Genomic DNA, 72,089 nt, shown 5'->3' with positions numbered 1-72,089 from the left:
GGGGGAAATGTGTTCCTTTCAATCTTTAAATTTGCACATCTGAGAACTAATACAGCAAAAGTTCATCAAATGTGATAAGGTAAAACCTACATTATTAAAAGTGAGAGGAAGGGAATCCTTTTACAGTGTTGGTGAATATTTGAGTGTTTTTTTTCAGAATGTCTGACTGTTATTTCATCTTGAACATCCATTCAAAATAATTGGGAAGTCAAAGCACAGCAAATATCTCCTGCCGCTTGTTGGACATACCTGGTACGTTATTGGATAGTTAAGTGGATAATGGTGTGAAATAAGCCTATAAAAACCAACACACTTCAGAGTTAATATTTTTTCAGAGTATAGTTAAGTTACTATGACACATCTGTCATAACTCTTATGGGGACCTTCATAATGTGTCTGATCTTATATACTCAGAGCTGTAATGTATCTCTTGAACTGCAGTAGACCTATGGAAACTGAATATCCACAGGTCAATGGCAATATACTTTATAGTGTTAATATAGTATAGAGTTACAATGGTAGCGTGTAATAATGCCAAGGTCTCATCTTGTTCTAAAAGATCTTCTTCTACACCTGTGCACTGGCTTCGAAAGCTTTGCAATTCATTTTCCTGGAGGAGACCAGCACCTAGGTGGGATTCTGGTATCATGCTGTGTGCTACCATAGCACAGTGCTCTCAGACTGATAGAAGTCCCAATTCCTGCATGCACCAACCCTGCAAGAAGCTCTCTGAAAACTCCTAGGCAAGGCAAGGACAGCATTGCACAGTCCTGTGAAGCTGACGAATGCCTTCATGTACTGGACTGGTCAATGAGGTAAGAATTTCCAGTCTGAGAGAGTCCTACTGTTAGCTAAAAATGCTCAAAATGAAGGTGAAAAAATAGCACCCGTGCCTCATTTTCCACAGCTGAAAAGAAAAAAAAAGTAAAAATAAATCTGTTGTGAACCTGCTCGAAGTCTTTGCCGGGGAGTCAAGTCCCAGCAGGCTGCACTGGGAGAGGGGAGAGAGGGAGGACGCAGAGAAGCCAGGCAGGCTGCGCTGCTCCTTGGTGTCCTGCCGTAGCGAGGACAACCTCCTCCCTGCTTGTGGACTCGGAGATGAACAGCACTGAGCAAAACCTTCCCACAGCCCTGCCTCTTCCTCACACAGTGATGGACCCTGATCCCATGTAGGGCTGGCCACCTACAGACGGTTATTACTCAGCTCCTGGCCTTATATGAACACAGCATCTCTCCTGCAGCTGAGAAACTGTGCTAGCGGAGAGAGAGCGGTGGTGAAACCTCCAGCCTCTCGCTGAACTCAAGCACCAAAAGCAGCAGCTGTCAGCTTAGCACACTGGGAAAAGCAACTACTTATTAAAGTTCCCAACTACAGACTGCAGAGCCTGACACAAACTGCAATGTAAAAAATTGTACCTCATTAATCTATTATGTTTGCTTTTTAATACTTTATTGAGATGAAAACACTTAGTAAAAATCTGCTTTCTAGCTGAAAATAAATTTGCATTAATAAATTTTATTATAAACTAGTGGAGGCTCTAGAAAAAGTTGAAGACATAGGGCCCACGCATCGACTATAAACTTTATGATATATCTCATTATTCCAGGATGCTTAGAAAGCTGGTTTTGTGCTGCGTTCCTGGGCTGATGTATCAGACAACTGGCACAATGATAAATTCTGCTGTGTTACGAAGAATCACTTTCCTCTGCCTCACCCATCAGTGGCTTTTTCTAGAGTTCCTCTAAGCAAAACAATAATTTCAGTCCAGTTTTGGAAGTGACAATTTTCTGTCCTCAAGCTGCTGTCCATGCTCTCAAACTAAGAGGAGCAGAGAGGCAAAGTGAGCGATTTGAGTGGCGAGCAGGTCTGGTACATCGGGGCCCCAGACACCTAAAGCTGTGGGATTCCCATTCAACACAGTGCAAAGTGTGAAATTTGGAAGTCTCAGTTCTCACTAGCAAACTGGGTCTGGACTGGCTTTGCTTTTTTTATCCACATAAAAAGAGAAGAATCTAAAGTAGCAGCCAGCTACTGAAATTATTCCTGCATTACAGGCAACGGAGTCTTGAAATGTGTTGGATTCCTATACATTTCAAGAACGAGTGGTACTTTATGGGTACATGTGATTAATTCCTGTAGTTTTAAGTCAAGTTGTCTCACAGACACGAAGCTCTGCTTCATGTTCAGTGTTGACTTCCAGCATTTTGGCTGAGCTCAGCAAGGAGATGGGAATAATTTCCAAGGAACAGATGTAGCTCTAGATTCTGCTTTCAGAGAAACCCAGGGTATCCGCACTCAGAATACTTCAAACCCAAACCATTCTCCCTGGCTGGACAAAATACAAGACCCAACTCCGGTTTGCTCAAACAGTTTTCAAGAGACAGAGGAAAAGAAGCTGAGTTGAATTCTGAGTTCCTGATAATGGTTTTCAGCTTTAAAACATCTACTGGTGTTCCCTTTTAATGGAGATATTTAACACTATCAAATGATTTGAGGGAGTACTTAAAACGCGGAGCAGACATCTCATCATATGGCCACAGAGGCAATTTTTCAGCTCTGACATTCAGCACCTCTCTCTGCCCAAAAGCAGGTAACTCAAGAGCCTCTCCTTCAGATGACTGAGGTATAAACCTTATATACAGCACCAAGATTACACCTGAAAGGGTTAATGACAGGTTGGGTTTCCACCTAGAGGCTCTTCTTTAAAAATGAAATGAAATCAAACGAAATCAAAGTAAATCAAATAAAAACCTCCATTCTGCCCTTCTGATAGAGTGGTGCTAAAAGGTTAACTTATGAAATGGTATTGCTCTCGGGCCGATCCTGTGGTGGCTCTGTGGTTTCCGCCTATATAAATTTGATAATATTTTACAAATGCAGTATATGAAATATATTCTTAACATGTGTTTAATACATTTACAATCTATTAAAATGAAAAACAGAATATGCTTCAAATACTGCTTGGGTATTTGCTTAATGCAGTATGTCTGGAACATGTTAAACATTATTTTAGAGGTAATTGAAACATTTCACACACATTCACCCTGCGTACTGTATGTGTGTACTGCATGCACTCTGGGGCCACATCTTGCCCCAAGCACACAGCCTGAATATCCAGGCTGAGGACTGAGAGGTTCTGTCAGCCTGGCATTTCCCTGCCTGCAGAAGTGCTCTGGTCCCCGTGGCTCTCCTGAGGAAGCATAATTCCTCTCTTTCTTCACCCCACTGGCACATGACCAGGGGGTCCTCATAGCATAGGTCTCTGCATCTCGCAGCTTCATTTTTGCTAAATAAATTAGATCCAAATTTACTCTGGGCAACTGGTTACCAAGTTACAGGGTATTATTTCAGCTCACTTCAGCACATAGCCTGTCAAAGCGGCCATTAAATACTTCTCAAATGAATATTTATGTAAATACACATGGTACGGGAATATTCCTATGTAAGTATTTGCTTAGTTTCACAACATGTTCCTCTCACTCATGCCAATGTTCCCAAAAAGTGAACAAGGTGTATAGAATAATGATGGAGAGAAGTCCTCGTTCTTGCTCAAATAAATGGCCACAAAGACTTGATTATAATATTTTCCTCATTATCTCTACATAACCATTTCATGTCCCTGGACAAGACAGGATGATTAATAAATTATACATACCTATTTAAGGTGGTAGAGTGGCTATGATTGCTTCCGAGAGCAGTACAGTTTAATAGAGAAGAGTGAAAAATGTGTTTATTTCCAATTTGTAAACAAAACTGTGATGTGTCCCACACATCTGACCTCTCCATGCCACTGCCTTTTCACTACTCAACTGTGCACAGCTCACACTTTTCAGACTAGGAACCTGTGCTTAACTTGCCATAGAGCTTTATGTTTTCCCATTCTTTAAACCTAAATCAGCCAATTGTGTAATAAATACTGAGGGAGATAGCAGTTACACTTCTTGCTGGCTGTTAGAAAAGCTGTACTTTGTGCTGAGAGATTTGCTGCTTGGAAGAAGGCCATTTGTGTACAATGTAAGCTCCAAAGCTAAAAAGTCAGGGTTTTCTTTGCTTGCGTGGATGTTTTGCTCAGGACTTGGGAACCAACCTCTTCAAAGCTAGGAAAGCAAATTAATTTTGGAAGAAACCGTGTGAGATTAAAAGGGAGAAGATCTCTCTGCTCGTGAAAATGAGATAACAGCAGTACTCAGTGGTTTTCTGTCTCACTCTTAGTTGGCAGTCTCATACAATATGGACCTTGATATCTCAACTTCTTTTTCCCAGCGGAGCCTTTACTCCATCTACTGCCTTTTCCTAATTTTTAAAATCTTTTTCAAATCCTTTACCTTTGCCAAGTAATGTGGGCAGCTATAAATTTGTCCTGATGGTGGTAACTAGAAGCTATTTATCATTTCAGCTTTGGTTGAGACACAGATTTTAGCTGGGAGCCATTAGAATAAAAAAAAATTAATCAAAGCTTAGAACGGAGTAAATTAGGTCTCGTTAGAGTGGTTTGCAAATGTTTAACAATTTCTGTATGATCCTTTTTCTGTAGCTCCTCGGTGAGTTATCTTAGTACACACATCAAGGTGAGATGCCCCTTGAAATGAATTCATATGAGAAAGTAGATCAATCATTTTCTAAGGACAACTCAAGCCAGAGAGCATAATTTTAATGTATCATATTACTGCCCGTCTTTGCATTTGGGTTGTATCTCAGGCAAGCAGCTAATGGAAAGGAGAGACTTTACTCTGTACTTCAGTTTCTTCAAAGGAAAAAACTTTTTCCAATGCACCACTGTGCTGTGTACTTAATTTTTAAAAATAAGAATTATTCCACCTTATTTATTTATAAATAAATAAACCCCCCTCTCCTTTACGGTTGTATTATTGCGCTCTATTCATGCAGTCAGATGCTTCAAGACATTTTGTAGAAAATTCACCTGGGAGAGGGTTGCAGGCAAGTAGTGCATATTATGAAAGGTTCTTGCTAAAAGGAGATCACTCATTTTAGTCATGACCGTCCTATGTTCCTCGCCAAGACTTGAAAGACAGTCTTGATGGCAAGGGCATCTCTACCAGATTCTGAACACCCCCATAAAGCTCTTATCTGAAGATGTCTTTCATGTTCGTGGTGGATCTTAAACGTAAATGTTGCCATTGATACCAGTCTGTGATCTGGATAAACCAATAAAGAAATAAATCATACTGAGTTGGAAGAGGCCAGCAAGGCGAAAGCCACAACACTGAATTTCACTGAGCAGTGCACAGCGGGTGACAGATACAGGAGCAAAGATTACATATTTGGTGTATCAGAGAAATGGAGCAGCTGTATTCCTCAAATGTACCGTGGTTGTTTCTGTACTTTTTACTGATACACGCCGAAATCTGAAATGAGCTGCAGCTGTTTTCTAGAAGGGTTTAGGAATAATTTCTAGACCTCTGGATAACGCACATAATTAACTCTTTCTGCTTGGGTGACAGACTATGTTTGTAATCCCTGATTCTCTGAAAAGTTTTCCTGAGCATTTCCTCTGAGGGGAAAAGAATGGCAAAATCTACCTAATTTAATTTTTGTCTCATTTTAAAATACTGAGCATTCACACCACTGTGAAACGGAGACATGACCAGCAAAGGACTTTAGTTTATGTACCTTACATTTTTGGCATGTCAGGTTTTATTCCTTGCCTCCTCCCTTTGCTTTCATCTCTTTTTCTCCTCCTTCAACCCACTCCATCCAAACCCAACGTGCCCTTTTCAGCTCAGGAGCCTAAAGGAAAGTTTGTAGATTACAAATTTGAATAAACTTCATTTCAACAGTAAACAAGCAAAAAATGACCACATTGGTGTCAGGTTCCTGATAAATATTAGGCCTGACGTAGGTTGGGGTTTTTCCTTGGACTTCTGCTTGATGTTTGCGTTCCAGGAATCCATTTTTTATAGTAGGTCTTTTTTTCTTTTTCTTTTTTTTTTTTTTTTAATGAGTTGAAAACTTGATGTCGTTTTCCAGCCTGTAACCACAGAGTGCATTGTACTCGCTACGAAATGACACGGTCAGAAGCAGAAACCTGGCTGGTGTCCCTGAAACCATGTCTTGAACATACAAGTCTCCCTATCTCAAGATATTTATTTTATATAAAATAAGAAGGGGCATTAAACAAGGGTCATAGCGGCAGCTAAATTTACAGAAAAGAATATACCAGGGTTTTTATTTTATTGTATTGTATTGCATATTATTTTATTTTATTTTATTTTATTTTATTTTATTTTATTTTATTTTATTTTATTTTATTTTATTTTATTTTATTTTATTTTATTTTATTTATTTTGTTTTGTTTTATTTTTCAACAATTTGCCTTGTTCTCAAAGGGTAGACTTTGTGTCTGAATAACAACCAGACAGGCATCTACTTTGCAAAGCAATGAAGAAATTTCCACATGAAAAGTAATGAAAGCTGCCAGTGCAGGAATTATGTAGCTCAAGCAGAACTTATTAACCACAAGACATTTCTGAAATATCAACCAGATTCTTTGCCCCATCCTATGCTGAGTTTTAGCTTTGTATATGGATCAGCTCAAGCAATTTTTAAAACAAAGACCGGCAAAAGAGGGACAAGAGGCAGGAGTCATCATGTGAAAGAAATGGGCAGAGATTGATTTAATATAAGGTACAGAAAGGTCAATAAAATAAGAGACTCAGAGAAAATGATAGTTCTTCAAAAAGGGGTGAGATTATGACAAATTGCACTTTCCAGGTCTAAGAAGCCTCAAGTTTTTTTACAGAGCAGTGTTTCAAATATAGGAGTGGCTGAACCGCAAAGAAATCTGACTGCCCACATTTTCCAGTGAGTGTCTTTTTGAAAACAGGTGACTTTGCTGGTGTGGAATGAGAGGTTTTAAAAATCTGTTCAGTTGCTGAATCTAAAATAAGCTTAATCAGGACATGGGAGTCCTGAATACCTTCCTCTACTCAAAGGTTCAGCTTCTGAAATCTGTACGCAATACAATTAATTTCAGCAGACCCTGAATAAAACCGATAGGGTAGAATCCAAATAAATTAGGATTCATGAGCCTAATCCTGCACATACCACTGAAAATGTTGGCTTGGGCGTGTGGTCCCATCTACTGTCAGCAGGATACCTGCTCGTGTGTCTAGTCCAGAGGTCACCGAGGAGCACACAAGATTTTTCTTTAATTTGAGGGGGACAGGATCAGTTCATAGGTGGATTAAAGCCACTCAGAGGAGTAAACGAACAGCCAGCGAGTTCACTGTATTGTGGGACCAGCTGAAAATAACAGGCAGTGCTGAGCAACCAACCCGGAATTTGATAGATTTGGCAATGCATCCCTGAGGGGACTCGCCTCGTCCTCAGCACCGACACAGCATCCTCGTTACATCTGAGTTGCGAGTAATTTTGAAGTCCTGGACAATTTCTGCAAAATGTGTCTTTGTGAATATTCGATTTATTCGGTCAGGTCAAAAAGTATCTGAGGCAGGGTCCACCTTTGATTCTGTGTTTCGCCCAGCAGTGTCCCGTCTGAGATCTCCACGTACTGGTAAATAGCAACAAAGCCGATGGTGGTGTTTCAATAGCATTTATATCTTATTTGTGAATATTTCTGAAAACATTGCAGTAGCTGAATTTATGATAATACCTAGTCATGGCAAGTGAGTTCTGAACCGACAAATACCAGAAGATTGAATAAGCATTGTGGTCATGTTGTCAGGCAGCAAGTGCATTCATTTCATCTCTGTGGCCAGTGAATATAAACAAACAGTACTGAATGTTAAACACCCTTAATCAACTGATCAAAAATAACATATACTTATTTCAGGATTTACTTCTTCCAATTATTCAGAAATATTTGCCTTAGGATTTTTTTCACTGCTGTATGTCTCTTCCCAGCATTGCATTATCTTTAAGAAATCTGCAGCTGCCCCACCTAAGGCTGTGGTCTATGATGGGCTGGGTATGTTTATTTGTACTTAGACTGGAAACCTCCAAAAATAAATTAAAGACCAGGTGTATCGAGAAGTGATGCTAAGTGACTCAAGAGGTGGCATCTAGCCCATTGAGTCAATACTGCACTGATGATTTGGCACTGACTGAGGACACAATGTCTTCTTGCTGGTGCCTTCTGCAAGACAAGGCATAAAACTTCCAGTTGTTCATACCTAATATAATATATTGGGTTTTTTTACTTTTCTTAGGTTTCTCTCCGTAAGCTTGCACTTGTGAAAACGAATCTTGGTTTTCTCAATAACAGAGGCGGCCTGATAGAAGAAAAAAATATGAGTTGCCCTCAAACCTTAGCTACTCAACATTTTACCAGTGAGCCTAAGAAAATGGCAGTGCTGCAACATCTCAGCCTGGGTGGTGCTTATTTCCAGGCAGCTTTAAATCTCGAGGACCTGACTGGACTTTTAAGCCTGGATTCACTTTTCCCTGATGAATAGCAGCTGCAAGAACTCTGTCCTTCCCAGTAGGATGCATTTCCCTCCCAGCATTACAACCCTTGCTGGAGGAGGGACCAGAAATTGCATAGGTTCTGCAGCTACCAACATGAGTCAGGACGATTGCCGATAGTGTTTGTTGTACAAATATTGCTCAGACAAAATAAGCAAAATAATCACTGGTTGGCAGTCTCTCTTAGCCACCGCAGAAATGGAAGTGTCATCTACTTTGGTGGTCAAGCTGCGAATGGGCAAATGTGATCTCAGCTTAACCCTGGTATTGACAGTGACACCACAGGCTAAGGCAGCCAGGAACGGAAATGTCAGGGGGCCAGGCCGCCACTGATTTTACATCCAAAACCTAAAGGAAAGTAGATTGCAACACATGCTGTGAGAGCGGCTTTGGCATTTCTGTTTCCCGAATGAACCAGTCTTTCAAGGTGGTTGTCTCGCCCAGATCGATACGGCAGGGACGTGGTGACAGTCATGCTATTGCAAAATGGACAGCCACTGGTGTGGCCCAAGGCAAACACCCCCCGCTGCGACAGAGGTGCTTCATGGCAGCCCAGCTACATGACTCTATGGATCTATTGTTGTTGACTTGCCATTACATAATTTCCACCAGCATAAAGCAGCGTGTGTTTAGAGATCAAATTTGGTTGGCAGGGTCCTAGTCCTTTCCAAGTTTCATGGCTAGTTAGCTCCATATTACTTCCCAAAATGCTCCTATCTTTACACTTTTAGAAAATATCCACTGCATCTAAAGAAGTTTCCAGTCTAATTCTAAATGACTTATTTCTTTTCTTTTCTATTTTTTTTTTCTCTAAGAAAGTAAAATCTGTGTGCTTTCTTATTAAGCCACTTTATTCTTGGCAGGCTTTGAAAAAAGCCCTACTTCAGCAATTTAAGCTTTTCTTCCTGGAGGCACAATACTCAGACACGAGGAAAAGTAAGTCAAGAAGACAAAATAAACATATTTTTTCAGGAAGACTCTAAGCCAACTGGAACTTTCAATGAATGATTGAGAGACTAGCTGCTTTTGATATGCGTAAATACAGCCCAGTAATGCATACCCCATGCAGGCACACACCCCATTGCTGGATGCTGCAGAGCTGTAGAGGCAGAAGGGGAAAACTATAATAGATATTGTAGTTTGTCCCGCACAATGGCTTTGAAACACATACACAGCTCAGTAAAGGTTGTACAAGTTCATGACTCGTGAAGTTGAATTCATATTGCCCAGACAAAGAGGAGGAAGGGAAAGAATCACTGGTTTTCAGTTGTTCACACAATGTTCCAGAATAACCTAGGATCTTGAGTGTTTTAGACAGTCCTAAAGCTTGTATGTACTTTCTAATCTCCATTTATTTGCTTAAATAAGAGGAGATAAAGATGACTGGATTTATATTGTGGTCCTATTCACACCGGCATTATCAAAAATTAAGGCAGATTCATAGGTGGTATGAACGGCCATTCTCCAAGGAGGTTAAAGGTGCTGACTGCTGAATACCAACCCGGTCAAGGGCTCTTGATGAAAATTATGGCTTCATCTGTAAGCTTCAAATTAGAATATTCAGAATCTTTACTAGTATATTGCATTCTCCCACCTTCTTCAAACTGAAGCATTTTTATCCAGCAAAGAGAACCCAAATGCCTATTTGGAAGACTGCATCAAAATAAATGGTGGGAAATCAGTGGGAAGGTGATTCACACAGAAAAATACAAAAAAAATAATACAGACAAAACTTGCCAAAGAATTCTGGGCATATAAGGAATCACTGCCATGAAATGTCCTCAGGCACCTTGAGCTGAAGACACCCACATATCTGTCATATGTCTTCAAACTCAAATTGACTCATGAATTTGCTCATGGATTTCAAGGCAGCTTCTTGCTCCTATTTCTTTTATTGACAACAACAAAGCAAAACCTCCCACATGGGGGTCGAAAAGACACTGTCTGACTGTACAAGGCTTGTGTATCCAGCTCACCTTCGGGACTTTACCCTAGAGGTGACCAGGGAGGACAGTCTGGGTAAGGGGAATTCCGGCACCCCTCCAGGTGAGTTCAGACTAGTTTTGTTCACAGTGATGAAGAAAACCAGGGGATTAAAACAAACTATAAAATCTTGGACTCTTCAAAACCAACTCATTGCCAAGAGTCCATTCTCTTATTACCCCTCTAGGCAGCGCTTTAAGTCACAACAGTGGCAGAACCACATAGGGCAAGAAAGCAAGCCACGATAAGATGGAATGGAAACTTACGCCACCAATATTAGTTACTTTGATTGTCAATATCACTTTCTGTGTGCTTAATATCCTTGAAATTTATTCCATGATCAGGTGATTAATATGGGACAGGGAAATATAGTTCAAGCCCAGTTCAACATGACCCTTGAAACCTTCTCTATTCAGATGGCCTTATAAACGAAGAGAGAAAAAGAAACCTAGCTCTGCATCACTTCTACTCCACTATAACTGAAATTGAATTTGAAGTTCAGGTTATGCAACAACATAGCATTGTCTTATTTTATTAAGGCCACCAGCTTCTGGAGGTCTTCGGCATGTTATTGTTCTCAATTAACACACTTCTCCTCTTTCTCTCTGGAATCTTTCCCACTGGTTTGCATTGTAATAATACCTCCAACTCATAGTCTCCAAGATAGATTTCAGTTTGTGAGGCCAGTTTCATTTTATATCCCACGAAAGACTATTCACAGTCTTCATTCTAACATGCTGCATTAATTAGGATGAAATTTGCACAAACAAACAAACAACAATTTATGTGCTTTTTCTTACTAGGTTGCTTTTGTGTGTGGAATAAATCTTTACATTAGAAAAATCAGTCAGCAAATGAAGCCAGACAGTAGCTGTGTCTTTTGGCAATGGGAATAATCTAATAAAACATCACCTTTCAAAGACAAAAAGAAAAAAAAAGTTTCTCTGGACACTCAGTAACGTCACCTCGGCACGAAATATATTCCACTCTTGGTTTGTGTTTTTTGGACCAGTGCAGCTTAGGATGGTTGTTATCCCAAGACCATGCCACCAGAGTTGGAATTAATAATATAAACGGTGAGCCCAAGCTCTGATTGACAGATCTGATTCTGTTAATACCTTCTAGTTGGTCTTCTACTACGGTCAGAAGTTAAAATTTATTTTGACAAGCTTTCTGATGGTTATGGAGGCTAGAAGCTTTATACTGGGGTATCCAGTGATTAAATATCTGGCATAGATTATCAAAAACTATAGGGATAGGCAAGGAAGGCCTCTTGATGACAAACTAGATCCTGCAGTGCGTAGAACTTGGTTTTAATTAAGTTATTACCTTCCTTAATAGGAAGTAGCTGTTCCTTTGTTCTTTTGCAAGTCAGCAGACAGTAACTGAGCGTGGAATGTAAGCAACTCAATTAAGGAAAGGCTGCCTTGACGGATGCTTGCATGTACACGGAGGTCGCCCTGCTAAAGTACCTGCTGGTTTCTGTTTCACCCAGTGGCGACTGCCTCTCCAATGAACAGCACGGGATTTCTGGGGTGACGGTGTCATGGCTCAGGCATATAAACTCTGTGAGGGTCAAAATGAGTAATTCAGGATTAAGAGGAGAGCTCCTGGGCTTAATCAGTGGATTCATAGTAATTAAAGGCAGAAAGCTCTATGAGTCAACCCGTTTATTTCCCAGGGCAGTGGCAGGATTGTCTCCGTAGTTCATTCTCCATAACGCCCCAGTGTACTGGATCAGTATTTCGAAGGTGTTTTGTAAAAAAGACATCTTATTATCTTTTTTATCACCTGTACCAATAACATTCAATATCAATAATAGAGAAGCCAAGAAAATCCTATTTTTTCTTTCACTTTCACTCATAGCAGTATCTTATAAATCTGCAGCCACCCCAGCTCAAAATACCGAGTCCAATTCAGATTTCAGTGATAGGAATTTCAGCTCACAGAAAGTCAGTCACATCAGCATTAAGATCAAACCAGACCCATTAGTTTTCACCTTTAACTTTATAAAAATTAGTCCAGTTGCACCAGGAAAGATCTGAGGTGCCAAGTCTGCCAGGAGAATTGAAGTCAGTAGAAAAGTGCTGCACCTCTCACATAGGGATGTCCGAAATAACCCATTTTTTATCCTTTACCCCTCTGGAACACATTCCCTGGGAATTAAATATTCCCTGTGGAGTAACACGTGATATCAGACTCACTCCAGTCACATAGTCGCACCTTATAGAGTAATATTATTTGATGTAGGGTAAGATTAGAAAAGCCCCACAGAATACTCTAGAAACACGCTATGTAGACCATTCTCGTACAAAATCAATCAACAGCAACAAGCATCCCATACCATACCCTGCTGGTGACGGTTTGTGTGAAAGTGCAGTCAAGCACAGATGCTACATATGGTCACGAGAATCTCTCGTATAGAGGGAGTAGCCACCCAAAACTAACTTCAGACTATACACTTTACAAAGAGGCAATCCCCGTGAAAGGTTTATTAGGAAAAAAGAGACAGAAAGAGTTTTAAAAAAAAATGAGAACAAGGCTATTTTCAAAAGTTTAAACTTTTTTTTGGTCAGAGGCTACATGTGAAGCTGTCAGTCATTGCTCTCACTCTTTACGGTTTACTGAACCTGTGTGCGAAGGTAGTAGAACTGTTGCAATGTTTAAGCAATGGATATTTAATGCCTTTAAATAGTGAGAATGGCAAAACTCATTTCAATAGCAAAGGAACACTGAAGAAATGCACATTCCTTACTATGCTGTCCGAAAATCTCAGATACTCTACTACACTAAAGACTGCTCAGCATGCCCTGCCCTGCACACGTAGCTAAGATGACAAGAGGTATTGAACTGACATCTCACGTAAGGTAGGGACATGGGCTGTAAAGGTACCGTGGTGCCCAGCAGATCTCCCAGTCGAAAGTGGGAAAATTACTAGAAGGCCAAGGGGAGGAAAAATTAGAAGTCTCACTTGCTGAGAGGGTAAGGGAATAATTACCACAATAAAAGTGTAATTTTAACATGTTATTACAGCCACAATAACAATAACATAATTATTACCACATTCCATTATAACAATGCTCGTCATTGTAAGAACTGATGTAGACAAGATGAACACCAGGATGTAGCGCAAATCTTTTTTCTGCGCACAAATTGTCCTTGTTGCTTAGATGAAAGATATTCTGAAACCAGTTGTTTATACATCTGTACCTGAAGGTTGAAGGGTTTTTTTCTGTGAACTTGTAAGAATTTTGGGGACCTCAACTGTTCAACCCAAATTATTTTCACTCCGGAATATAGGACACATTTTATTTAGGAGCAACAACTGATTCTTCAGGAGGAGAAGTAACAGAAAATCAGATCAGAGAGATATGGCTTTGGGAAAGCTCCTGCAGGGTTGAGGTCCCCAATAAAAGAGCTAGAGCTTGCCTTGAGAAAGCATTTGGAGAAAGCAATAAATGTAGAACAGCTGCTTTTGTGCTAAGCTAGCATGTTCCCAAATTGAGATATGGGAGATACAATTGCATAAAACAGTGGCTGCACGTAAATCAGGAATGCTCCTGTGAGGCAAACCTCATGTTGACATATCAAGTATCGCTCAGGAAAAAGCTAATCTCATGTTGGAGGATGACCTCGTTGAATAGTCTTCATCATCTTGGATAGCCGTAGATACAATGGTATAAAGGGCAACTGAGATTTAAAATATGTTTGTTGCTTGAGCAGAGAGTTAACTAATAGATGGTTCAAGATCGCTCCCAAACTCCTTGTAGTGACAGACACAAAATGTTTTAGCAGTTTTCATTTGTTAATGGACACCATCAGATTAAATTGGCATGTAGGGATCAGGAATAATCCTACCCTGGTGACATATTATGGATTATCTTCTTTCTGCATTGTGCCTTTTTGTTTCATCAATGCATTGGAGCCATTTCAAAGGAGCAGCAGATTATGTAGGTCAGGTTTTCAGCATGGAAGATATGCTCTTTTATGAAAATAATTCCCCCAAATTCTTGCCTATTGAGCTAGCCAAATACATTTCATTTCAAATTAGTTCAGCATGAAACTTCATCTTCTCATGGTGCCTTCTGAGAGTCATTGTTCTAGAAATGTCAATCCCCACCAACTATCCACATCGTTCCTTTTGATGTGCTCCCCAGCCGTCCTCTCTGTGATGCAACATCACTCTGGACTGATGTGCGCGGTTAATCCTGGGAATTGTAAAAGCCCAGGTACATCACGGGAGATGTTGGGGACAGGATGCATATCCAGCAGGAACTTTCCCAGACGGACTTTCTTGCAGGCTCATATTCATCAAATCATAGCTTCCCTCCATAATATCTTCTGCACACTGCTGTTTTTTCTCCAGGTCTTGTAACTCTTTTGTCTTTTACAATTTCCATGGAGAGAAACCCATGTTTCATAGCTTATCGGTACGTAACCCCCAGCACAGCTAACATTAAGTGATTTTTTTTTTTTTCAGGCACTGTACTTGATATTTTACTTGGAGGTTGGTTAATATCCAGGCATCCTTTAGACAATTATGAAGCTTTTGTATAGGAAATGAACACCTAATCCCTAGATCCCGTAAGACTATGCACCCTTACAGAAGGAATATGTTTTTTAAGAAAATCCTTTGCCCTTTGCTTTAAGAAAATCCTTTGCCCTAAGTCTCATAAAACAAAGCAGCTTAGGGATCCTTGCAATAGCAGGGCTGAACTAAACACACTTAACAAAGTTTCCCTTTGTCAACAGCATTTTGGTGAGGTTCCCTCCTGGAGGATGAGTGTCGGGCTTCAGACTAATCTCTGTAATTCTTTAACTAGAGATTTGCACATTATTAAGCGGTAGTGTTCTCAGTGGGTGGAAAGCTATCATGCAGTGGAACATTTCTCCTGATGGAAAGCTCAAATGCTCCATTCTTCACTTAAAAGGCCAATGATACGTGTCTCAGCTGAAGGACAAAAATGGCAAATGTAATCAGAATAAAGTCCCTATTGAAATACTTCTGTTCACCACATCTACCCATCGGCTGTGGGCAAGCAGAGATTTTTAAGTTAGCCCCAAATTCTTTGCTAACCATTACTTAGTCTCTACAGGTAATTACAGATCTAGAAATGGTCACTGATGTGCCTGGTCAGCAATCACAGCCTGGACGACACGGGAGAAGCCAGGAGTTAGTGTGACCCTGTGATAAATTGCTGAATGAGCTAGCAAACCTCAGAGTCTGTCTACCTTTGGTATCCACAACAAAGACTCTCTTTTACAGTTATTTCAGCTGAATCCTGATTCTCTTCTACTGGGAGCCATGTCACACACCCTTTAAAATATACTTAGCTTGTTACGTCAGAGATCTTTCAGGTTTTGGCTAATACCATCCTTTTATAGACAGTGAGAAAAATATATTCACTTTTTGAAACAGGGTACCAAACACTTGAAGGTAAGCTATCTCAGACCCTTAGGCCTGACATAGAGCCCTACTTATAACACCCCAGGTCCGTGCGTGGCATGCCAGCACTGCACCAGTACACACAGTGGGAAAAGCGAGAAACACGCAGGGAGAGGCACATTAAGGTCTACGAGAATTTGCAAGGTCGGAAATCAGAAGGAAATTCTCCATGGATCATTGAAGAGCCATTCTGGTGAATAACCTACCCAGCCTTTGGCAAACCAGGGTGACTTCTCTGAAACAATCTATCCCACTGTAATTTATTTTTAAGATTGCTTTCACATCCAACTTTCACCTCCTTCCCTTGACAAACATAGGGCCAAACTCCCCTGAGGTCTTTACAATGGCTTTGCTGGGTCCCTGTGCAGGCAAACTCCTGTTGGCACCGAGATTTGATCCTCAGGCTTCATCTTGAATTCATTTGCGTGTGGCATTTGCATGCTGATTTCTTTGACGCCCTAATGGTTCAATTTCAAAGCACATCTTTTCCCTTTTATCTCTAGCTGAATGAGATGTCTCAATAAGCGCCAGATAAAGACGGAAGTCTTTTGTCTGAAATCACACAGGCATGGCCAGCTGTGATGAAAACTGGCTGAAGTTTCACAGGCTGCTTGTCTGCCTTCAAACTGGAGCTCCAGCTCCTTTCAGTCTGGAGGAACAGAGCAGGGGGAAAAGGCCCTTCTTGCACACATGGTTGCCAAAACAGCTGAGTGTCTTCCAGTGTTTATTTTTCCTTCCAGAAGTTATTTTTGATAAAGGGTTTGGGGGGAGCAAAAGGGAAGAGATCAAGAGGGAAGAAAGAAAGACAAAGAGAGCAGACACAGTAACAGTTAAATCTATGATTTACATCATATGGGTTATTAGATGGTAGACCATCTTTATACTGAGAGTAGACATTGCCTTTTGCGTTAGAACCTCTGAGTCAGACATTATTCAGTTGTTTAGCAGTGGGATGCCCTTGTGCTGTTTCTCTGATTTTCAAAAGACTTGCTTTTGTGCTTTTGGGTTAGTTGCCTTGTTGAATACAGTCTGTCACGGAAAAGTAAAGGCTATTTTTTTCAGCCAGTTAACAGTGAGCAAAATTTTGTCTACCTTAAAATATTGTCAGTCTTAAAAAAATGTCAGTAGAACTACAGGATGGCTTGATTACGGAAGGATTACTACAAAATCAAGGACAGCAGCAAGGACTGCATTTTGAATAACACATTTAAGGGCTTTAAGAGATCTACCAAATATGAAACCTCCTGCACAGTATTCGACACTGGTTACATTCCGATCAGATTTGCTCAGGGTGGTGCATTAGAAATTGGAAAGATCTAATTCTACTGCCTATGCTAAAAACATCTAGATGGCGGGTTTGTTCCCCAAATTATCTGTCCTGAAGCTAAAGCAAGCTTATGCGTTTTTCACAGAGTTATTGGAAACATATTGAGTTTAAGCTCAGGAGGTCCTGACACATGGAGAACAGTTTAAAACCTGCAAGGCCATGATGCTTGTTAGCATTACACGTGGTGGAGACTGACTAGCAATTGCTGATTTTGGTCTCATTACAGCCTGTACTGCGGTTTGTGCAGATTGTAGCTTGGCACAAGCTGCTCTCCATAAAACCAAGGAGTGTGAGGCGCCGGTGCATCCTTGACCACACTTTGCACAAAGATTTGGGTGTCAACCTGGACTTAACAACCCTGCCAAACCAGCGCCATTTTATTAGGCTTTCAGGAGAATGACAAGGAAACGTAGCTTCCCCATAGGAGCTCCAAGGGGTTAAATTCCCTTGGAGAAAGGAGAGTCAGATGGGCTAGTCTCAAATAAGCCGCCCATCTGGGAAATGTCAAGTTTTCTCACAATGTTTTTAAGGGTTTGTAATGTGGCTGATCGTTTGCATGCATGAAAACAGCATGGGAATGCAATATTTCCTACTATATGTGTGGTGGAGCCCTCCAGTCCAGCTGTATTTTGCTTGTCATGTTCTTGAATTCTGACACCATTTAGAACATGCCAGTTACTACCGTAGAAAATGCATTTTCATTCTGTTCCCTGGATGAAAAGCACATTAATGCAGAAGAGAAAAACCAGCAGATTCTGGAGCTATCAGTGAGGTCTTTTATTTATTTATTTGTTTTCTAATAACATATCATTTCATCAGGGGGTTGAGTGGGTGGGGGTAAAACTCAGTTTGACACTGTCCTAAAAATGAGAATGTGAAAGTCTGGGCTTGATGCCACAGAGGAAGAGAGAGAATGATGACAACATTACTGTCACTATATTACCACACGCTGTAAATTAAAGTTAGTGGTAAGCAGTTTAAGCACTAGTCCTGTTTGATTCATTAAAAAAATACAGTAGCTATATGGGCACAAAAGTCTGCTTTTTCATGTATCTGATATATGATTGGAAAGTTGCATTATGTCCCGTCTTGAGGAGAGGGGTGTATTTTCAGCGTCCCAAGTGGAACAGCAGATGTGTAGCCATTGAATTCTGTGGATAGGACTCCATGCCTGATGTGTTGGCCATGTCTGAGGAGAATTGTCGTTGAAATATGTGAGCCAGATCCGCTGTAGGTGTAAACTGGCAAATCCCTATTAAAGTTAATGATTTACTGATTTAGTCCAGCTGAGGTCTGGCACTCTGTGTGCGAGTGTCAAGAAGAGGAACTATTTATTCCTAAGTGAACCATTAACTTTGGGTCCTTTATGTTCATCTCTGCAGTTAAAATTCCTACTGCATTTCTTCAAAAGAAAAAGGGGTGATGTATACATGACTCACATGTCCACACACCATGCACCATGACCGGCAGAAGCTGTAATTAGTACTTCTCAGTAGAGCTATATAAGCAACTTTTTCCTTTTACTGCCAAGTCAAGTATAGACCTTTTGGATCAAATCATTACAGAACAATGTTAATGCAAATCAATACATCAAAACATGTTTCTTGGGGTAAAACAATGCCCAGCATTTCATTCTGATTCAGGCTTGCTTAGTTATATCTTAAATAGAATTACAGGCAACTTTGAAAAGCACAGGTCACGTTAGGGAGAAAAGTAAAAATATTTAACTGTCAAATACCAAAACGAAGTTTTCTGAATACTCCTTATATAGACATGCACACACATATATATCTATCAATGAACAGTTCATCAAAATCAAGGTAAGTACATCATCTACAGTTATCTTTAAAAATCTGCATTTTTCACCAAAATATGTTTTATTAGAACGTTTTCACCAAGCTCAATTACTTTCTGCAGAAAGTTCTAGAAGAAAACATTTACTTTCTAGGAAAACAGTATCTACACCGGGTGGTGTTTGTATTACCTTGTCTGTCTACTTATCCATTCATCTAGCCAGGACAGTATTTACAGACAAGACTAAAGGAGATCGAGGTCTGCACATGATCACAACTGGTACAGTAGGTTCTCTAGCAGTGATGGTTGGGTTATCCATCCACACAGGTAGCAGAGATGGATGCACTGCTCTCTCTGCTTCATTTGCAGACAACCACGATACTGTCTGAGCCCACAGGGTCTGATACCAGTGTGTCTTTTATTCTGTTTTCCTAAATCTAAATGCGCTGTATGTCTGTATGACTACAACACATAGGACTAATAGAGCTGTTGAAAGGAAAAAGAGTAATGAAGCTGAGAGCTGTTGGCTCGGCCTTGTTTCTGTTTCTGTAATTTATGCACTGATGGTTGCTGCTTCATTCTTACCATGTGTGAGGCTAACAAGATAAAGAAATGGAAAGGAAAGCAAACTATAGAAACCATTGTTATTTTACTTGTTTAATGATAAGAAATCCACTCTATTTGGTGGCCACTTCTACCTGTTTAATATTTCTTGTTTTGCTCAGAGTAGAGGAAAAATCTTGTTTGACAGCAAAGTTTCACAGTTCAGGTAAGAAAGTACTTGGCTTTTCTCTCCAGGGTAGCAGTAGCCGACCATAACATGCAGAACTGTGTACCTTACAGCCTGCTTCTGCAGTCAGCTGGGGCTCACACCGTGGCCAGAGCAAGCTGCATTGGCAGGCAAGGAAGAAGTGACCTCTGCAGAGGGTAGCTCTCGCTGTTTGATGCGTGCTGGCCATACAGCGATTGCTGGAGAAAGCAACTTCATTGAACAAAGATGGACAAAACCCAAGGAAACAAATTTCCCCTCTTTAATGTGACCAACATACACTGACTTGTGTTTCTTGTTGCAATGATGAAACAGCAGGTTTCTACCAGATGAGCTATATGAGAATGTAATTTGTCTCACTGCCTTACTTTGTGGTTGAGATGGGCAATTAAAAAGCCATACACACGCAATCCTTAAGTCCTGGACTCACACCTAATAACTGTACTGCACATCATCAAGGCTTCAGACAAAACAAATACATGCAAAAGCAGTAAGACAGACCTATTACTAATCCCACCAAAGATTTGCACAATCAGATACTTCCAAGAAATAGGACTGTATTTCCTGAAGTGTCTTACAGTTATCATTAACATGTTACATGAGATTTTCCAAATACACTCTGGCTGGAATATCATTCTTGGTGACTTCCAGTTCTTGATGAGTCACCTTTTAACAATCACACAAGAACAATGAGATTGTAACTGATCTCAGTGGGTGAAAATTGTAATCTGAGAAGAATTCTTTATTGAAACAAGGCTTTGTTGCTGATTCCAGTGACATAGAAGAAAACAAAAGTCTCTGCTCTTACCACCTTTAGTCCTAATGATATAAGAATGTCTAGTGGCTCTAGCCAATATTATTACTTAGAACTTTTGTCCAAAATATATCAGTTTAGGTCACCCAAAACTATTTGCAAAGCTGGGTCAATCAGAAAGATAAAAAATGTTAAAAAGCCAAATTTTTTATCTTGATGCATAAAAATGAAATGACAAAAGGGATGCAAACAATACAAATTTTAAAATGTTATTTAAAACAGAAAATATTTTCCCCTGATGTGGATATTGGAATACGTAATTTCAGTTTGCTGGTTTGGTTTATTTGTTGCTTTGGTGCTCACAGGCAGAGCAGACTGGGTTGGAAAGCAACCTAGGTACAAGCTCTGAAAACTCCCCTCACTTAACATCCATTTCAACATCTCGAAACATCAGAGAAGCGTCTAGTTACCTGAAAACAAAATGGAGATGGGAATTATGAAAAAGATTATTTTTTATTTCTGGAAGGTCAATAACTCTTCACTATGCTGATGACTAATTTTGTCCAGACAAAACAAAGCCACTGTCACTGGATACGATTTTTTCTTCCTTTATCTTTTGTGTATGTATATTGATAACACTGTGAAGACAACCATACATGTCCATCCACACTGCAAAGGCGAACCACGCAAACAGGGGCACAAGACTGAGCAGCAGTTTGAAGCAGAATACCTTGTTGAAGCTAAAATTAGAAAATGATTATTCAAAACTTGTGCTAGCTCCAGCTTTTAAAGCTGATTGTACTCAGAACTGCACCGTTATGAACACTCGGCCAGGATTAATAAATCAGCTATTTTTCTGAGATTTTATTTCATCAAATGTCATTTGACGAACTCCTGTGGAATGTTTAACATGACATTGCTCTTATCTAGCTGCCCAGCGTGGGACTGCTTTTTGGAATCATCTGATACATTTATTAAAAGCCTTCAGAAGGTCACTCGCACTGCAAACTAAGGTCAGCCATAATAACGTCTGTATTTAGATGGATGAACTGCTCTGGGCTCCCCCACCTGCTGAAGGGTCTAATGAGCCAGCTGAGAGTTCCTGTCATAGCAAACATACCCCTTCTCAATTATAACCTGTAGAGCGGGTTGAAAATGCGTGAGCATGTAGAGCTTTAGGAGTAGGCATTTGATGGCGATGAAAGAAATAAAAACAGGCCAGAGAGAACACTGACGCGCAGCTGAAAAAAAAAAAACGTTCACCTATACTATGGCGAAAGATATAATGCCTTTCACTGTGAACTCTGGGCATGGACCTTATTTATGTCTCTTTTCAACCCGATTGCTAGTGAGTGATACGGTTTGTTTCTACAAGAATCCTGCAGTAATAGTCACAGAGAGCGAAACAGCCTCAGGTGCAGACAGGCCACTGTAAAGCCTTCCACACCGCTCAGCCTCTTCCAAGACTTCGCGTTACCACGCAGGCAGCCCATCCATTACCTCCTGTAAGAGGAGCTGATAGGGAGACTGGGCTCAGGGCAGGATTCTGCTTTGCTTCCTGGGGAAAGGAGCCTAATTTTGTATGGAATACACGAACTGTTGCCCCATCTTTTTCAGAGCAGCTTGGCCTGTCTACCAGAATAACCTAACGGCGGGTATGTAGGGAAGGAGGTTTAGGAGCCAGCACGGCGTTGATCAGATTGTGATGGGAGGGATGGCTGCAGCCAGAGGAGCTGTGCTACCTCCACTGACACCAACAGCATTCCCTGTGCTACAGAGATCTCATGTCACAGTGACCAACCTCCTGTTGCCCATCATATGGTAAAATACAGGCACACATTATGCTAAAAGCAGAAATAGAGTGAAAGAAAAGCGATTTGGTACATGTTGCTGTAGCGGGGCAGGCCCAAGACCTACAGGCTCCCTCGCAGGCCAGCAGTGCAGACGCCACAGAGGTGCCTGTGTAAAACCCGAGGCCCCCCTCGCTCCCCGCAGCGAGGGAAGGAGGTCGGCCATGGCCCGCGCAGCCCCCGCCTGGCAGCCGCGGGAGGGCCGCTGCCGCCACCCTGCCCTCATGGCCGCCCTTCCCTCAGGGCAGCTGGCCCCGCGGGAGCAGCGCTCCCCGCTGACGGGAGCGTGGTTCTCTCCTTCCCTCCCTTCCTCCCTCCCTCAAATCGATGAAAAACGTTCGAAATTAAGCGAAAATATTTATTTATATAAACGTGAGCGCCAGGTAAAACCTGGCTCTGCCGCTGAGGCAGAAAAGGCGACCGAGGCGGCGGCAGCAGCGGCCCACCGCTGCCATCTGGAGGGCGGCGCTGGAACCGCCGCCCGCGCCCGGCCGCAGCGCCCGCGGGCCGGGCCGGGGCGCGGGGGAGCGGCCGGGGCAGGCAGGGGCAGGGCCCCAGCAGGCAGGCAGAAAGGGTAGGGCAGTTGGTGCCTGTGGAGCGGGCCTGGGCCGAGATGGAGCAGCCCAAGGCTGCTGTAGCACAGGCTGTGGCCCTGATGAAGTGCTGCGTTGTCATTACTGGATTTAAGTGTTTCTGTTCATTTGAACGGGGTCAGCTGTAGGTATCGTCTGTGCTCCAGGACATTTGAAACTTGTAGAATAGAAGACAATAAAGTAGTTCAGGTGAAAGGGACCTACAATGATCATCTAGTCCGACAGCAACACCTTGCAGTAGAAAGACAGGCCAGAGTAAACCCTGGCACAATGATAGGATTATACTAAGAAGTTATTTCGATATCTGTGCCTTATCCAGCATTGTGCTGAACTCACCAGTGGGAAACGGGCACAAACTAGTTTATTCAGGACTGAAAGATAAGGATATTGTTCAAAAGGCCACAGGTATGGGAGACCCTACCTAGAGGGGAGACCCTACCTAGAGACAAGATGTTTTGGTACAACTTTGATCACAAATGCAGTACTGCCCTTCATTCAGTACGAACAGTCAAGCCTCTTTCCTTTTGTGATCTATTGGGAGTACTTTGATCATCCTTTCCTATGATTAGTCCCATTCACTGCTTTCTGATGAGGCTTAGCACTGATTTCTGCAGATGACATGATGATGTGATATGGCAGAGGTACCTCTGAAGCTCAAGCAGTAAAATGCAATCAATTTGTAACCTACTAACTAACCATAGGTTAATGCAGAGAAATGAATGACGTAGCAGCTAGTCTCTATTCACAGTGCAGTCAACCCCAGTCATGACAAATTACAAAAAAAAAAGTGAGTTATGATATTTTATCTTAGTGAAGAGGCAGCTTTCAGTTTCAGGCTTCTGAGAAGTTTTATGAGAAATATACAGAAATATTTGAACTTAGAAACAAAGAAGCATAAAGCATCCCTTAGAAGTTTATCATTGTTTGAAGCAGATATATTTCATTTATTCCACTGGAGCTGTAATAAACAAAACCTACCTTTCTTCTGAAGGTGGACAGCCTATAGGTCAGGTTTAGCACAATAGCTGGGTTTTACGCAAAGATCTGTACAGCTTTGGTGCCTTGGCTTTGCTATTGTAAACTGTCTGCTTAGCTTCATTTCAAAACACCGGGGTTTGAAATCAATCATAGTTTTCTTTTGGTTGATACTTGTTTGCTCTACTTCTCAGCTTTTAATACTTCACGGCACCGACTCAGAAGTCTGTGCCAAGAACTGCATCACATTGATATGAACAAAACTCTTGCAAATTCAAGCTGGGCCTCAAAATCCATTAGTGCCCTAGGAAATTCGGGAGTTGGAACCGTCGCAATAGAAAGGTATAGATTTGGTTTACATATGTTGACATGAGGATCTCAGTTGCACCCGTTATGAGAGTAACCGCACTTGGTGATGAGTGAGTGGGTTCTCCAAGGGGGAATGGAAAAATCAGAAATGGACCCTGTGTGGGAGCAATGCGCTAAGGTGCTGACAGCTTAATGAATAACTTGACTGTTATGACAGTAGGACACCTTGCAGTTCCAAGAGCAAATATTTGAAATCATATGCAATGCAGGAAATGTATATATGTATGTGGAGAATACATGGCTTACCCGTATCACTAACAGATGGTCTATGTTTTCACTTCAGAGGTTTTCTTCTGCACAATCATGAGTTACTGGGGGTGAGAGTGAATCCATAGCTTGCAACTGATGACATAAAATGGAACAGTGTATTAAAGTCCCCTTTTTATGGTGGCCATATGGCTCAGAGGTTTTGGTAACAGCTAATTAAGATATTTGCCTGTAGGCCCCCCCTATAAACCTACCTCTTCTACTACTGCTACAAAAGCTCTAGCCAGCCTATATGGTAAAAAAAGGTGGTGATTAGGGGATGGTTCTTTAAGGATATAGCTACATTAAAAAAAAAACCAAAACCACCAACCAAAACCCAAAGGAAAAGATTCTGGTCTTCTACATTGTCATTTACATTCTCCTAAAGTTTTAGTGGATTATGGAGACAAAACCTGCCTTTTGTCTAAGAGTTTTGCCTGAAGCAGGGGGTGCATATTAATTTGTGAGGATCTGGAAATACCAGTTTCTGCCATCTATCAGTTTTGGGGACCTGAAGACTCTTTTCCAGACTTACTCATCTTGAGCCTTTCTTGCATCATCATTCCCTGACCCCGGTAAAACCAGGCAGTGCTCTTCTGTAGATGTTCTGTACAGTTGATCCCATCAAAGATTTTTTTATTCTCTCTTGAGAACGGGGTTCATTGGTCTTCTTCATGATTTTCCTAGATTATTCATGGATGATTAGCTTCGCACACTGCCAGACTTTGAACACCATTTTTTCCTTAAAAGTAACTTCTTACTATCTAAAGAAGCTGTTGTGATATTTTCATTAAGAAATTCACACCCTCTTCAGCATCCTGTTCAACAAAATGATGTTTATTTTTCTTCTAGCAATTTAAATAATTTAAGTTTAGCAATTTAAATAATACTGTGTGTTAGGAATATATTTTCTCTGTTTCCAGTAAATAGGTCTTTATAAATGCTTTGTTAATGTTATCTCAAAAAAAAACCCCATCCAACCAATCCAATGACTTTGGAAGCTGAAGACAGCTGATTATTTAAAGCAACAGAAAAAGTAGGCTGATTGACAGCAGAAAAGGAAAATTATGGAACTATAAAAGTCAAGGTGCTCCTACAGGACTAGTGGGAAAAAAAGACAGTTACTGCTTGTAGACATAATACGGAAGGGATTTAGTACTGATGCAGCTGAAGTGAATAATTTTTGGGAACAGATTTTCATTATTAAATGAAATTGAGAAAAAATTTATACTGACTACTAATAAAGAGAATTAGTGCATGAGGTTTCCTTAAAGCAAGCAGATATTTCCATGCTCACTACTGTTTTAGCTTTAATTTTCTGATCGTTACACACATCTCACAGTTCATCTTCTGGGAGTCAGCTTTCCAATCCCACATACAGGATTTGGTAGTGCTCAGTCCTTGGGGAAAGAACAGTCCAACACAAGCATTTCATGTGAGCCTGGCAAGGTAATTGTCTCCTGCAGCTGTCAGGACTAATCACTCAATGGAAACCAGGCCCCAGCATTTGTGGTAGCCTGAGGGCAAGCAAAATATCAATTGGGCTACAAATCAAGAGTGCAGCATCCTCTTGCACCATGAATCAGTTAAATGAGACAAGCAATTCAAGTGCTAAGTCAACATGGTCTGTATAAACAGGAGTTTGGAAACTGTATTTCAGTGATTTGCTTTACCTTATTTTTAAAAGGCAGCTAAAACATAGAGCAAGAGAGAGAACATTAATAAACTGCTTGGGTTGGACAAACTAATTTGGATAAAATAACCACAATCCTGGCATCTTCACGGAAATTCCAGCTCGATATATAATCTGTTTCGGTTGAAAAAAGTTAATCATTTTTTTTTAAAAAAAAAAAACCTCCATACTTCATTCTTGTTCATTTAATTACAGACCTGAAGCAGAAGTGTGATATACTAGATGTCACTTGAAATCTCTTCTCATTCATCTGCAAGCAAATGCCGGGTATCCTTGCGCACTTGTGATTTGCAGATTGGTTTGCAGCCTAAAGGAACTGGAATCAGCTTTGCAAAGAAGAGCCTTCTAAGTAGGAAAATCCTTATGACAATAAGCTGACAGATGAAACTTGGCGATTTTGCCTGAATTTTCCCCTTCATCCAAATTCACATGTAAGGATGTGAATCCAAACCAGAAGAAAGTTGAAACATAAATCCTGGGAATTACTCATAGCAGAATGGTGATGACTACGTGATTGTCATTTTGCACAAAGGCAGCAAAAAATTCCCAGCGGGTCAATGGACCTTACTGGTCATAAAAAGAACAAAAGACAAAGCAAAATAGGCAATATGAAAATCAGCTGCAGCAATCTCCCGTCTGGGTACAAGTGTCTCCTAAGGTGTGGTTACACATCTGTGTCACCCTCACCCAGACACTTTGCAGATGATTCTCAAGGCAGGGACCTGATCAAGAGGAGGAAAGCACAGGACATACCATGTTTACTGCCACTTTAGAGGAAGCCCTTTCAGTCCACCATAGACAGGCATAGCTTAGTGGAATTTCAGCTCTGAACACAGAATTGGAGGGGAAAAAAAAACAAATTTAGAAAAAAAAAAGGTTAAAAAAATAAATCAGGCCAAAAATTACATTATATGTATAAGTGGCTTTCTGTTTAGACTAGGACAACGCTGAGCTGGGGCTGAAGTGTAATGGTGGGCTGATAAGGGGTAGCTCCTGCCTGAGTCTCCTCCCACAGTCTCCACCTGAACCAAATCATTCTCGTCTACCGTCTGTCTTGCATCATTGATTTTCTTTCAAGGTAAATATTTCCCTTCACTAACAGGTCCAGTAACGGGAACCCAGCCCATTTGCACCATCGTAAGTAGGTGATATCCATGTGTTTCTATAATATACATTTGTAACACACATCAGTACTCAAAACGCATTCTCCTCTCACACTGCTTCTGCACTGATGTAACTCCAATACCTTTGCTAATCCTTCTTTTTACACTAAGGGGAGAATAAGTGTCCTAGTGTTTCTACATATGACGCTACCAATGTATTACAGACCCCTGATTGTAAGTGCTAGCTGTGTAAAGCACAGCCTCAGACACCAGTTTTGACTCATCATATGTGGATTTAAATAATCCTAACATCCACGTCTCATTTGCAACCAAAGAGGGAAGAGAGTTCAAAATGATAGAATAAATAAATGGGGTTTGGGAGAGCGAGAGGGTTGTACCTACTCAAGATGGAGAATGGGCTCAAAGTTGAGCATTAGTCTAAAATCACAATAAATGGACATTTCTGGTTTTAACAGGAATAAAAGAAAATGAAAATATTGTGACATAGAAATGGATAAAGATATTGACTAATATCACTTTGGAATTGGATCAATCTTTAAGAGTATATGGTAGCTCCATACCTGACATTTTGTCAGGGTGCCAAGAGCTGGCTAAAACAAGCTTTTGATATGTACTTTTATGAAGGAAAAAAAAAAAAGAAGAAAAGGGTTGTGTGTCTGTCATGTTTTTCAATTGAATTAAAAAAAAAAATTCTTACTTCCCTAATTTTTGTCCTTTCATTTCTCTGGCCTTTGCAGGGAGCCAGTCAAATTTACCAGAATTTGTAAGTGTCTGAAATGCCTGCATTCCAGTTCCAAAAGAAAGGATTTCATGTGGCAGAGAGCATTCTGCTAATGTTTCCTATGCTGCGCGCTTGCACTCACTTCCACTGTAAAATATATGGGACCTTGAAAAATAAAGAAGATAGTCAATCTGTGTGCTGTGCATCATCCACACAAGCAGAAATCCTATATGAACATCATCTGTCAGGTCTTGAAAATGCAGAACTGATGCAAGTATATCAGCCTCTGCTGTCACAGATGGAAGAAGATGTCAAGCAAACATCATCTTTATCAGAAGGGAGGGGAGCTATGAGGTTATAGCTTGCAACTTGCTCAAAGTTCTGGGAAAGGGGTAAAGCTCATTAGAGCCGGATATCTGTGCCGACTTCCCTCTCCTCCCGACTGCCACTTGATTCTAGACATGAAGAACAGACAAAAACTTATCATTGCCAGTGTCTTTAAAGATGCCCACACATGTTCCCTGTAGACCAGAGAGAGGGAAAAAAAGTCCATTTTGTCTGGACAGGTATCAGTTTTAAGCTTGTCTTATCTTCACACACCCACCAACCTCCCCATGTGGGAGCAGGACTATCGCTGTACAGTGTGCAGGGTGAACTCCAGCTCTCCCTTCTGAGAACTGATAAGAAGGGATGCATGAATTGCCCTTTTCAGCCAAGCTCACGGTGTGCAGCCAATCTTTATCTCCAGTCTTAAGGAAGGAAAAGCAGAAACCAGCTAAAAGCCTTTCTTTCCTCTATTCTCTGATATTCTATAAGTCACATTGGGAGATTAATATTGCAACCCATCCCTCCTCCTCCTCCCTCTACCCCAAAAAATCCCTGTTGCGACTAAGCAGGCTGATAAACTTCAAAATAAAAACAGATGTGGCAGGAAGAATGATTTATGGACTCCCACACTCACTTCAGTTTCTACATAATGCCAGGGTTTGGGGCTTTTTTATTTTGTTGTCCACCTAGTATTATTCAACACATTTCTATTTCCAAATTTGGACCGGAAGGGAGGTGGGAACGATACCCAGACCTAGAAACACCAGCATAAGAAGAGCAAAGCGCTACTGCAACGTGACGGAAACTGCCAGAGATCCAAACCGATGGCTGCAGTTCACAGATGCAAAAGAGGGGAAAAAAGTTAGATGGAAAGGAAGGAGGAGAAAGGAAGAAACAAATTTCCTCCCTTTCCCTCGTGGAAAGGCAATAAAAGAAAAGAGTGCAATAGGTAAACTCTTTATTGGTCAATAAGAAGAAAGCGAATGGAACTGGGGTGAGTGGGACTGAGGGCAAGAAATGTTGTAGTGAAAAAAAAAATTTAAAATTGGAGATGTGAAGGGAAGGGAATAAACGCTGAAATGCCATCTAAAGAACAGTGAAGGACTCTGAAATGCGTTCCAGGATCTCCCAGCTATTCCCAACCAGAGGTGAAGGAGACAGATGAAGATATAGAAGTGCATGCACATGGAAAAGCTTGGAGCACAAACTTTGATTGCAGGGAAATGTGGTTCAGTGGCATAGATTCATCTTTACAGCATGTGCTGTTATTATGAGTGACTGGCAGTCTTGGGATACTTGTAGTTTTGAAAGTTTAACTTTGGATGCCTGGAATTGGAGCTGATAATACTAATTACTGATATTTGATCATTAAAATCTCCATTGAATAACTAGGTCAGCAAATGAGGACATGCAAATTGTCTTACTGCTGCAGTGCTGCGCTCAAGGCCTTGTGGTAACAGAGAAATCTGTTGAGTTTATTTTTAATTCTTTTTTGCTTTTAATTTTGCTTCATATTGAGTACCTCCAAAGACACATGCAAATGTCCCTATCACTGTGTAGGGAAATCACCAATAAAATATATGTACGAAAATAGGCTTTGCTTGACAACATCCAGGAGAGGAGGTGCTTGAACTTGAGGTAGTTGCTTGGCATTAGTTGCTGGTATCTGTGGCTGGCTCAGATCACATGCTATCTAGATTTCTTTGCTGGCTTTCTAGCATTTCATGCCTGTTTTCACTCAAGTGTTTATTTCTATAAACAGACCTAACCTTAGAAAACAATATAATGACATCCTTCCTGGGGGAGGAGGGGGAGAGAATGTTCCTCAAATTACTCAGGAGGGTTTCCGCTGGCTTTTTATTTTCAATAATCCAAGAGGTAAATGGCCGCTTTTGAACTCTGCCCTCTGCCCTTTTTATTTTGCAACTTGGGCAAAGATCAAGCCCAGAGTCAAAAGTGTCAGCAAAAATGGCTGTGATATGCATGCGCTTTCCTTTATGAAAGTCCTCATGATTATGTTTACAGAATGCATTATAAACCCAGGGTCCAGATTAAAAGCAAATGTCTAAGTGTCCTGTGGGGAATTGCAGAGTTGAGGATGCAGCTTCTAAGAGAGGCGTGGGATAAGTAAGGGTTTACGAGCATTACCAGGGAAAAGGGAGCAGAGTTATGCTAAAGGTGAAACGTGGACATGGGGGTCACCAAGAGGACTAGAGGTAAAGGTGGGGAAGAAACAAAACAAAGAGTCAGAAAGACAAAGTACTTCACCACATCCAAACCAAGACAAACCAGTACAGAACATATCTGTTCAAAGTGGAATCACAGTTCTAGCAATATCCGATCATGGCAGAATCCCAAATTAAGAAAAAAAAAAAAATTCTATCCAGACATAAAATTGAAACAGTCCAAGACAGAGTTTACCAGAGCACATTGAAAACAGCACTCTATCAGAATCTGGACTGCTAGGCTCCTTCTGAACATGTGAAAGAGGCATTTAACAGCGTGAGCTGCAGAGAAAGGCTGCATATAGCCAACTCTATGCCTATTTATTCACTATTCATACTGCCCCATCCCCAACCAGCATATCAATGTCGGCATCCCATCTTCTGTTACTGCGTCAAGGCCTCTGTGCCAAAGACCCAAGGGATAATAAAGCCCTTGGCTAAAATAGATGGTGTAACAGTGACATGTCCTTTTAGATTATCGAATGGCATTTTTCATTTTGAAGAAGGATCTGGGAACACTGGAGAGGCAAATAGACCAAATAGGTCCCTTTTCTTCTAAAAGAACTTCATGGTAATTGCTGCTGACAGGTCTCCTCTGTAGCGGTGAGGTCTCAGGAAGAACTGGAAACCATCTTAGAGCTGATTAACGAGAGGTGTTATCCCTGACCCCTGTCACAGAGAGACCCTCTCTACATCCAGCATCAGTGATAGGGAAGTAGTGGATATTAGTTGATTTGGGATAGGATTGGGTGGAAGTGGATGAAAAGTAAATTGTTTTAAGTTAGTTCCTGAAATGACTCTAGATAACTTGTTCGCTTTTTTTGGTTATAACTATTTTGAGGCTGTCAGTGCAACTGTTCAGGGAGTCGTTTGTGACAGGGCTTGGAGAATCAAATGTTTTTTTAAACTTTTACTCCGGTTGGCAGGAATTGTCAGTGGTGAAGCTGGGGCTCTCCACAGTGCTTGGAGTCCTCCAGAACAAAACTGCTTGGGATGTCCTGCCTTCTCTGCACGCAGGCAAATATAAGCCCAACACAGGGAACCTCCTGAAGAATCTCTTGGAATTGCCTTAGTTACTAATATGTCTAAGAAGAAACCAAAAATAATGCTGCACTACAGTGCGTTTACATTCTTCTACACACCGACTTGTAGGCACTGGGGTGGAGCTGAAGTACCATCTTGCAACAGATAGGCTGGATTTTTAAATTGTGCTGAAAGTCTCTTCCCATTTTATACAATTTAGCAACTGTAGCATTGCCTACACAGCTTTAAACAGATTTGATTTCATTTCAGTAAAATGGGCAACTGTACAGCCCCAAGAGTCTCCTTAATGGGTCACTCATCCATCAGGTTAGTGGGCAGTGGGATGCTTGTCCTTGGTGGGTTGTTTGTACTCTAACAGCACAGCATCCCTCCAGATCTCCCGAGAGCTGCTTTGAAATGGCCAACATTTACCAAGGATATATTCAGACTTCACTTTATCCTGGCTGTCAAACTTTGTGTATTTTCCCAATGTCAAACAGATTTTAAGATGGAGGAAGGAGATAATACAATGATAAAAAGGCTTGACCAATTTAAAGGTAGCTTTTAAAATATTATCTACAGCACAGGACAATTTACTTTTTCCCCAGAATTTCAGCTGAGGGGTATACACATATACATAGAGTGGGCCAGAAGCAGACTTTCATAAAGAAAATATAGGCGTGCATGTCCTTACTCATGCGCGCATGTGCACATGCATGCACACAATCAACCATGTGGTGCTGGACTTTTTTTTCTAAGGCATATTTTTAACTTTCTTTTCTATCAGCTTGTAAAACATGATTTTTATTCTTCCTTTAATGGCCTGGGCTAATTACTCACAATGACCTTTGACCTTCAAGTGCCTTCATTTATGGTAGCACATTCCTTTCAACAGAAACATATTGGCTTGGTTTTACAGGGTGCTGATGTCTGGCCTGGCGGCCCAAGCCTCAACAGTCCTACCACCATCTACAGTACAACCTGGCTCTGGGAGCCAAAAGCATCATCCTTGCGTAGGCCAGATTTCTCGTAAACATTGTGAAAGTTTCACCTGAGCAGAAATAGCAAGATTTGCTTTCAATATTAAGATTTTGCCACTGACATTTATCTCAGGGAAAACTGTGTAAATGAGTATACATGTGAGGTCAGGGAATGAAGCAAAGTTTAACTGTACTGGTAGAAGGCTCCACCTGGTTTAATGCACCTAACTTCTCAGGAGGGCTGAGCACTGGAGCACCGTACAGAGATGGCCCTGTTAGTTCAGCTACATAACACACCTCTGGCAACTCTTGGCGAGGCAGCGCTAGAGTATTTCCACTAATTAACATGGCACATTGGAAGAACTTCTCAGTGCTCATCTTTTCCAAGAACAGAAGTCTCAGGATCTAACAGTAAAATCCAGGCAGCAAAAAAATCCAGGCATATCACAAGGTTAATTCCAAAACTGTTGCTAGAATTCAGCAAGAACACTCTGTTGAAAACATCGCAAAAGAGAGTTCTACCAAAGACATGGAAGTTACAGAAAATAAAAGATCCCAATCCTGGCATATCTGTTACCAACATCATCAGGATCGCATGCAAGCAAGGAATTAGGTGTGGTCCCGTGGTTGGGGCAATTGGTTGGGTTTTAAAAGGTATGCCTTCCATATTAACCTCTCCCTGATCTTTGATACATTACTTAAAATTTGAAACTGGAAGTTGCTCAACCTTCTGGCCTAAGTTCAGGAAATCATGAAAGCCCCATATTAGCATAAAAATTAAGAGCAATCCCAACTCTGTTCAAAAAGATACTTGAATAGGGAGAGCGAGCTGATATGATTTTCTGTCCCAGCTTTTTGTATGTAAAAGAACTCATGTCTTGTGACGAGGTGCAGTGACATTAAATATATTAAAGCTACTCAAATGCTATGGCAACGATAGGAATACCGAATTAAAGAATATGTGTGCATACTGTGCAGTGCAAAAGAGAGAAATAGTTCTTTGTCAATCACTGTTTACCTAAAGCAGCAAGGCAAAGCAGAGTAGAAAAATGTATAGGAGGAGACGCACACTATTGAGATAGATTGCTAGAGAAAGAAGAGGAAGAGTTGTGCAGAAAATGAATGTCTTTGTAGGTGTTTTGCAGTAGTTACATAGTTTTCATGATAAGCCTTTAAGCTTTTGGGTTATTTTTCTTGGGTCTTTTAGATTCTTTTTTCTTCCTTGGCCTCCTCTGCACTAATACAGACTCTCAGAGAAAGACCATTTACTTGCTCTGTTGTCAACGCATCTGGACGTCTTGTCAAAACAATATAATTTTACTTTGTAACTTTTTGACACTGGTATTTATTGCACCTGTCTTTAGTCATGATTTATGACTTGTCTGGTGAGTATTACTCTACAGCTCCAAGTTTACAATACCAGATAAGTGAAGCATTTGAAGTCCCGAATGGGCTACAGATTTATAGATGTAGATTTCTCTCCCCTCCTCCAAAAAGGGAAATTAAGATGAGCATTTTCTCCCATTTTTCTGGGTGGCAGAAATCAAGACAATCAAAAGTTCTTTGGCAAGGAAAAAATAAAAAGGAAGGTAATAATGCTGTCTGATGCTGTCTCTGCTAGGAGGAACACAGTCAAAAGAGCTCTGTTAGGGGAGTGCTTTGCAGGTAGGGTAGGGGTTTGTTTTAATGAATCAATAGCTGCCTATCTGTACAGCATTTTAACACCCAGAAGGATGTGCCGGTGATGCGGATAGCAGCATCACGCAAGCTGTAGCATTCGGAAGTATCCATCAGTTTGATCCGTTCCCATGACTAGGTTTGTAACCCACTGTCTAGGATAATACTAGCTCCTGCTCCTCCTGAAACGTTAAGGCCAAACATGTAAAAATCTGAACTTTACCTACCTGAATAACCTCACTGAACAAAATGGGTTTATTCACACACATAATATTAACTGTGTCTGTGAAAAGCTGTTGTAGAATGTGAGTCTAAATATTTTATAACAGTAACAATCTTACATTGTAAAAAAACCCCAATTTTTCTTTTCTTCTTTCATTTTTGAAAACCTAAATTTGGGGCCTAAATCAACTTGACAGCATCCCTTGAATATATAGTATGCTTGAAAGGTATTTATTATTCTACTGCTGTTAAAGCGGGTCTTTCAAATTTGCCAGACTTTAAAGCAAATCCGGGCTTCCTTCCTAGTCAAGGTTCTTTTCAAATCTGATCTGGTATTGCAGATGTAACACAAGACTGTTGACACAGTTTGGTTGTTGTAAGCATCCTTCCAGTGTATCTCTCATCTCAGCCAAAGCAACATGTGAACGTGTGAATGTCAGATAAAATTGTTTTGTAAACACATGGCTGCTTTCATTTGTCAAAATTTCATTAAATTATAAAGGTACTTGATGGGGTTTGCTATTGTGATCCCCTGGGATACATGTATCAGTGAGCTTCCCCGTACTGATCCTTTGATAGAAATTGGGTGGAAATCAGGGACTGTAAGCTCTGGGGAGCTCTAAAGGGAAAACCTGAGATTTCCTTTCCAAGAATTTTTCAGTATTCAGGTAAATAACAAAACAAAAGAAAACCCTCTTTACAAAGAATACATGTAAACAACTGTAAGAGAAGGCAAAGAAAACCCTTGCTGACCAAGCCGTTGTCTCAAATACAGCCGGTGACTTCCTGTAACAAAGCAACACGGGACCTGGTATCTGGAGGCAGCACGGATTGCCTCTCTTGCCCCAAACTTTGCACATTCTTGAAAGCTTTGATGGACTGCCAATGAAAATATTGGGCAGGCATCAACTGTGCGGTTGCCACGGAGATCTAGTAAGCCGGGGCAGTGGGAGCACAGATTTCCATCAACAGGACTTTAACAAAAGCCTTGATTCAGTGGCAAGCTCTTAGGTTAGATGCTTCTGGGCTTTAGCAAGGTACACAGAAAATGGTGAATTTACTACTGAGTTTGCTAAGCAATTGCAAATCATGATTCCTTCAGGGAAGAAAGCACAGCCCTACTTTTCTTTCTGCTTCAGGATTGACCTTTTTAATTCTTCCTTGCCCTTTAAAATAAGAAATAATGGGGCTGGCTCTGTAACAGTCAAATGTAATTCATTGCTGTTTGAAGATATCTATAATGTACATTTTGGGGCTGTAGAATCATGCCGTCTGTCTGGATGCACATTCTCGTCTTGCAGAAATTATTACTTGCTGCTTTGAAAAGGCAGCAAAAACAGCTGGTGTTGTGACAGTGGCTATCTTGGAGGGCATAAAATCCATCTGTACATAAAACTGATTAACCTTATATTTGTCACTGATAAAACTATAATGTATTTTTATCATTAGAGAGCTTGTTGGCAATTTGTGCTTGAAAGGACTGAAATACAGATGATCTTGACAGAGCAGATAACGGACAGAAATAGCAAAGTGAGATATTTCCAAAATCTCATTTCAGCTGTTGTACACAGAATTGTGCATGGATTTGTATTTGAAATCTGATGTTATTACATTCAAAGCAATATTAAACCCATTGAATGCCCTTTCAGATTTTTTCAGTAGCAACCAGCAAGTTTGTGGGACAATTTATTGTATACGAGCTGATATGAATTTAAGTCAGAAGTAGCTGCTTTAGCTTTAAAAACAGAACTTTGGAATTCTGTGACTGAACTTTCCTTAGAAGTGGTGTGCATGGGACTGTTGCATTTAGAAAGAAAAACTGACATTTTATTTTCTTATGAAGCCCTAAAGGCAGAAAGAAAATAATGTTAAAATAAGAAACTTGATTGTTTATGGATTTCCATCTAACTAGAAATATATTTTCAAGCACTTAGAGCAATTAAATTGTACATCCTGATAAACAAGCACAAATTAAGTGACATTTTATACAATGTTTAAATGAAACTCAGATCTTTTAAAGACCATCTTAGCAGAATTTGTGAAACACCAATCGCTAACAATTGCTTATGTTCTAAAAATTAACATGCTTACATTCTCTCCTAGAAGTCACGAAGAGATTGGGTTTTAGGTTCAATGAGAGCAAAGATTAAACACAAAATTTCTCAGTCTCTCTTCACTGCCATTCGACTGAGCACTGTTAGGTGGTAGGAGCTCTGCCGTTCAGGAAGGAAGAACACCCAGAGGAAACAATCATTTCAAACAGATGTCAAGGTGGTAACAACAGCTAACATTTGAAGGGGACAGCAAGCTTCGTGCTTCTACCTTTAATACAGTCTCCAGCAGAGAGAGGACTGTGCCCTTCTATATGGACAAATTATTCCACAGTTTTGCTCCCTATGGAAGTCCTTAATCCTCCCTTGCAGCTGCCAGTGGACACTGTCAGTCAAAAACCACTGGCAGATAAGCTTTGGCTCCAGCTAACCCTGTTCTTTTACACTATCACTGAGATGGGGAAAGAATTTAAACCCAGAATGCTCACTGCATTTAAATTATATGGAATTTTACTGTTATCCTCAGTGTGACTGGACTTAATCCAGTGTACAAGGTCTGATGGAGCTTTCACTGGAATCAAACCAGAGCATCCAGAACACCATCTGGAATTGGCAGCTGCTTCTATACACATCTGACATGCCTGATACACACCTAACCAGGCTAGCTAGTTAAAAACAACTCTCTTGTTAAGGACCCGAGAGATCAGGATTAAACCTGTAAGGTAGAACATCACAAAAGCCAAAGACACTTTGGTCTGTCTCTAGTTTGTTGATGAGCTGGCTCAACACAAATTACAGTTCCATTAACACCACCATCCCACAGGTAGGATAAATTATGTGAGTGCACAGTCCTTCCATTTCTTCTACAGATACTGAGCACAAGTGAATTCTTTTGGTAGAAATTAGGAGAAAATTGCATTGCTACTCATGCCTCACCAACTCAACCAGTGAGTTGCCAAGCCTGTGACATCATCACTGGCAACATACGAGCTTCAGATTAGAAGTGGCCTGATGACATCACCCTTCCAGTTTCTATCTAACAGATGGTTTATGTATATTGTGTAATTTTAGATCATTATTCATGGTTTTGGTCAGTATAATTCAGGAAGTGAAAAAACTGCCAAGAAAAATTGACCTGGAACTAGTTCAAAGAGACCAAATTATTTTATTGATTAGACGCCTTAGCTTTCATTTTCCAGCAGAACCATCATGAATCATCGATACAGAATAATATCTGAGTAATTTCTGTGTGAGCTGAATTAAGTGCTCCAAAACAAGGTAAGATGTGAAGGATTAGGCCTTCAAGCTGTTTGGAAACAAGATAACTAAGAAGATTTGCTGGGTAGTCCTGAAAGGGGGCCAGAAGCTATTTACTGAGGCAAGTGGTTTGTTTGAACTGGATTTTTATTTATTTTCATATTATACTTGTTGACTTCATATCCGCCTTCAGCTCAGCTCAAAGGCTCGGGAGAGGCATGTTTTTCACCAACATGACCATGGGCCAGAAACGAAGGGCCTTCTGAGAGGCCTCATCAGGCACAGCCCCAGCATTGAGATAAAGCACCACGAGCCTGCAGAAGGCAGGGGGAAGGGGGTAAGAGAGGCTGGCAAGTCTTTTTATTACGATGGTTTACAAGAGAGTGCAGCCATGCAGAAGCCTTCATGTAAGAAGCATGCAGAGGGCAGCGACGAGTGAAACTCTGCATCGTTTGTCTAGTATAAATACATCTGTCCGATGCACGTATGGCACTGAGCACACAGGTTTACCATTGGAACATGCCATGGTAAGAAGTTCCCTTTCTGGCTGATACACACCACAGTGCAGGATCTACCCTGGATTCAGCAGGCTTTGCTCAAATCAGAAATAGCAGGGAAAGAGAGCACTTCTCTGTCGACGTGCTCCAACACCACTAACTTTCAGGTAACTTCTGCCTCTGAGACAAGTCTTGAGAATGGGCGTGGGGATACTGGAAAGCAGTTTCCCTGTAGTAGTTCCCTAAATACATGTTTAATAAATGTCTCAAACCCAGATTATCAGTGTTAAACAGTACTAAAGCAGGACAGTGAGGAATATATTAATATATCTTGGCAGAGGTTTTCTATTATTACTGTGGTGTTCCCCAGTTAACTGGGTCTGTGAAGATGTCATGTGCAGCAGTACTCCAGCATTTACAGAAACCAAGTGAGCTTGAAAATGGTCCAGCACCCTCCAGATGCACTGTACTGACCTGCCACTGCACGTGCAATGGCTTGGCATCGCAGAAGCAAGGCAGTTTTGAGACCTCTTTCAGAACACTAAAATAAGACTTTGAGGGTAGCCTGGTATTTCCCAATTACTCTGTGGGCTGACTTGGTTCTCTGGCATAGTTTGCACCAAGTATCCTAGTGGCTGCAGAGGTGCCAGCTGGGTCTTGGAGAGGGAGCAAAAGAAACAACTGAAAGAAACAGTCCGATTTCAGGTTTTTAGACCTTGTTCCCCATCATAAGTGATACCTGAATATTGCTCCTGTACAACTCTGAGGCCCTTTGAAAATGGAGAAAAGATACAGTAAATGCCAAATTTGTCATTTAGTTCCCTTGAATTTTCCTTTCATGGAACAGAACGGACCTTTGCATTGCAAACAAGGCACCTTAGTTGGCCTCTTTTCAAAATCAAAATATTTAAGATCCTTGCTATCAGTGGTCAAGCTCTTCTGTGAACTGGATGTATTCTTGCCTTAGATTTTTATGAATACCAACTAAACACCTTACCCTGGGCAAGTATCTATTACCTTTACAATAACTATAGTTTTCGCATGTCTCTGGTGAGATCATTTTGCCATTTATTTTCCGGGTGAGAATTTAACCTGAGAGTACCACATGTAAAAAAACCACCAAAATCTGGTCTGACCACCTTTCAGTCCTCTGCTGCACATCAGAAGAAAGCGCAAGAGCTTCTCTACAGGCATTTTTCCTCTCTTTGCCTGTTATGTTTAAATAAAAGAGCATTAAGATTTAATTATGTAAAATGCTTTTAGCCCAGGCTCAGCAGGCATGCAGCTTTTAAGACAATCGCTATTCTCAAATATTTCTGTACAGAAAAGCTTCTTGCTGAAAGAGGCACAAGTATAGCTTTAATTGTGGTAAGGTCCACGTATCACTGTACATGTTAACTTCACCATGATCTTTAGAATAAATTTCTGGAGATTATTAGATGCTATTTTACTAAATGACCTCTTACCAAAATATTCTGTTTTGCCAATTCTAAATATTCAGGGAAGACATCCTAGTTTGATTAAAATCTTTACGGGGAAAAAATTCTGGCCTTGCCTTTACAGAGAAATAAAATATGGCATTTAAAGCCTGTCTCTTTCCATCCCAAAACATATGGTTTGACACCATTCTATTTTGTGAGAATATTTTACAAGTTTGGGTTTTGTTCTAATGTAAAATTAAAACAAATTTTAAAGCCTCGGGGTTGGCTGCAATGTAGGAAGTGTTGTTCAAATGCCAAATTTAACACCTAGTTTTTGTTACTTGAGTTTCAGGTGCTGAGGTTGCAAAAGCAAGGGGAAACTCATTTTTAGAGGATTTTTAAAATTTGAGACTGTTCTATGCTTAACACAGACACCCTGTATTTGGCACACAGCAAACAAGTTGCCACCGTTAATACAGCTGCATGTGCAACCCGGTGTCATCTGTACGGTCTGGCTCTGGCGGGAGACGTGTCTGTGCTGTGCACTGGCTGCGTAAGTGGAAGGATTGTACATGGAGCATTTTTCAGGTGGCGTGAAAGACTCTGCAACACATGCACAGAGAACGTTGTTCTCGAGTGCAAAAGCGGCTTGTCTTCCTCCAAAGCAAAGATCTACATAACTACCATCTTCATTTCTTTGTTTTATGCTTTTTACCAACATAGAACCTACTTGTAATACAATTTTACGGTAGTAGCATTACATTTTATCAGTCTTTCCAAGCTGATAACAACCTTTTCCTAAAGCTGCTTTAGCAGAGATTGTCAGCCATGATAAAATGCTTTGCACTCTTCTAACCAACTAATAGCACCCAAGATCTGAATGAAAAGCCAAAATATTTTTTTCCATTTTAGAAAGTCAGAACATCCAAGAAAGACCAGTCACAAAGCTTTGTTCTTTCAAAAATGATAAAATTATTTAAAATGACCTGTCTTAACCTGAGGAACAGTTAAACTATAAAATCTAGTTTATTATTTGGATTATTTTATTATCTACATTTTCATTAAGACTAATCATAATAGCCATAAATACATTCTGAGAAGATACACCCTCTAGATACATATATCTAATAGGAGAAATATTGTAAAGATTTTCTCTAAAATTATGATTTTTATTAAGAGTTAGTATTTGTTTTCGCCTTCTGGTTATTTGGGGATTTTGTTTGCCAACTGTTCCCAACAAAGGAAAAAGCCTTTCCTCCTTCCTGATTTCAGTAGCCCAATGAAAATCAGTGCAGTGATCAAGATGTAATTCTGTTTTCTTCTGTGCATTAGTACTTCCCTCAAGCATTTCCGGACCGGATAGCATCCCTTTCTGAACATCCCACTTCAGAAAGGAGGGGAAAAAAAACCACTGACATTTTCCTTATCAGCTGTGTGAGGATCAGCTCGGGATTTTTGCAGTATTTAACACACCACACGGAGGAGACAGAATGGATTTGGAGGAGGATGTCTACAGATAAGACATTTCCCTTGGCTATGTTTGCCAAACCACGTAACATGCTGATGACTATTTGCTTTATCCTGTTTCAATATGTTTTGTCTTCATTTTCATGCTCTGAAAGGAGAAAATCATGCTTGAAAAAAATTGAGAGTATTATATATGTCCACATATTTGCTATTACACTATTACCTAAGTACTCTAGTGAAATATTGGCCAGCCGGAATGGGGGCGATGTTGCATAGTTCAACAGTGACCCTTGAGGACTGGAACAGAGATGTATTAGTTATAGCCAGAAGGGAGCACTTTGTCTCCTAAATCCTTGGAGTAAGTTGGTTTTTCTTGCCAGTCTGCAATTGATTGAGCCATCACAGGTCAGTGATGACTGTGGATAAATATTTCCTCTGAAGACGTCAGACTTTAAAAAACAGTACAATAAATTCCCCACACATTGGTCTGAGTCAAATTAGCAGGATATCAGCAGTCACAGCTGGTGTGAAAGGAGTATTTGTGGGACCTAAGCTGACACCACCATTTGGAGACACATGCAAAGTGCATCAGACTCATGTTGTTTGCAAATGATGGTCTTCTCCTGAGGCATGTGAAATAGTTTTGTGTTGTTTTTTTTTTCCTTGGGCTTTCCCTGTCCCCATCTAACCTTTTCCAAGGAGTCAGAGTCCATGTAAACAGTACCTCAATGTCTGAAACATTCAAGATTGAGCTTCATCTGTTGTTCAGGAGGGTCAAGGTAGAGTCCACCAACCTTCTAACTGGACTAAAACAGGTATAGAGGGAAGAAAATATGATATTCAAACCTCTCCATAGATCCTCACCTTCAGCAACATCATGATGCTTAATGAAAGGATTTGGCTGTCTCCTGTCAACTCAACATGACTATTTTGTGCAGCATTCCCAGTCAAAGCCCACTGATTTCACTAAATATATTACCATGACCAGTGAAATATAGAGTCCATTAACGTTGCTGAGGGAATATATTCTTATGAAGGGTATTGTCATTCACCGTTGGGGAGGCAGAAGGTTTGGAAGATGATTCCTCTAATTTCTCTAAATTAACAGCAAAATTCAATATCGAGGCTAGTTATAGAGGGGGGGGGAAAGAAAAAAGTTGTTTTTCTAGACCTATTTATTTTGCTTGTTAATGGATTAAAATAGTTCCCAGCTGTGCAAAGTTCTCATTATGTTCATTACTTATAATGCACCTCACAATGAGATGATTAATTCAGCACACTTGCAGTCCCTTCATTGAATGCTGTTGATTAAGCAATTATGTTAATCCACTTGTGTTTGTTTTCTCACCACTCTGATGATGGTTAGGACCAATTTCTTTGCCAAATTATTCCATGTACATGCTAGAAGTTTTGCTAACATTTGCAAAGGCCAAATCCACCATTCACAAACAATCTGAAGGTGAAAATTGCAGGTTATTTGTCTCTAGTGTATTTTGGATAGCTAAGAAAAGTGCTAGACTTTATTTTGATTCCTCCTGCTTTGGGCCAGCTCCTGAAGAGTAACATAGATTTTCTATGTCTGCTTCAACACTGAAGTGGTAATTTCAGGCCAAGTAGAGACGAATCATTTCATTTGTGTGTTCTTGTATTGATTGTATTCAGTAGTTGATTTGATCTTTTATTTCCTTGAGACCAGTAACAAAATGTGGTACAGATGGATATGGAAGTAACCCAAACGCACCATTCAGAGTCAGAAACCTGATGTTTGCAGGAGGAATATGACAACCTCTCAACACGACCAGCACCATGAAAAACAGACAATTATTCCCCTTACTTGTTTTCAGTTTAGTCTCTAATTTGATCTAAAGCAGATGATTAGAAAAGGGAAAGATGTTCTCCTACTTTTAGATGAAAATATTTTTGTCAGTAACAAAAATGGAAAGGGAAATACTGTGGTGGGAGAAATATGTAATAAATATTAACAGTCTTTGCTCAGCTTAGTTGGATGGGGCAGTGGTTCTTTAAGTATATTTGTCAGTTACCTACAAAGACATGTCATGGAAATATTTTCAAGCAGCCAGAAACATCCTGCCCTATTCAATATACTCAACTCTCTGGGTGTCCGAGGAACCACCAGCGATCATTTGTAATAGTTGTCGTTTACCGTTCCGCCAGCTTAACCGGCCACGATGGCCAGATTCAGTGGAAAGGAAAGGAAAGACGGATCCGAGTTATACCTCAATAGACTAAACAGTAACCCCGCAGCAGTGCCCAAGCTTTAGGTTGGCCAAATAATTGGCAGATCTCATGAATAATAGATACAGGAAAAATGCTAACAGACTTCCCACCCATCAGAGGAGCCAAAACCAAAATGCAAAACATCGACACAAGCCAAACCTGCACAAAACTAGCTATCCCAAAAGGCCTTTGATAACTTTTGAGTTCGCTATTTGGAAACAAGTTGATAAAACAGCAGCTTATAGACAAAAACCAGCAAGATTTAGTCATATCCTCCCCTAAGGCTTTATTTTTGCCATTCTTGTCCTTAGCTTTTGTATTTAAGTATATATTTGTAACAGCTCCACTAATATTTTCTGAATATAGACCATCAGTGATCAGCTTTTATTTCGGGAGGTCCATTTCCGTAGCAACAGCTCATAAAAGATCCTAAATAAAGCTTAGATCTTTGCAGCTCAGGTTGATATATTATATATTGGTCACTGCAGTGCGCTGACGGCTTTCCTGCAATGTGGCCTGTGTCTTTTTTATTATGTACATTCTTGGTGAGTGTTGGGGAGATTGATCCCATTCTGGTATCCAGATTTTAAAACAGATGTGTGGGAAAAAAAGCTGCAGAGGGTGCAGGAAAGAGGTGCAAAAAACCCAGAGACCCTGAGAAAAAGTCTTGCAGGGAGACTTATTAAGGTTTGTCAAAGAGGGCTGAAGTAGCATGATAACATTGTAAAAACATCTTCGCTAAAAGCAAAGCACCGGTCACTAAATAAGCCTAAATCTAGTAGGGACAGGTTAGTGTGATTAGCAAAGGGAACTCCTAAGGAAGCAATAAGTTGTGACAGTTTTGTCTTCAGATCAAGAGCAGATCCCTTTCTAGCAGTGATGCTCTAGCTAGGAGGAGATTATTGCTCTCGGTAGGAGGCTACAAGGTGAAATGTAATCTTCTTGATGTCAAACTACATAACCAGGTATCACCTTCTAGATTTAAAAGATATTCCTCTATCAAGAAATTGTCACTGAGGTTGGGGGATTTAATTAACAGCTAGCCTTCTTTCCATATAAATGCACTGAGATTAAGCTTTTTTCCCCCCCCATAAATGTGCCTGTTGGGAATTAAAAAAATAAAAACCCTGAAGGACAGTTGGCAGCCATAGGAAAACCTTTAATATTACTCTAATGAACACTTTGTTCTTTCCAGTTCCTCCAGAAAACAGCATTACCTTGTCTTTTCTAATAGCATCATAACTTAAAGGTAAATCACAGAACAGAATCAGCTCTCTGGCATCCAGCACCTTGACTTCACTCCTTTTTCTGCCCCTGCCATGAGATGAGGATTCTGTAGTTGTGATTTTGTTGGGGTTTTTTACAACTGCTTCAAGGAACTGAAGGCACCTAGTACTTTACAAGGCAGTTAAGTACAGTGTGGAATTTGCTCTTAATATTCATCCACATGTTTTATGAATTTCCATATTTGAGTTTAAGCCTGGATTTTAAAGCCAGACTTGTTTTAATTCATTTACGTCTTAAACTCAATACCAGTTTCTATGTTCTCCTATTTTGGGAAACCTGAGTTGAATTGCTTAGCAGAGGAGAAAATGGATGAGTTTTTTCTCCCCAAAAACTGTGCTAAAATTGTGTAGCCAGCTGTTACTCTCAGACAAAACTCCTGTCAAGTTCAGCAGAAGAAGGAGCTTGCCATAATGTAACATTAGAAATCATGAAAATCCCAATGGGCATAAGAAGGTGTTGAAGGGGGGGTCAAGGAGCACGATAGACATGAAAAGGCTTTTTTGCAGCTGGTTCCCTTCTCCTATCAACTGTACAAAGGCAGGCAAGGGAGAGGGAGGGCAGCAGAGAAGTGAAGCTGGATTATGAAAGGGCCACGCTTTCCATCCATGTTCAGGAAACCAGTGAGACAAAAGGCACACAGCAGCAGCCACATGGCAAGGGGGCTTCAGAAAACAGGCTGCTTCCTCTGTTGTTTCCTCAGAAGCCCAGGATCCATCACTTAGTTTGTTTTTCCAAGGAAATAATTAAAGATGTGGATAAAAAAAAGTTTAACAAAAGACTGACCCTTCCTCCCACCCCCCCCTTCTTTTTTCTGCCCTCCCACTTTAAGTGAAATCATTTTCATACCCCCCTTCCGCTCTCCATACATGACAGCCCCGACGCTGGAGCAGAGATTGGTTTACATCCCAGTAGAAGGGAATACTTAAGGAAACCTTTGGCAGTATTATGGATTGAAGTGCAAGGAGATGGTTTTATCAGGAGGCTTCAAGGCTATTATTGTCCAAATAAACACTTGCTTTGCCAGACATGATCTACAGCTGCTGCACAGAGACCCTTGAATTTCATCTGAATTTCAATCTCCCTGTCCTTTTTGCCTTTCCTACTTCACTGTTTTCAGACCTGAATAGCCTACTGTGCTGGATTACTTCATTTTTTCCATCTTAATAGGCTTCACTAGGCTCTGACTCCTGACTTCCTGCCCACGACTCTAGTCCCCACTTCATCTAGATTTAGGAAGCTTTAACACTTTTTTTTTTTCCAGTTGCCGGGGACAGGATGCTCCCCCAGGCTCTGCTATCATGATGCAGCATTTCACCACTGACCAGAACAGGGCTATTTCAGCACAGCAGAAACCCATGCCAACACACATCTCCTCACGTGCATTAAGGCAAACAAATTGCTTGAATAAAGTAAGAAGCAGCTCAGCCAAGCTTTCCAAGAAAGCCATTAAATCCTTATCATTTTCCACTTTCCTATACCCATGCTGTTCTCCCGTCTCACAAACAGACCCACAAGTGACAAAGTACAGGAGAAGGTGTTTCTGCAGCATCACTACAGCATGAATTAAAAAAATGCAATTAAGCAGTTTCACTAAAAGACCGTTTCTGAGAACCTTCAAGGGCAGAACTGCAGGAGAACAGCAGGAATGAGTGTTTCTAGATAGATTTGTGTTTTTTTTTCCCTAGAAAGACTATATCAGAAAGAACTCATGCCAATAAATTGGCTAGAAATAGAAAATCCATCTCATAATATCGTCAGAATTATCTTCTCTTGAGGCATTTTTAATTTTTTTCTTCATTTACTGCCTCTTCCTCTCACTCCTGGTTGGGAAGCTTTCTCAAGTTTAAATATCCAAACAACACTCATGGCTTCAGCATGGAACATCCCCAATACCAGGGTCACTGAAAACCTGGGTATTTCAATATCCTCATAGTGAATTTAGTCCATCACTTACCTGAGCACCTCCCCTTTGCACCAGAGTACTAACAGCTCCCAGCTTGCTTGGGCTGGTTATTTAACTTGACCGCAGAGCAGGGATTTTGCTGTAAGCAGTTCTCCAAGGAAGCAAAACCAAGTAGAACCCAGGAGGAAACTTATACTGTGAGCAATTGCTCACACCTGGGTGCTCTGCCCCTGTGCTCATCTGGCCATTAACCAGCTCCAGCTGTGACCAGTCTTTGCACTTACTGGTTTGGCATGTGAGTAAAGTACTCTGAGGCTTGCTTGTAGCATTATTTGACATTCTAATTAATTTCCTTATTTTAATTACCCTATTATTGCCAGATTCATAAACTGGTTTTTACAATAAACACAGGAAATCAGCCTTCCAGTAAGGGGAATCTTTCTTTGAACCTCCTAAGAAGTAGACTTGTAATAGTACACTCACTGATACCTTAAATGCACTATTAATGCTGTTCTAAACTAGTCAATACCCTCATAATGATTAGAGATGCAGAAAAAGGTCTGGTGAATTGAGCTCCTGAATTTTAATCCCTATCACAAGATCAGAAATATTTATTTCTAGTATTTAACCTTGAGAGCTATCAAGCTTGAACTGCAAATCTTGTATCCATAGTCCAGGACTTCTGAACTTTTTTCCTAAACTCAGTATCCTGTTTTTTCTCTGGGAACCAATCTGAGCATTTTCCTTCCCACACCAAGGGGATTCAGACCTGTGACCTTGCTAGAGAAGTACAAAAAAAGTAGGGCCAAACCACCAGGTTCAAGATATTCCCTGCTACTTCACTTTAGAGAACAGGTAACGCATCCATTTCTGCCCAACATAGAAACTCTCAGTAAAACCTTGTCCCCGATTCTTACGCACACCTACAAAGACAGGATATTTCCTTACTGGTTATTGCAGGTGATGGTTTGGAGAGGAACCACATGGTTTACAGCAAAGTAGCCAAGCTTTAAAGGAGAATTGGATTTTATCCGGTACTTTGGCTTGTTCACGTGCAGCTGACGAGTTAATAAACTGGGTTTTCTGTTCTTTGCGTTTCCAGCCATTGTCCTTCTTTCTGAGTTTTGGTGAAGGCAGATTCTGTATCCCCACCACTGTTTGGACCAGCAGTGGTTTCTGGAGCTCCCCATTAGGATGCAGATAGGGACTTTGTGTGGGGATAGTACATAGATACATTCTCAGATGATAAACTCTTGCGTTACAGTCTGGCTTACTGCTGCAGGAGGCAGTCGGGTCTGAGCTCTCCGAGTGTGCCAGTTTTGTTTGTTTTTTATATCTGAAAAGCAAGACTTCATAAGTTTTGCCTTTCAAGCCTTAATCTTTAAGTTCCTCACTTTCCACCACCTACTCAAAACCTGAATGCAACCACTTCAACTTGATATACCCCATTTAGCTTACTAAATCTAAAGAAGCCTTTCACAGTTCTCCTGGTGATGGGCATCGACACTAAATGTAGCATGTGGGAGCCCTTGCTTTGAATTTCCTTGGGCACAGACAAGCCATGTTGTTCCTACACCTTGATGAAATGATGAGACAAGAAGGAACCTTGTCTAACGTAGCCGACTTTGGGTCTGGGCTTCAAAAGCTGCTGTAAGCCAGGAAGGGGTAGATGTTTAGACCATTAAAATTTTCTCCTTGATTAGTCTGGAAAAATAGAGAGCCTTCCTTTCATGCTAGCAAATGCAATATACATATGCAAAATAAATACAAATTTAGTTTCTTTCTACACGGCACTATACTACAAATAAACAGACCTGTCCTTCATAGACACACCAGGATTCCTCCGAATGTAGCACAACTTACAGAACTGTAGGACAGTTGTTACAGTCCTCGATTATGTCGTCAGCACATCTCTAGCTGTTTTCCCATGAAATTGAAGTAATTACTGGCTTAACGCATGCCTGTAGTTGAACCACGATCCTACAGATATGATAACAAAACTGTCAGAGTTTTTCAATTTGTGTGTCTGTTTCCATCTAAAAAAATACATTCCTGAGATTTAACTACGTGCATGACTTTTATGTCACCTTGTAGGAGGTCAGTTTTCAGTCTTTCTATTAAAAATATTAATTTAGACCCCTACAAGCAAAAATAAATGCATCTAATCAACTTTCCAACCAGAAATGCTTTTTTTTTTTTTTTTTTTGCAAGTCCCTCTTTTAGGGGGTCATAAGTCACTTGTCTTTGCTTGTTTTTTGGCAAGTACCCGTAGTAGGATGCTCCTGATGATATTAATTAATTCCATGAACCATTGGTTTCCAGTAAAATAAGGAAAGATCCTGAAAAGTTTTCATTCATATTCTGGTTTCTCAATCTCTTTGAAATAATCTCAGTATAGGGCTGAAGCAGGGTACAGTTTTTTTCTGTTGAACATTCTTTAGGTAGATACCCTCATCACTACAACTTTTGTTGTATCATCTTGACTCTTTCTCACTCCATTTGGGGAGCGCTACCATCTTGAAAACATCAGACCTGACCCAAAACCAACAGTAAGCTACATCTGATAACGAGTCTCCATGTACCTGTGTGGTCTGATGTCAGAAAAATAGCTTGGAAATGGGAAATCAGATGAAATTACATGATTCTTATCTTTTTCCCCTATAGAGGGCATGAGCTGCTGATTTAGAAGTTGCTTGAAGTGAAGGGAAACTGGAAAAAAATATTTTTCACAAAGTTTTCAAGACTTGTAGCAGATATTAGCAAGGGGCCCTGACATAGCTATTAGCTATGCAAGACTATTGTTTATTTTTACACAGGAACTAAAGGAGAAAGTATCTATGCTTATTTTTCTTTACTTAGCTAAAGAAATTGTATAGCTTTTTGAAAGGGTTAAATAATTTCCTCCTTTCCTGCACTCCTAAGGCTTTTCTTGCGCGTGTGTGTGTGTGCGCGTGAGGTTTCCCCACTAACCACAGCTCTGTTTTCCAAAAGGAAATTAAAATGAAATACATCAGGCATGCTGGGACTTCACACTTCAGAGACTTATAAAGCAATATCACCTGTTTAAATTGATTGTCACTTTAACTGCCCACGGCTACTCTTCAGGAAGGGAGCTTAAGGTTTTACTGTTCTTAATGGGACAATATCTCTCTTCCAATGACTTAATTTAGGTTGTGCTGAAACTTCTATTAAAAGCAGGGCCATTAATATTTCATTAAAAATACCTATGATGTCAGGGGTAGCACCAGAAAGTTACCTGCCAGTCTGCAGGAGAGCCATCCTCTTCCCCTGGGGACGTGCTAGCGTCCCGCAGTAGGGTGGGAGAAAGCGCGTGAGGAACCGTTTGAAGCTGCTGTACTCGTCGGTGCCGAGCCCCTTTGCTTCTTCAAGGTCTGCGACTTTCCTTGCCGTTTCACTGTTTGCGCTTGTACAATTATTACTTTCATGATAACAAGCTACAAGTAATGAAAGAGCTGGTAACTCGAGTATCATAAATATTACCGGTGAAAATGTTTGTTGGCCAGAGAGGACGTGCGAGCAGGGAATTAAGACGCGGTCGTTTCTACAGTGCTCATTGCTGGATCTCTTGTTCCTCCTGGAAAACAGGAGAACAGCGGGCAGGGAAATGTGAAGACATATAACAAAGAAGCAGTGGTAGCTTTAACAGAGAAATAGCTTCAGTCTTACAGATACACCATAAATTTGAATGTGTATTGAACATTGCATGGCACATCTTCAGCCAGCGTAAGCTTTTGCGCTTCCCTGATTGCGAGCTCTAAGGAGTTATGACATCATACAGCACGAGGGGTTGTGTTTCCAGGGCTGATCTTTAAAATCAGGGCACTCTTCTGGGTAAAAGGAGAACGTCTATTATGAGCTTAGCAGATTAAACTATTTGTTTTTCCACCGCAAGAGATAAAAAAAAGGAAGCAGCAAAAAACCGAAATGCATGTTTAACGATCAGGTTGCACAGGGCACGGGGCTCTGGCACCGAAACGCCAGGCAGCCACCCTGGGAAGGGCAGGCTGGAGCGACAGTGACAGCACCTGAACCGAGCTGGGAAGCCGAGGCTCCCGACTCTCACCCAAGTGCCCCAGGAATATTATTTATTAAAGATCCCACCTTATTCATAGCCAAATGGAAAAATATTGAACTGAAAAAATAGCTGTAAACAAATTTTGAAATGTTCACGAAATGCCCTCAGCAGCCAGGTGGGAGGGGGAGGCAGGGCCCGGACGGGCGCCGGAGCCGCCGGCGGGCGAGGAGGCGCAGAGCAACAATGAGCACGTTGTCCTGCCGCAGGCGAGGGATGGGATGCTCCTCACGCAGGGCCGCCTAGCCTGCTACCAGGAGGGTGAAATATGACTATTTTGAAATATCTTGTTGAATGTTAGATACTTTAGGGACTGCTGGAACCCTGAGGACTCCAAGTTAGACCCGGCGGTTAGCGTTTTATTATTACGGAAGGATATTTTCCAATTTTGGAGTTGTCAGCCTTCATTTCTCTTTGTGGGTTTGACGCACACATCATCTTAGGAATTTATTTGACTGACAAATGCTATCCAACCCAAAGTAAGCCATGCACATAGAGCTCACTGACTATGAGACTGCGAGTTACTTGCAATGCTGCAGGATAAGAATTGCATATTAAAATGAAAGGAGTAAAGTACCTTTCAAAGAAACTTGAAGCGAGCATTCACTGTATGTTAACACAAAATATTTGGTCCCTTGGTATTTGTTTCTACTGTTATTAAGCCTAACTTTTGGGCCTAAATTTGTGTTTATTACAGTATCAAATATAAATCAATTAGAAAGCTTCCCCCTTTCATAATAATATCTATGGTTTTTATTATTAGATATGGCTATTAGTCATCATCAGACTTGCATTTCCTGAATGCTGACATATCAAACCACATCCGAATAAGAACATTGAAAAAAGGTATTTTCAAATTTTAGAAGCAAAGGCTTTAAGTGATAATTTGTGGGTTGGATGAGGGACAATACATTGACAGAGAAAGGCTGCAATATTGGAAACTTTATTATCCTAAAGTCTCATTTCAAAATTTGGGCACAGAGTTCTAGTTTATGAGTACAGGGCAGAGGGTAGCTAGTTATAAAACAGCAGTAACATAAATCAGAGTTATTACAGAAATCGAAAGCAGGTTATGTTTAAGGTATTTCTAAGCCTCTAGCTTTAGAGAAATAGGAAATGACATATATACACACACACACACATATATATGTGTATATGTACACAGAGGTCCCAGAAGAAAAATACAATGTCCACTTAAGCGTCAGGGGGGAACGCTGGATGCATACTGACACACTGCAAAAGTGAAATTTGTGTGGCAAAGCCATTTGAAAGGAAGCTGAGGCTCTCATGCTACTTAATTTCCCTGGCCGTTCCCCACTTCCCTTCCTGGATAATCCACTAAGAAATCAAACTCCAAGAGGCTGTTACTAGCACAGCGCTGGAGTCCAACAGTGTTTATGGCACTTTGCCCTTGCCAGGGACTCCTGCAGAGGGAATCTCAGCGCTGAGATGAAGATTGACCAGACAAACCTCTGAGAATAATGGGATAAGTGGGAAGGATTTTCCAAACAGGAAACATTCATTTTCCACTTGTGTGGCTGCTCTTCTTGTCCATCGCTCACACGCCCCGAAGCACAGTTAGCAGCAGTTCTGGAGCTTCCAGCTCTCCTCCGCTCAGTTCCTGCTCTCGCTGTCATTGCCGGGCAGATACCGCTGTCTCTTTTTAATGTACCTTCTGGCAAAGGTGCGTTGTGCTGGAGCAGGGAAGATGGGATTCAGCGTGCTTTTGGGGGAAACATCATGGAAATCAGAACTAGACTTCAATACTTCAACACCTGCAATATTGTGTATCTGAAGTCGGCAGCATATTTATGTGATTGTGAACAGACGTATATATACGTTAAGCTTACAAGTGTGTGTATACATATGGGTTTGTATGTGAGCGTATTTCCTTTTCCCCCTGCTGAAATCGGCAGAAATTACACCAGTATTATCTTCTACCTGAAAGAAAATTTCTAGTTCTCATGGCAGAAAAGGAAATGTCAAAATTTGAAAGCGTGACAGAAATATATGAAAAGTCAAACCTAGAAGGTGAATCAGAACTGTCCTAGGGCTTTTTTATTTAAATTAAACAGGCGGCCAAACAACTCCTGAAGGCAATTTCGTAAGTGAGGGGGTTCGTCCTTCTGACTTTGGAACATTTTCATTGTCAAATACTGGATTTATATTTGAAACTTATGGTAGTCCCCGGTTTCGTGGCCACTTAAGTTTTAGTTCCAGGCAAGCAAGGTGCTCTAATCAGTGTGATTCACTCAGACTCTGGTCTGAAAGACCGAGCCGACAGTGCTGCAGAGACAATGTTCTCTGAAGTCTTCATCAAATTCTCAAGATACTGTGTCTTTGGACTGCAGGGGAATAGAAATAACGAAGGGCTGAGAGATATCAGAGACAAAAGGGATGGTTCTCCATAGGGCATCTGCCTTTGCTGTAAACTGTCCTCTGTCCTCCCCTTCAAGAAAGAGAAGAAAAGTAGAATACATCGGTAGCATTAAAAAAAAAAAAATGCTACTCTCTATTCTGCCTTATTGCAGAAAAGTAATTAAAATCCTAGCTGCTGACTCTTTCCCCTGGGATCAAATTTTTACTGGAAACGAAAAGGAAAGGTGGTTGAACTGTGGAAACATTTACCAGCTGCAGGTATAATACTGTGTCTGTTGTCAGAGTGAACATTTCATTGGTTTATTTCTGGAGGATTATTTAGAGGGTTGTGGTCTTACGTCCAGGTCTCAAGAAAAAAAAATATAGCCTATGAGGTGTGCCTTCTTTCTACAGAATAGTGATTTGTTATGTGTTTGTCTGAGTTAAATATAGCAGCCAGTCATTCTGCACAGTCCGATATTTTATCCTGCTAACTTTTAAAAAAGAAAAAGAAAAAAAAAAAGAGAAATTCTTGTTTGGATAGATGAAAAAGTCAGCAGAAAAGCCACAGTTCCTAGGTTTGTTTCCAGGCTGGTTCGTTTGCTTAGTGTTGTAAAATTCAGTAATCAGTCAATATGATCAGACAGTTTCAGCCGTGCTTTGATGCTCTCTGTTGACTGTTTTCTTGCTAGTGGTGACTCCTGCTCCAGTGAGGTGCCCAGCTTTGGAAGTGACCTGTGTAACTCGGGTTCAGTCACTTGAACATGGGAGAAGTGGCACCAGGGCAGCTGACGGCTCCATTTACTGCCTGGCAGCGATCAGTACCAGATGCCACGGGAAGAATGGAAAACAGCACAAGCATAGGGTGAAGTTTACCAGCACAGTCGTTACCTCCAGCTCTGAGGGGGTTTCTGTGTGTGTAATGGTCTGTGCCTCCGAGGTGACCTGGTGGGCACTACAGAGAGGAGTTAAATCTTTAAGGGAAAAGAATAGTTGTGTGTCACTGAATTCACCTTAATTTCATGGGTGGGAGGGGAAAAACGCAGGTGACCCAGCTACTGCTTACTTGTCCTAACAGAAGGTCCTGTGTCACACCGCCAGTGCTGCTGCTTGGGGTTGACATCTGTGGGCACCCTGCAGATTTCCTGGGTCAGGATGAAAGAATGCAAGCGTTATACTGTGCCGGTAATTGAACAAGTTTTGAGGATGAAGCTACTTAACCAGTCATGTAGATGGTGCTTTCTTTGGGTTAAATTTGGGGTATTTCCTTAGATACCTTTTTTCGTTCTTGAACATAGATTCAGTTTTCTATAGCTGTTAAGTAGTGGCTGCTGCTGCAGGAGGCTTCAGTTGTGATTACAAGCTTCACTGGGAAATACCAGCTTAATAGCAGTATCTCTGAATGACATCCAACAGAGATATTTATTTTTCCTCAACAAGATTTATTTGGCTCCTATCCAGGGCTCAGCCTTTTCCTTGTACTCCTCGGATTTTCCTGGAGTTGCCCACTTTTCTTGACTGCCTGCATTCACAGCTCTGGCTTGAGCAGCCCTCAGCCAAATACATCTCTCTGCACAAAGTGGCCTGCCATTCACTTCATATCATTTTGCTTAAGGATCTAGGTTTTGTATCATTTCATATCCTCACTATGCAACATCTACTGACATACTGAGGTTTCTTAGATGTACTTTCTGCTATCATCCTTTACATTCTCTTTACAGTCTATAATGGGATAAAGACACATATAGAAAAACACTGCCGACTTTGGCCATGAGGCTATTTACTTAAGCTAGCTGAGTTACATATTCTGGTTTAATAATTACAACCCTTATCCCTTGCAACAATTTAGTGAACCCTACTATTTTCTCCCACTGAAGCCCAAAAAAGTATTTACACAGCTCAGTGCTCCTCAGGCTAAACACTGATGTGATACTCTAATAATGGGAATCAGTGCAAAGATCATTGATTGATTCCCCCCCCCCCAATGATCTTTGAATCAAGACTATGCAGAGAAGACAGAGAGATTGTCTGTATGTTGGAAGGACTAAGGGAAGGAGAGAGGTGTTTCCTGTCTTTAAGGTGCGGAAATGAACCTCAGCTCATTTCTGTGAAGTGGAAATGATACTGAATGGAGCAATAAGTGATTTTATATTAAAATATTTTCTTGGACGTGAGTAGGAGCTAGAAATGCATTTGTATCTGTAGAAAGACAGAATACCATCAAGTGATGGGCAGAACTGGCACCTACTGTGGATGGCTGCAGGTGAATGTGCTGCTTCCTCTGTTACTTGTCTGGGGAATCACGTCACACAGAAACATAAATAGCATTTAGGGTAGGAGAGGGGCTATGCTGAACCCAGGAGGATCTCCAGAAACAGCTTCTCTGGAAGCAGATAACCTTAGAGCAAACAGATAGACCTCACCGACATCCCCAAAGCCCTTGGTATTGCTGTTGGCTTTGGTGAAGTTGTTATTTTCTCATAGCTGAGAAAATAATTTGGTTCTGTTTGTCAGATTGCACTGGAATAAGGAGGATAACAGTTTCATGGCATCTGCAACTCTCCTTCTGGTTCCAGTCAGATGTGGCAATGGAAAAGGAACGGGGAGGGGGGGAAGTTATCTGAACATGGCGTGTTAGGTGTGATTTCTACACTGAGGGAACGATGTTTGTTGTTTTACACTTTCAGCACCAGTTTTCCTTCCCCTACTTAGAGCAGATCAAGAAGGGCCACGCTGTGGGCCTTGGGTTGTTTGTGATGATGGTATTCTGGCTACCTCAGTCAAGTTAGAGTGAGTAAGCTTTTCTATCTTTATCACTTATGATTTAAAGTTGTGCTGGATCTCTTGCTTAATCCAGGGGAAAGTACCATAAGTAGGAACATACTTTGGTTTGCAGTTTATTTTTCTCTGCTTTCCCTTCTCTAATTCAAACAAACCAACATTTTCTTTGATTTGCACTACTAAATCGAAGGATGGTATTTCTTTGGAGTCTCCCTGCTACTCCTGGTGGGTTGGATGTGGGCTGTTACAATAAGCATAATGAGATGCTGGAAATAGCTGGAGTGATACCAAGTTGTGGGCTACTTATTTCTTAATCAGGCTTGTTAAATAAACAAAGCATCAAAGCTGAAAAGTGAAAATTTAATTATCTGTTCATTACTAAAGTTGCTATTGAATCATGAACTGTGAAAATGGAAAGAAAAAAAATCGTACAATCTGATTTAAAAATAAGGTATATTAGTTTTGGAAAAAGAATCTACTGATGTGGCTTGAAGGTAGCAGTGTGTGAATCCAGAGATATCCTGGCGTAATGCTACTCTGAAATCTAGATTCCAAAACATAATTATGGCCACTTTTCTCTTTCACTTGCTAGTAATTTTCCATAGGTTATGTCTTGTTCCATTTGGGAATGTCTGTGCTGTTGAGGGCAATCCATGACTTGAATTTCACATGATGGACTGCAGCCCTGAGGAAGCCTTCATGTACCCATCACTCTGGAAGTCATGATGGTGCTTAAATGAGAGGATTTAAGCTTTTTTATTTTTACTGAGGCTATAAAGCTGGTGAGGGCATTCCTGTCTCTTCACCAGGGAAAGGACATGCATTCACATGGTGCTCTATGTGCTTATCTGAAATAGTAATCCCATATAAGCACGGTCATCTGATGCCAGGTACAATAAAAAAAAAAAGTGGTTTAAATTAAGTCACTGATATATATTTCTTTATATGGATATTTTCTTTAACTTAGTTCATTTATCAATGCAACTTTTACATGACAACATTAATAAAACCTCTAAAGAAGACTGCAGAAATAACGCTCTGTAGCTTTCTTAGATTGCCAAGCCCAGAGTTAAAATATAAACTTGTCAATTAAATATTTTAGCATAATTTTTCCATTGCCTCTCATTAACACTCGGCCACAAGAGGAGGTCTTTTCAACCCCCCCGCCAATAAAGGTCCAATAAAGGATTTCTCAGAAGCTCACTTCATACTTGGGCGAGGACAGCGAGAAGGTGGCTTCTTTGGATGTTTCTTCTCTGATGCAGTCTCGCTGTTATGCCTGACTCCTCCAGACCCTGTCGTAGTCAACAGCGTCCCAGAGTTTCTGTGTCAGCTGCTTCCTTGGTGCTTGCTGACTGTTGGGTTGGGTGTCCAGTTTGTGGGTCGAAACTAATCACTTATTGACAGTAAAATACAATCAGTGTAACTCAGGTGAACAGGGCATCAATGGGGTGGGTAAACCTCTTCCCGTGGCATTGGTGTCTGTTGTTTCCCTTTGATACAATGCCACAGGGATCCGAAACATTCGCGGGTTTGATTCTCTTCCACAAAAGTGGAATGATTTGGCGGGGGAGGGGAGAGTGCTTCACATTTAGGAGCTTTTTTCCCTTTTCTGTGGTGGGCATTTACATTTATGTGTGTATATACATGCACACACATATACACAAACATATAAATATATATTGTTTTTGCCCAGCTCTTAAAAATGTTCTGCATCTGGTGCATGAAGCCACATTTACCACTAGCTGGAGAAAAAACATATTAATATGAAATCAAATATTTGGCTTGTTGAATGCAAGATGTAATTACTTTCACTTGAATGCACTTACACCCGGGAAAGAAACCATACTTATAGGAAAAAAATAATTTTCAAAGGTGTTTTCATGTCTATCCTGGGAGTGAGAAAAAGTGGGGGTAACTTTGCTCTAAATATAATGATCTGCTTCTTTTTAAAAAAATATGACTGAAATTTTTTATGCCACAGCTCAAATCCTATAATTATAAAGTAGCCTTTGCAAAGAAGTTTTCACCTAATTAATGCATGTTGGGTTCATGGAGCAACTTTTTCACTAAGGTTTTAAAAAACATTTTAGAGAAAACATCCAAAAATAGAGGACTAAAGATTTTGGCTGCTCTCTGATCCCTGACAGACCCTGCCTCTTGACTTGTATTTGTTCATAAACAATTTTAACCACTTTCCAGACATGTAGGATGAACTTTGCTGAGGACAGGGCGGTGGCTCTTTCCTGGGAGAGCCGTAACTGTAGCGCGCAGGGTGCCTGGGCAGGTGAGATAGGAGCTGCTACAATGCACAGCCCATGCAACGAGGAGAAATGACCACAGTCAAAAACCGTGTGGGATAAGTCCAGGCCTGAAAAAATTTGTTTAAAAAGCAGTCTGTAATGTTTTTCTGGGACCCCAGGCTAAAAAACTGCTTAGGCACATGCTTCAGTATAAGCGGTCTGGTAGTTTGTTTAATATTGATAGAGTTTCCCACTTTCCAAAAACTAAGCACACACTTAATTACTTTGCTGGACTGAAGCCTGAGATAGGTGAGATCAAATACGGCAGTGAAAGCAGATATTTGCCTTTCTAGGAAGATTATTCTCTCCATAGTGCTTTCCTTTAGACCTCAATATTTCAGTTTGATTTCTGGCTGTAATAATCTTTGCTATCAAACAGAAGCAGGAAAGGTTTTTATTTTCAAACATTTTCGGCCAAAGTTTGCCACCTTAAAAGCTACAACTGCATCCTTAGCATAACCTCGTTCAAAGCAAAGGAGATTTTAATCAGGTCTAAATTTGTCCCTGAAGATTCAGATAAGTTTCAAACAAGCCTTAGAGATGGTGTAACTCAATCTTTTGAAAAATGAAAAATCTATTACTTTTTTTTTTTTTAAACTGGTTTTCTTCTAGCCTAAATAAATGGCTGGACTTCAAGAATTACCCTGTTATTGTTTGCATGTCTGATAAGCTGTGGTGGAAGCTCCAGGGTTCCAACAGAAACGGAAATAAGTCTGGAATCTGTCAGTGATTCTTAACTTCTTTTGTATGTTTTAAAGGCAAACCCACTTAAAATGAGTCCTAAAATCGGATGAGACTGCCTTTTTGTTTGTACACACATAGTTTAAATTTTGTTTTCTGCATAACATTCAGAAATAGAGGACAAAAGTTAGTATTGACCTCACTTGTGGGTGCCACTGGCTGACAATTAGCCGGCTCCCATGCTTGAAACTGTCGCTTGCCTAATTGCAAGGGAGCCTAAAGAACCGCATCTCCCTTGTTCGGTCTCATTACACTGCAGTGTGTATCTTTTGTCAGAAAGCAGAGCTTTCCAGACGTCTTTTGGACACGACCCTTCTCTGATCAGGGCAGTTTCTACAATACAAAGTAAAATTCAGCCTTGTAGTAACATCCTGGATCTGCTTCTTTTGGGGTAGTCTGTTTTTTCTTCCCTGCGAGTTAAACGGGATGTTCAAAGTCTTGGAAGAAGGACTAAAATAATCAGCAATTTATCTGACAGCTGAGAGTACGCTTTTGCAGCTGTCAGTCAACTTCTGGAAAGCCACAGACTGTCAGACTGAGGTAATGTGCAAAATGAGACACGCGTGCAAAAAACACTGTCCCGAAGTGTTTTCAAAATGTCAGCATTGGCAAATACACTCAGTATTCAGTGTTCACAAATAAGCTTTGGTGAGGAACCTGTTTTAGGTTTCCTAGCAGCTCGAATAACTCCTAACCATTTCATAAATGACAATCGCATAGACTTCCATAGCCTTTTAATTTAGAGTTCCTAAAAACATTTGATGCACGCTAATTATCTAAATTTACAATCACCACTGTGGGCAAGGGACTATTACCCCCATCCAGGGATGGAGATAGTATCTTTCTGGCTATTTTTATGACTATGACTTCAAGGCCCATCTTTTTTCTAGCATTTCAGGGGGATAAGATGAAGCCCGGGTAAAGCTGGAAACTGTGACAGCTGGTAGATTTGTTTCTTCTCACTTTTGGTTTGTGGAAGTTCTTTTCAGGGGTAATTCTGGGGTTAAGAGGGAAATGTTCTATTTTTATGGATTCAAATCAAAACGGTCCAAAGTTTGGTGTCATTGCTGTGAACTTTGATTATTTCAAAGTTGATAATCAAGTGAGGTATCTCAATATAGCTGAAACAAAGCTCATCCTGCCTCCCCCCTTCCAATCATTCCCTTCTCCGAATTAGATGCTGGCAGGGAAAATTTTTGAATTCTTCTTTCCAAATCAGCATAAAAAGAAAAAGAAATTCTGAAGCTTTCCAGGCTCCCAGGAAACCAGGTCCAGGCTCGGAGCGGTCCTGCTCTGGACCCCAGTGTCTGAGCTCTGCACCCTGCCGTACGGCCAGCGCTCAGGTCCTACCGAGATGGGGTGCGGCTGTGAAGGAGCTGCAACAGTCAGTGTTTAACACTGCCCTGAGCATTTCTCTTTGCTGTTCCAGTCTGTACCAGAGGATTGCAAGCTCCAAGTCCCTGCCGTGTCCCCAGGGTGCTCCTGAGCTTGCTGGGTCACTTGGAGGCGTTTCATTGCTGCCTGGCCAGCAGTCCCGCCATGCCCTGAGGCTCAACAACCACAGGAGCTAAAGGTTTCTCTTCATACAAATAAAGCAGCCCAAGTGGGACCTAGAGGAGGAAAACTTTAGTCTTTCATGTCATTCACCTGCAGGCTCTTGGTGCTAAAATTAGCTACAGCCATTTTTTTGTTTTTCTCTATTTGTTTTTTCTTTTGTTTGTGGATTTTTCTCCCCTATGGCAGTCAAGCACTGAAGGTGGTTTCCTTCACTTGCCAACGTTTGCTAAGGTCGGTCCCATCTTGCAATTTCTATTCTTTGTTTTCTTTGCATCCGGTTGCTTTCGATACTGAGCCAAGTCATCCATTAAAGCAACCCGAGACTACCCACCCGGTCCCACTGAGCTGGCCCTACTGCATCCCTGTGCACAGCCCAGAGACCCAGCCCTCGGTCTCACAGCCTGCCCAGGTTATATTTTGAAGCAGAACTGTTTGAGACAGCATTGGAAAATACCAAAACCCCATGGAAGGCTTGTTTAAAAACTGCAAAAATAATTGCAGCTTATTGAAAACACTAAAAAGTGGTTTGAAAAGTGCATAGGCATGTTTGGAGATTGGACAGTCTGTAATCATATGAAGTTTCAATGAAATTTTACCTCAGGCTAATATATTTTGTCAACATTTTTATTTTTTAAACTGTGTCTGTGGCTATTTCCCGCTGTCCAAAATACCTCACATCTTTCTTCATCACGGTGATGATTACTGAAAGGTACATGGCACAGCACCGTGGCTACTGCCGCGGCCAGCGAGGAAGCCCAGCCTTTAAGCCTAGTTTTTGTGTGGTGACACATTCTTCATGATTTGCAGCCGTATTTATTACGTGCTATAGAGCATTTCCAGCTTAGACCCGGCGGGCGCGGGAGGAACCCACAGTTGTGTTGGTGTTTGGAGAGCGAATCTCATCACCTGGATTTTAAGGCCACAGAATTTCACACACTTGTGCCTGTAATGAGGCCAATAAGCTGTGTTTAGCTAACATCTGTCGTCCAAGATGGGGCTTAAATTAGATCAGAGACTTCAAGAGAGCGAGAATCCATCTGTTCCTCAGGTCCTTCCTATAAAAAGTCAATTCTTCTCCCTGCTGAAAGCGGATGCCTTATTTTTATCCTTTTTTTAGCTCTAGTTAGCTGGTTTTATGCCTTTCTTCAGTAGACTGGAAAGCCTCTCTTACCGGATATTTTGTTCGCTTTACAAATTATGGCAGCACAAGTGTGCTTACCTGCATTGGTTTTAATCTAGCTAGGCTGGCTAACAAAGCTAAAAGAAATCTGCTACTAAATTTCTCAACCTTAATGCACAGAAGCATCCCACGTTGACCTTTATAACCTACATGACTGTTACTGTCATGCAATCAAGTCTTGAGCTTCTGTTTGGCAAAATACAGAAAGTCAACACCTTAAATCTTTTGCTGAGAAGTTTTTCTTTTCCAAGTTGCAAATCTCCCTATGCCTTTCTTTGGTCCCCCTCTAATTTTTAAACCTCTTATAATGCCTTACATCACACAGCTCTGCTTTCAGACATTAAATATTTTCAACTAATGTATCCTTTATGTATTTTAGAGATACCTAGTTACAGTAATCATTACTGTGCCCTGTCCTCAAGTTACATATTTCAAAAAACCCTCTCAGCAAGAAGGTAAAAAAACCTTTCACCAAAATAACTTGTTTTGGCATGATGCTCACCATTTCCAGATTAGAGATTCAGGAAGGTTTCATGATTCTCCTTTAATTGTATCTTTATTATTTATTAGTTTCTGTTGGGAGAAACTCAGCTCTTCATTCAGGAGAGAAAACCTTCTGGATTGTTACTTTGGGACATTGATATGTCATTTAGACAAAAAGTGTTTCACCTTTAATCCATACAGAGACGGCTAAAATTAAGACAGCTCGTGTCTGCAAGCGCTCTCCTTAGATTTTCTGCCTTGATTCATTCATAGATAAAATGACTTCAAACACTTGCTAGTTTCACTCCTCCCCCCCCCCCCCCCCCCATCCAGCTTTGTAAGGCTTCACTCATTCATTTTTAAAAACATTTATTCATACAAGTAAGAGTCTTTCATTACACTATGATCTGGCCTTTTGCACATTTTCTCACTTGGTAATTTTTGCAGTCAAGTCACAATGTGAGGTATATTGTTATAGCAAGATCATTTTGTTCTCCAAAGCTCCATCTGTCTTCCTAGGTGCTCCTTCAGATTTTGCTTCTACCCTAAAGATAAAATGATTACTTATTTTATTTCCATGCTCCTCTTCTCTTGTAGCATACCCCCTCTTGGACAAAGATTATTTGCCTTCGTCATTGCTGTATTTCTGACTCCCAATTCACTATCTCCGGAAGGTCTGCAATTATGTGACTCTACCTGCTCCTTGCCTTGGGCGTGCTGTCTCTGTGCAGGCCACGTCTTATGAAATCCTTCCAATAATCCCTGAAGTTCTGTGGGACTTCTTTGTAAAATTTTAGATGGGGATTTTTATTTTTTTAAAACATGTAACAAGCTTTTTAATATACGTATATAACTTTAATTTTTTATGTGTCTCAAGTTGAGATGTGTGCAGACCCATGAAAAATCGCCATACTGTTCGACTTAAGATTTCTAGAGTTGATAACGCTTGCGTGCCAAAATTCTTTGCTTGCTTTTTGCCTTTTACTTATTTACCTTCTCTGACTTTTACTTCCATGCTCCCATTAAGATTGCAAAGTATAATGAGTCCAAAATCACTCCAGAGCCTAAACTTGAGTCTTTGAGTAACCTTCACATCTGCCAAATACCTCCCCTCTCACTCACTTTAAGTCAAAGTACAGAGAAAACTCTAAATACAGCAGATCATCCCATTTACCTTAAAGAAGAGCTATTTGGGTGATGCATGCAGACAAAATCATGCTCTGCTCCTTGAGTAACTTAGAAGAAGAATACAAACCAAAAATCAGAGTAGGAGTATTTATTCCCATCGCCGGAGCACACACTAACACAAGTGCTACCTGAGCCACAGTCTCTTTTGCTGCATTTATAATCTGTTAGCGATGGAGGTACTTTTCACTATAAGAAAAAGCTTTAACCGTGTCACAAAGTTACAGGGACTCCAAATAGTCCAAACGCTTGACTGTATAATCTATATGGAATAGTAATTTACTTGCACAAGTCGGTTCATGTTCTGGATACCAGCAAGGTGGAGAGCAGAAGCAAAGATTTTGTGGGCTGAATAAGTCCAATGGGTTTTGCAATATTGGCGTAAAATGTGGATTACTTTCCACAGTGAGACACATATGAGATAGACACTGACAGATATGAGAGGACTTTGGGTGATATCCGTCAAAGCCATGAGAATGCCATTCATAAATCTCACTGTAATTTCCTCGAGGGCTCTTGGCTGTTGTTTCATTGGCCTGATGCTCTGCAGTTTACCACTGTTGGCATTTATGCTGTGTATGTAATTTTGAGCTGGATAGTCTTGAAACCATTTAACTTGTGGAAGTAAATTGCTTGGAGCACTATGAAAATATCATTGAGACTGTGTGGTTTTTAAACTCCTTTTCACTCTACTGTGTTACTGAATTATTTCCAGCTGCTTCTAGACACTCCTTGTTGCCTTGCAATAGTAAATCTACATACCTTGTGTCATTCAGGTGATGTTTGTATGTTTGGGGACAATAAAAAGTCCTCCCAAAGCTCTGCTGTGAAGTATTATTAGTGGTATTGCTTGACATAGTTATCTTTTCATGTTGGGAAACATATGTACATTTTGTCACACCTGAGGTTTGTTTCAGAAATGTTAAACATTAAAATACAGGTAAAGCCCCTTTCTACTTTATCTCCAACACAGTGTAGATTACGAGTTGATTTGGTGGTACTTCCATATAAGACAGAGAGTTCTGGTAAAGCTTCCCATGAAACAAGCAGCTGAATTTAAGGCTGATGCAAATTCCAGAGTTCTTGGAGTCATTAGTAATAGACAAAACTGGTGATGCTACACCATCTCTAGGAAGCTGTTGCCCCAAACATTAATCTAGCCCACTGTGGTTAGCCATGTTCTGGCCACTGACAAAACGTCTAGGCTGTTGCCACTGGAGCACATCAAACACGGAGCCGTGGAAGAGAACAGGACTGTTACCTCTGCTGACAGAGACCTGGTAACAGCTAAAGACATCCAGCCCTGCCTTGGCTTCTATGAGCCAAAACGTAGACAGGTTTTAGGTTCTGCCTCAGAGTATTTTAAACTTAGAGCAGACTTTGTTTTGATGTATTTTAATGATAACCTAAAAAGAAAGACATGATGAGCTAAAGGTGTGAAATAAGCAGGGTTAGCTCATTTTACTGGATCTGGTCTCACCCTTTACACCAGTCCAAAACTTCTACATGTGAAAATATTTCCAGAAAACTCATGTTGGTAAAAGTCTAATGGGAATTCACCAGGTCTCCTTTACTGTTGCTGTTTTACTCCCAAAAATAGAATTTTTTTTAACTTTTATGAGAGACTTGTTCTAGCTGAATAAAAATAAAATGCCAATGATAATAGGAAAAGAACTGTTAATTGATTTTAAATACTGGTGGTCTTGCGTGGTGCCAAAATTAATGACAATGATAATATATTTATGCAGCCCTTTTTTATCCCAGAGCTCCTTACAAAATGACTTACAAATTATTTAAAGAGAAGAGCAGCCAAATTTTGGGTAAAATATGGCAGTTGTTTTACAGCACACAGCAATGCTCTACAGTATTTCAGGATGGTTTTCCAATTGAAACTGCAGGAGGAATACTGGGAGAATGTATTTCTGAAGCTGGAATTTGTCCAGATTCCTGGGATTTACACACTTTTACAATACTTTCTGGGAGATCTTTAAACATCATGAATGCTCAGGATAACCATCTACACTGCCTGCCTAGTGCTCTTGCTATGTTCCAAATAGAGTGTCAAAAATAGCATGCCCAGGGTGATGCTTTTAGTAACCAAAGCTAGCAGAATATTAATAGATGGTAAAAGTCTCCGCTCTCACAAAACCACTAAAAGCATGTTTTCAATTGCAAGTGTTTTAAAGTGGTTTGAGTCCTGATGACTTGTTTGTACAATGGGAACTTTTAAAACAGGCCTCCAAGACAGTCTGAACCTATTGGTCATCTTCTCCATTTTCTTTAAAAAAGAAAAGATGCAGCATAGTTATTTGCTTCAGGATCTCTCAGTGTTTCCTTTCGGAACCATTACTCAGGGAAATACAAGCTCCTGCATGTGATGCTTGCAGGGGAAGGACGGCAGTGGCATGCCGTTGAGTCTCAGCTCTCATGTTGCTGCTGTTGCTGATCTGGACGTGTGCCACGCCGAGCCTGGCAAGCCTGCCACGTGTTTCACTGCCCTTGCTTGCCAGTGGGACTGAAAACTCCAGATTTCTAATCTCCCAAAAGCTGGAGCTGTGCTGATTTCTCCTGGTGTAACAAGCAAGAACATTGCTTCTATTTTCTATTGGTGATGGAGTTAGTGGTCAGCAGCATGGAGGCAGTTGGCATCCGTGGACCATGGCCTTACGGTACCCTGCATGGGTTTGACCAGGAGAGCTGGTGGGATTTTAACCCCAAGGGTCGCTTCCTTCTGCTCCTCTCTCTCGCAGTGCTGAGGAGCACTGATCCACCAACAGTGCTTTAATTCCAGTCATGCCAGCACTGAGCGGCTCAAGCTTGCATATACTATGCGCTTTCTAAATGCAATGTTTTTTCATTAAAGTCTTCACTTTTGCTGAATTAGCATTGTTCGATGCGAAAAACTCCCAGCTATCTCCACTTAATAATACCACACTGGTCTACATGTTGGTGAAAGGGTGTGTGATACTACTGAAACAGTTTTCTAACTGACGTAAAAGAGCAGAATTTCTGTGGTTTTTCTGTTCAGACTCCCCAGTTACCAATTTCAACCACACAGTCCCCTCCACTGCTGCCCAAGGAGTAAAAAAAGAAAGAGAAGTGACGGTGAGCGTAAGGCAGACACAGGGTCTTCCAAACAGTCTAATCCTCCTCCTGCAGTGTGGGTAATTACGTGGCACTTCTGTTTATTTTAACAGACTCTTATCTCCCTGAACAACTCTGTTAGTGACCTCACTCTCCCAGAGGGCAGCTGTGACATCATCAAATGGTGATACTGCTTCCTGATAACTTTAACCCTTGTCATAACCAGTTATAAATTCATAGAGGGACTTCGGGTTACTCTGCAAACTTCTGAGTTACCCTAATTTTCCCTTTGTAGAAGAACAGCGCATCTGTTTTACCTGACTTGTTAGTGCACGTTGAGCCAAATAAAGTCTGTCTGTGCCGGCACCCATTACAAGTGTTAAACTCAATGTGCATCAGGAACCGAGAGTAAGCTGAGGATTTAACATTCTAAATATATTCGAGTTTTTCTTTTTTTGTCCTCTGCAGCAGAAGTTGGCAGCTTGGGAAGGGTGAGATGCGTAGTATCGCCTTGCTACTGGACATGCTCAGAGTGTGACATTGACCCAGTATTATTAACCTATTAGAGCCATAGACTTACGACTACTTAAGAATGAGGGATCATGACTTGGAAATCTTCCAGGTTCTGGATATGCCACTCCTAGCCTTGATAACTTGGCAGGGATTGCAGTGTTGAAGATATGCATGCAACCTCTGGTAAAATAGCAATCATTTCTAATAGGAATTATATAGCTTTACATTCCCAAGCTGACTGTGAAGAGCTGGTTTGATGGTATTTTTGCATAATTCAAATTATAGTCCTGTTAAGCTCATCTTGTACAACGATCTCATTGGCAGTAACACCTTAAAAATAAATAAATCACACCAGTTAAAGTGGAAGGTTTGAATTTTGTTTCAGAAATTCCAGCCATGTATTGTTCTGGCAACCTTTATCTTTCTATCATCCCAAAAGTATCTGCAAAAAATAAGTGATGGATGTTTTTTTCTTATACACAAAATGTCAGATAATTAATTTTGAATACAAATAATCAACCTCTGTAGCCTACAGAGTGGATTTTGACACATGGCTATAGGCAGGTAAAGAAAGATATAGTATTTTTAGATGGTTGAGCTGGTAGAGGCGAGGGTGTTTTGCCTTTTCTTATGCTCTGTGTTCTTGAGTTAATGGGCCAGATTCTGATATAATACATTTTCCTAGTGTAGCTATGAATTCAAGGATAGATTTTTTTTTTCTTGCATGATTGAAATAGTGATTCAAAGTTGTAAAGCTTTTGAATAATGCTATGCAACTACAGCACGCACTTAGAAGAAAGACAAATCCCTGGAAGAAAATAGGCCAATAGGAGTTTATATAAGCTTCTTTTATTCATACGAAAACAATAGACATTTTGCCCTAGCTTTGTTTAAAATAAATTGGCTTTGTCCAATTCAACAGGTGGGTAGAATAAAACAGAATCTGTATGTATCACAGAAACCCAAAGTTGAATCGGGATTTGGCTGACACTTACTCTGTGATCTGGTGATCACACCCTGCTCCCTGCAGTGGTGCAGGAGGAGGAGAGCACCTACCCAGGGACGCTCCAGAAATTAGACGTCCTATAAGAACATTAGCTGCTCAACTCTCACAAACGCATTGACTGATCTGACAGTTAAATTTAGTGTTGCTTTCACCTTCCATAAGATTTTGGTGTAAACTGAACTCAAGAACAACTTGGTCAGGAATATTGGCTTTTCGCTAGGAACTCTGACCAAGAGTGGATGGTGTGAGTTGTTCCTGAGTGTGCAAAAGCAACACAAGCTCGTTTCAAAGAGCACTTGGCACAGGAATATCAAGTGTTAGTGCAACTTACTCCAGCTGAGAGTCATTATTTCCAGTGGCAGTGGAAAACCATTGAGAGCTCCCATGGGAAATTGTACAAAAAGTTATGGCAGGAATAATATTAACCCTTGCCACTGTTTTATGTGGAATTTCCAGTCACGGCCAAACTTTACTAGGAAATTACTCCAAGATTTTAGAAAATGACACTTTTGCCACCCATGATTTTCATAACGTAGGAAAGGAAAATGTTAAACCTGTTGCTCAGCCTGTTCTCCTGCATCCCAGCTCAGGGAGCTAAAAGAGAAAAGCAGTTTCTGCTAACTTCAGTGTTTTACAAGACCAGTAAGGAAAAGGCAAAGAATGGAAAAGGCTTCCTTGTAGGGACACAGCTCCAGAGTCAGGGAGGGATAGGAAAAATGGCACACTAAAAGATCAGTACTAAGATCTAATTTAAATATTCAAAATTCTGCTGCTTCTCTAGAAATCAATACAAGATAAGGGATTTCAATGCACTGGGAAACTAGGTCACTTATTTAACCGTTTAAACAAAGAAATGAGACTGTTTTGATTTCAGTTTAATATGGGCTTTGGACCATAGACCTGAATGAGAAACTCTGGTTACATCTGAAATAAATTTGCTCAGTGAACCCAGATTATTCCTACCTTTAGGTGCTAATAAGTGATTATAAATCTTCTAGAGAAAAATTCAGATATTAGGAAGGCCCATCCTTTAAAAGCCCCAGTCTTCTCCCACATGTGGGAGCTAAAGTGTGGGGGGATGAATCTAGGCGCACAGCTCAGGATTTAAGCAGATTCTCTGTGTTTCAACTGAGATTTCTCATGAATTGTAGACAAAAGTCTCTGCTCAAGTAAGACATTATTTTGTGTATGACTTTTATTTAAACAGCTCTCCTGGAAAAAAAACAACCCACAACACACAAAAATGAACTGCTTAATGAATGCTTTCTGTCAATAAACATGGTGAAGAATGGCCCACATATTGCTCTAATGGCATTAATAGTAACCCAGCAAACAGTACCTCACTGATTCCTCTTTGCCGATTCAGCCAAGAAGCAGAAATATTGACTAGAAAATGTAACTTAGCTCAGAGGTAAAAATTAGGCTTGTTAAAAAGTGTGATTGCTGCATTCATATTTTTCAAAGCAGTCTATGGTTACTGTTTAGAAATGCAGACACCCCCCCTCCACCACCTTTATAAGCCTGCAGTTTTGCTATCATTAATAAAGCCAAAAGGGAGAGGTGGGGCCACATGTGGTGTCAATACACTTTAATTAAGTGTAATAATTCCCCTTTTCCTGAGGTAGACGTGCTAAGACAGATTTCTCTTCAGAGATTTATGCCTCGCTATGTATTTCTCAGCTTTTCCCTCTGCTTCGTGTGCAGAGCATCAGTGCCCTCTTTGGGAAGACCACGATTCTGCAGGACGTGTCCAGGGCGATAGCTTCGAGTATTTCTACACGTCCACTCTTTTAAAAAGTGTTTTTACAGAGTGAAACTCACCCTGGAGCAAAGAGTCTTTTCAGTTTGAGCTCCAGCTTGTAAAACGCAGAGGAAAGCCTTAGCTGGACTTCAGCTGCTCTCTGGGGAATCTGTTCTCCACAATTTGATCAATAATTTAACTGTGAGAACATCCTGGGGACATTTTAATACCTGTACAGGCACGGTGCTGTCTCTAGACCTTTCATCAGGCCGGGACATCCTGGGCTGCAGCAATATAACGGTAAAACCTTTTATCTGAACTCGCTCTTCTCCTTTGCCATCTCAGCTGAGAAGAGGAATGAACAGGGTACCCACCCGGACAGCACGTGGTCATAGGCGCGGCGGTCAGATTTGGGCTGGAAAGCTGAAATAGCCAGATCCTGCCAAATTTAATGGCAGGATCTTCAAAAATCCCTGTCTAGGTTATTAGGTATTCAGTCTGAAGCATGGAACCTGCACCTCAATCACCAAGTAAGGTATAGACCTTAGCTGTGTAGGTTTGGGTCTTTCGGGGATGTGTGCAGGAAGATCTGTTCTTCCTTGGGAAGGTGACTCACAAAGTTACGACACGGAATTGGCAAGCTCCGTACCAAAATATAAGGCTAAGAGAGGACCGGTTTGTTGCTGTTTCTTTTTAGTAGGTATTTAGTTTTTGTGCGTGACTGCAAAGTTACTGAAAGTTTCTGGTCAGCATCTGTGCAGGTCACAGAGGGAAGCAGGCAGTGACAGAGCTCCTCGGAGCATCTCACAAGGGAGCCCCGGGCAGCCCGGGAGGGAGGCACCGAGGTCTGTTAAGCTGAGCTTTCCGGGGAAAGGGAAGGCTGAGTGGGAGGGAGGGGCTTTTAAAAGTGATCAGAAGTCGAAAGCAATGCACAAAGCTCTGGATTAAAGGCATTATTGCTCACTGGAGGTCACTTTTCATCCTGAAGGATAATTCTTGCCTGCTGCAGGCTTAAAAACTCCATCTCGCATTCAACATCTGTTTTAGCAATCTCTTCCAAAAACAAAACAATATTCCCCCAGCGATTGTGGTACAACAACACAACCCCCTCTGCTCCCGCCTGATACCGGGAAGTGCCCCACTGCGCTGTAAACCCTGCCCTGTGTTCATGCGCTGTATTACCCCCATACAAGTCAGGGGGCTCTCTCACTTACACATTAAATACTTGGGAAGGATTCGCCTGGGACCAGGAATGAACACTTTTGCTGAAGCGAGGAAACCTACAGGAAAGTACTAAGCAGACAGGCGAGGGGTTCAGGGAAGAAACGGATCCTGCAGAAGCTTTTGCTTGATGATCAGTATGCATCAGATAAGCAGGAACTCTAACATTAGCCAGCTTGGGTTACGGAGCAGTTTGTGAGCAGTGGCAGATCCTGACTAATCCATTGGATGTATAGTTTAACCCAAAGTTCAAGTTTGCTGAATCCATGTGCAGCACAGCTCTTATATAAAGTGCTATTTCCAGTCCCAGTCGGGGTTGCGCTACCCCTGCAAAATATAGATAAAGCGCCAAAACCTTGGACTGCAGGAGCGGCTTGTCTCTGTGCACAGGAATTTCATTTCTAATTCCAGTATCACCAGAACCAGAGAAATCTGATAATAGAACTGGCAGTGTTACTGAGAAAGTGGAATAGTGTCAGATGATGAAATAGGGGGAAAAAAGAAAAAGGCAACCAACCAAACAGGACTGATTTCTACAATGGTGTTAAAAGAGGGAAGGATTTAGTCCCATATCTATATATCTCACCAGAGAAGAATTGTCAAATCTGTGTAGGAGTTGAAACTTTTTGCAGCAATAGGTGTGGAAGAACTGTGTCAAACCCTTCCCATACACAGCTCCTTGGCATTTAATTTCTAAAGATGCCGAAGAGGAAAGTTCAAAACAAAAAACCCTGGAGAAAATGGTCTCTCCTCCCGGGGCATTTGCAAGCCAGACCTCCATTACAGAAATCAGCCCCAGATTCGGTGTGGGAAAACAGCCATTATAATGTGCACAGATTAATTTAGTTCTGCTAGTAACTATAAAAAACCCCTTCCTGTGGCTGCCCTGCACACACACACACACACAGCCTGAATACCTTGACAATGATTTAAAAGTGTAAAACTCAGTGATTCCCCCAGGCCCCAGCTGAAACCACGTGGCAGCTCATGACCAGGTCCTGCACATCGAGCATCAGCCTATACCCATCTCCACCGGCCAGGTGAAGCAAAGATGATCAGAGAGACCTTAAGGCAGCGCTCTTTGTTTTGCGAGGGGCAGCGTGTGCGGTGGTGCTCTGGACAGGGGGAGTTGAGCCCTTCCTGTAATAGTGCCTGGGAGGAACCTCTGAAAAATATTT

Source organism: Phalacrocorax carbo, chromosome 16 (assembly GCF_963921805.1).
Source record: "Phalacrocorax carbo chromosome 16, bPhaCar2.1, whole genome shotgun sequence".
Lineage (NCBI taxonomy): Eukaryota > Metazoa > Chordata > Aves > Suliformes > Phalacrocoracidae > Phalacrocorax > Phalacrocorax carbo.
This window is presented reverse-complemented; position numbering follows the sequence as displayed.